Genomic DNA, 71,681 nt, shown 5'->3' with positions numbered 1-71,681 from the left:
AATTCAATGTTAATATAATATATAATATATATGTACATTCGATAGTCGAACCTCGGATTCAGGAGGAACAATGCGGTTTTCGTCCCGGTCATGTGTTTTGTGGATCTGGAGAAGGCATTTGACCGTGTCCCTCGTGTCCTTCTGTGGGGGATGCTGAGTGAGTATGGAGTCCGGGGCCCTCTACTAAGGGCTGTCCAGTCTCTGTATGATCGGAGCAGGAGTCTGGTTCTCATTGCCGGCAGTAAGTCAGACTTGTTCCCGGTGCATGTTGGACTCCGGCAGGGCTGCCCTTTGTCACCGGTCCTGTTCATAATTTTTATGGACAGGATTTCTAGGCGCAGCCAGGGGCCGGAGGGGATCCGGTTTGGGAACCTCAGGATTTCATCTCTGCTTTTTGCAGATGATGTTGTCCTGTTGGCTTCATCAGACCGGGACCTCCAGCGTGTGCTGGGGCGGTTTGCGGCCGAGTGCGACGCGGCAGGGATGAGAATCAGCACCTCCAAGACCGAGGCCATGGTTCTCTACCGGGAAAGGGTGGCATGCCTTCTCCGGGTGGGTGGAGAAGTCCTGCCTCAGGTGGAGGAGTTCAAGTATCTCGTTGTTCACGAGTGAGGGAACGATGGAGCGTGAGATTGACAGACACATCGGTGCAGCGTCCGCAGTAATGCGGTCGATGTACCGGACCGTCGTGGTGAAGAGGGAGCTGAGTCGAAAGGCGAAGCTCTCGATTTACCGGTCGATCTACGCACCTACCCTCACCTATGGTCATGAACTTTGGGTAGTGACCGAAAGGACAAGATCGCGGATACAAGCGGCCGAGATGAGTTTCCTCCGCAGGGTGGCTGGACGCTCCCTTAGAGATGAGTTTCCTCCGCAGGGTGGCTGGACGCTCCCTTAGAGATGAGTTTCCTCCCTTAGAGATGAGTTTCCTCCTCAGGGCGGCTGGACGCTCCCTTAGAGATGAGTTTCCTCCTCAGGGTGGCTGGACGCTCCCTTAGAGATGAGTTTCCTCTGCAGGGTGGCTGGACGCTCCCTTAGAGATAGGGTGAGGAGTTCGGTCACCCGGGAGGAGCTCGGAGTCGAGCCGCTACTCCTCCACATTGAGAGGAGTCAGCTGAGGTGGCTTGGGCATCTGTACCGGATGCCTCCTGGACGCCTCCCTAGGGAGGTGTTCCAGGCATGTCCCTCCTCCCTAGGGAGGTGTTCCAGGCATGTCCCACCGGGAGGAGACCCCGGGGAAGACCCAGGACACGCTGGAGAGACTATGTCTCTCGGCTGGCCTGGGAACGCCTCGGACTCCCCTCGGAGGAGCTGGAGGAAGAGCTGGAGGAAGAGCTGGAGGAAGAGCTGGAGGAAGTGTCTGGGGTGAGGGAAGTCTGGGCATCCCTGCTGAGGCTGCTGCCCCCGCGACCCGGGAACGGATAAAGCGGGAGAAGATGATGATGATGATGTATATATAATATATGTTAATATAATATAATATTAATAATAATAGTAATGGCAATAGAAACAATTATATAGTAAATACTTGTATAGTAAATAAAGACCTGAACATTGAACGTTTTCTGGGTTCTTTTCTTTCTTTTCTTTTTGTTTTATCTATGTGTGTCTGTAATGTGTGACGTTTGACAAACAAATCACGTGAAATTAGCTTCACAACATCATTTATGATCACTTTTGTGTGTGTAGAAACGCTGCTCCTCCATACATGTAATGCATTGCTGTGGCGAGTGGTCTGTACCAAGATGGAGGACCTATAGGCACGTCACTTCAGCGGGCGGCGGCATTCGATGCAGCGTCTATGTATATATGTCTATGGAGGGGAGGGCTAGGGAACAGTCATCTTGTTTTGCATTCCTCCAGGAGATTGTGAGCAGGAGCGGCCGTGCTAAGACCGCTCTGTCGAGGTCAAATTAGTAGAATCAGCAATTGTTTTGAGAACAGGCAGCCCCAGTAATTTTCCGTCTGCCTTTCAGTCTCTGATCATCATCAGCGACTGAAAGGCAGACGAAATAGTGATCAATCAATCAATCAATTCCGGCCAAGCTGAGCTCCCAGCTTCTCCATGTTGTTATCCATCTTGTTAATGAGCTCAAAGACCCCCGCCAGCCTGCGATTCTGCTCGAGAATCGCATCCAGCTTACGGGCCTGCTCCCCCAGCGTAAAATCAGAGCGCTGATTGCTTTGCTTGATCCATCTGCCACGTCCGGCAGCCTGGAAAAGTGATTGAAGGAGGCAGACGACTTACGCATTTGTCGATACATCAGGAAACCCCCACCTCCGATCAAGGAGATAATCAGGAGAAATCCTGCGATCATAAATCCAAATATGTAGGCATCTTCTACGTCCTCGATTGACATTATTGCCATACACAACGGCTTCCACGCCTTGTACGAGTCCATTGTGTATCCAGCAAAGAATGTCCCATCGGGGCAATAGGGCTCCCCAGTCTTCTTGTTGCAAAAATGTGGTCAATTGTGCTGAGAGACCAGTTAATCAATTCCATGTTTGTAGTTTTGGAGGAGTGAAAAGGAGAGACTCTGGAGACGAGACAAGCAAGCAGTAGCAGGGCAGACAGATGGGGAGAGGGAGCAGAAAAAGCGTCCGCCTTCGTCGAGAGCCGGAAGTGTAAGGTGAATACTACTACTGAAACAAACAAACTATCAGACGGTTAGATGGAACCTGAGGAGGAAAAGGATTAGGAGGTCTAGGAGTTACAGATAAAAGAATAAAGACTGGAGCAGATGTTTTATTAGTAAAATAGTCTTTATTTTATGAAGCTGACATGTTCCAGTAAAGCTGACGTGTTTTAGAGTTAGCATTGGAGGTTTAGCTGAAGCTAACGTGTTCCAGAGGTTTAGCTGCGGTGAGTTGGAGGTTTAGCTGAAGCGGACGCGGCGCATGGACCCCACCGTGCTGTTCTGGCTGCCCCAGTCAGAGAAGTTGTTGTAGTCCTTCTTCTCCAGGATGTAGTGAGGACCTCGGTAGTTCGGTTCCTGGTAGACCACCCACCTGGGGAGAGAGGAGACCGGGTCAGAACCAAGAACTGGAGAACCGGAGAACCTCAGGAAACCGGGTCAGAACCAAGAACTGAGGGTCAAAGGTCAAAACCAAGAACTGGAGAACCAGAGAACCTCAGGAAACCGGGTCAGAACCAGAGAACTGAGGGTCAAAGGTCAGAACCAAGAACTGGAGAACCAGAGAACCTCAGGAAACCGGGTCAGAACCAGAGAACTGAGGGTCAAAGGTCAGAACCAAGAACTGGAGAACCAGAGAACCTCAGGAGACCGGGTCAGAACCAGAGAACTGGAGAACCAGAGAACCTCAGGAAACCGGGTCAGAACCAAGAACAGAAGACCCTCGGTGAGAAGAGACCAGGTCTACCACACCAGACTAGACCAGGTTCAACAGAGACCTGCGTTGTGTCTGAAATGCCGTGCTAAACAGTATTTACTCAAAAAGTATTCTTAAGTTCGGCACACCTTTGAGGAAATATCAGTAGTATACATTAATTGGGACGTTCTACTCAGAGACACACGGCACTTCCTGCCGTTGGGAGGGGGAGTCGTTACCATGGTAACAGCAGCACTTCCTGCCGTTGGGAGGGGGAGTTGTTACCATGGTAACAGCAGCACTTCCTGCTGTTGGGAGGGGGAGTTGTTACCATGGTAACAGCAGCACTTCCTGCCGTTGGGAGGGGGAGTTGTTACCATGGTAACAACTCCTCTTACCATGGTGACAGGAGTTGTTACCATGGAAACAGCAGCAGTAGCAGCACCGCTCCGCTATTTCCTGTTTATCCCGGCCCAAACAAGATGACATTTCTCCTTTCTCTCATTTGTAAACTTTGCAAATACATCTCCCCACACGCCCAGCACCCGGATGGAGGTTCAGGTTTAGGTATATAAATATAAATATAAAGTAAACTCACGCTCCGCCCAGCACCCGGATGGAGGTTCAGGTATATAAATATAATTATAAATATAAAGTAAACTCACGCTCCGCCCAGCACCCGGATGGAGGCCGCCCGGTTCAGGCTGTGCCGGCTCATCAGGTTGGGAACGTCGTCCTGGATCTCCATCTTCTTCCCGGAGAAACCAGCCCGCTCAAACAGGTGGGCCTTGGCCGGGCCGTTGTCCTGGCAACCACACACAGCATCACTGATGACATCACAGGTAATCACTACCATCACAGCATCACTGAGACTTCTGGGTAATCACTACCATCACTGAGACTTCTGGGTAATCACTACCATCACAGCATCACTGAGACTTCTGGGTAATCACTACCATCACAGCATCACTGAGGCTTCTGGGTAATCACTACCATCACTGAGACTTCTGGGTAATCACTACCATCACTGAGACTTCTGGGTAATCACTACCATCACTGAGACTTCTGGGTAATCACTACCATCACTGAGACTTCTGGGTAATCACTACCATCACAGCATCACTGAGACTTCTGGGTAATCACTACCATCACTCAGACTTCTGGGTAATCACTACCATCACAGCATCACTGAGACTTCTGGGTAATCACTACCATCACTCAGACTTCTGGGTAATCACTACCATCACTGAGACTTATGGGTAATCACTACCATCACAGCATCACTGAGACTTCTGGGTAATCACTACCATCACAGTATCACTCAGACTTCTGGGTAATCACTACCATCACTGAGACTTCTGGGTAATAATCCCATCACAGTATCACTGAGACTTCTGGGTAATCACTACCATCACAACATCACTGAGACTTCTGGGTAATCACTACCATCACAGCATCACTGAGACTTCTGGGTAATCACTACCATCTCAGCATCAGTCAGACTTCTGGGTAATCACTACCATCACAGCATCACTCAGACTTCTGGGTAATCACTACCATCACAGCATCACTGAGACTTCTGGGTAATCACTACCATCACAGCTTCACTCAGACTTCTCGGTAATCACTACCATCACAGCATCATTTAAAATGTTATTACTTGCATATAAAGCCCAAAACGGCTTAGCTCTGCATTATTCGTGTCTTAGACCTGATAGTGCCTTATGTTCCTGGCAGAGCTCTCCGCTCTCAGAGTGCAGGTTTACTCGTAGTTCCTAGAGTATCTTAATGTAGATTTGGAGGGCGGGCGTTCTGCTATCAGGCACCATTACCGTATTGACCCGAATATAAGACGACCCCCTCTTTTTCAAGACTCAAATTTGAAAAAATACTTTTTTTTAACACCAAATTAAATTTTTATACAGAAAATAATTACAGTACATCTGAAACAAATGATTATAACAATATATTTGAGAGAAAAAGCCTGTTATTTTGCCTCATTCAAATCATTATCTTGAAGTTTGCATCATAACTTCTTCGACCCACTTTTCTCCAGATTGTCGCTACGTTTCTCCATTTTCTGTTATCTCTTCTGTTATTTTCTTCTCTTTTCTTTCTTACTGCTATTTTTTATTTTTCCTTCTTCATGCTGCCGCTATTTTTATTTTTCTTCTTCGTGACAGGGGTTGGCTTTGGCCTGGGGAGTTCAGTTCAGCATTGGCCTTAAAGATATCTGGCTCCATCTAGCGGTGTAAATGGGTATAACGTCTAGACCCCGAATGTAAGACGACGCCCACTTTTTCAGTCTGATTTCAATGCAAAAATAGCTTGGTGGTAGATAATCTGCTATAGGCCTATGCTGCAGGGGGCACCGACATGATCCGCTGGGCGGTGCCTCTCACCCTTCTTCTCCTCTCCTCTTCCCTTCCTCTCTTCTCCATTTCCATTTTTATTTATTATAAATATCTCATAGCTATCATTTTTGTCCATCGTTCCTGTAGTTTCTTGTGCCGGCCGCCCTTTTTTCTCTTTTGTGCATGTTTGCAGGCTGGAGCCTCGGGAGCTGCGTTCTGGCCTGTGTTCCCGGCCCCCCCCCCATCCCCTCTGGTCATCCCATTGCTGCTTCCACCTGCCTGCTGTGCTGCTGACGTCCCTGACCCTTATGGTCCAGGTCCTGCTCAAGGTTTCTTCCCTCCTAAAGGGGAGTTTTTCTTGCCACTGTTTGGCTTAAGGTTTTTCTCCCACTATGGGAGTTTTTACCTGCCATTGTTTATATAATTATTGCTCGGGGGTTTATGTTTATGTTCATGTTCATGTTTATGTTCATGTTCTGGGTCTCTGGAAAGCGTCTAGAGACATCTGGTATATTAGACGCTATATAAATAAAATTGAAATAAAATTGAATTGAATTGAATTTTAACGTGTTCTAACGTGTGTTAGCGTGTGTTAGCATGTGTTAGCGTGTGTTAGCGTGTGTTTTAGCGTGTTTTAACGTGTGTTAGCGTGTGTTAGCCCCTCACCTGCCGGACACACCGCACCGAGGACACGTGGTCCACCTGAGCGCACCACTTATCGTAGCAGTTGTACTCGCCGCGCTCGGACATGTCCCACAGGAACTGGCGGCCGCGGTAGTTGTCGTGCTCGTAGCCCACCCATCTGTAAACAACAACAACAAGGTGAAAGGTCAACTAAACAACAACAAGGTCAAAGGTGAACAGAACAAGTTAAAACACAGAAAACTGGATAAACTGACGAGGAAGTGATCATTTCTTTGACTTGAGTCTTTTCACAAGAATTCAAGATGAAGTTATGAGTTTTTTTTCAGTCTTCAAATCAAATCAAACTTTATTTCTAAAGCACCTTTCAGGCATAGAATGCAGCACAAAGTGCTACATAAAACAAGACACGCAGGTCAGATAAACCTCATGTTGGGTTTTTTATGAACTTTTTTATCCTGCTTTATGACAGGTTTAAGACCTGGGAAGGTTTTTCTTGTGATATTTAAATGTTTACAGCTTGAAAAAGGGTTCACTTTTCTGTCACGTAACTCATAACGTCATTTAATTCTGCTTAAAAGATATGTGGTTTCATAGAGACAGACACAGCTGTGGACACTAGTGTGGACTAGATTCCTGCGCGGGACTGTTTTCTTCATCCCACTCCCGCTGCATTTCTGACCATTACCGCCCGCGCCCGCAACGTGTGTTCCGCTCCCGCAGTGTTTACATCCGCTCCCGCAAAACTCGCCTTTTGCATCAATTATGTGATTGTGGTTACAGCAACGAGAGTAGGTTGTGAGTGGCTCAAATAAGACTAATAAATAACATAAAATAAACAATGTTAATGAATGAAACAAATTACTGTAATTTAACTGGTTGCTAGGCTACATCCCGATCCCGCAGGGGTTTTTTTTTTTCCGCCCACTCCTGCCCGCAGCAAAATTCAAACCGCCCGATCCTGCGAGATTTGCGTCGGGTCCCGCGGGACCCGATCTCAATGCAGCGCTCTAGTGTGGACCTCCGCAGACACAGTAATCCACTGTGGACACCACTGTGGACACCAGCGTGTCCCCCAGCGTGTCCCCCAGTGTGTCCCCCAGCGTGTCCCCCAGCGTGTCCCCCAGCGTGTCCCCCAGCGTGTCCCCCAGCGTGTCCCCCAGCGTGTCCCCCAGCGTGTCCCCCAGCGTGTCCCCCAGCGTGTCCCTCGGCGTGTCCCCCGGCGTGTCCCCCGGCGTGTCCCCCGGCGTGTCCCCCAGCGTGTCCCCCAGCGTGTCCCTCGGCGTGTCCCTCGGCGTGTCCCCCGGCGTGTCCCCCGGCGTGTCCCCCAGCGTGTCCCCCGGCGTTAAACGTCTCTGGAGGGACTTACGCTCCGCTCTCCACCTGGACAGAGTTACATCTCTCGGGGAAGTTCTTGTCGCTGATCCTGGCGCAGTCGGCGTTCAGGTCCAGACGTCTGCCGGCGAAGTTTCGCTGCTCGAAAAGGGTCACCTGAGGAGAGGACAAACGAGACAAACGGGTCACCTGAGGAGAGGACAAACGAGACAAACGGGTCACCTGAGGAGAGGACAAACGAGACAAACGGGTCACCTGAGGAGAGGACAAACGAGACAAAAGGGTCACCTGAGAGACGAGGACAAACGAGACAAACGGGAAACGTCAGCGAGTTGTAACTCCTCATTGGCCACGGTTACAGGATGTTTTTTAATTCAGAATTAATTATTCCAAATTAATTCAGAATTAAACTATTTTCCTTGGAGTTTACATGGAAATAGTAATTCTGAATTGAGGTTTCCATGGAAACCACGTTTGCTGGTCTTTTTCCAATTCCTCTCCAGGTCTGGGGGTTGGGAAGGTTCTGTCCAACTGTTGTCATAGTAACATCCAGCTGCTTGGAGACGGTCGGCTAATCTCCAACTTGCAGGTCTAGAAGGTTCTTCTGGTCTCCTGAGACGACTGTCTCTGGTCCAAGTCCAAAATACTACTGATGGTACCAAAATACTACCAAAATACTACTGATGGTACCAAAATACTACCAAAATACTACTGATGGTACCAAAATACTACTGATGGTACCAAAATACTACTGATGGTACCAAAATACCACCAAAATACTACTGATGGTACCAAAATACTACTGATGGTACCAAAATACTACTGATGGTACCAAAATACTACCAAAATACTACTGATGGTACCAAAATACTACTGATGGTACCAAAATACTACCAAAATACTACTGATGGTACCAAAATACTACTGATGGTACCAAAATACTACTGATGGTACCAAAATACTACCAAAATACTACTGATGGTACCAAAATACTACTGATGGTACCAAAATACTACCAAAATACTACTGATGGTACCAAAATACTACCAAAATACTACTGATGGTACCAAAATACTACTGATGGTACCAAAATATTACCAAAATACTACTGATGGTACCAAAATATTACCAAAATACTACTGATGGTACCAAAATACTACCAAAATACTACTGATGGTACCAAAATACTACCAAAATACTACTGATGGTACCAAAATACTTCCATAATACTACTGATGGTACCACAATACTACCAAAATACTACTGATGGTACCACAATACTACCAAAATACTACTGATGGTACCAAAATATTACCAAAATACTACTGATGGTACCAAAATACTACCAAAATACTACTGATGGTACCAAAATACTACCAAAATACTACTGATGGTACCAAAATACTTCCATAATACTACTGATGGTACCACAATACTACCAAAATACTACTGATGGTACCACAATACTACCAAAATACTACTGATGGTACCAAAATACTACCAAAATACTACTGATGGTACCAAAATACTACCAAAATACTACTGATGGTACCAAAATACTACTGATGGTACCAAAATACTTCTGATGGTACCAAAATACTACCAAAATACTACTGATGGTACCAAAATACTTCCATAATACTACTGATGGTACCACAATACTACCAAAATACTACTGATGGTACCACAATACTACCAAAATACTACTGATGGTACCAAAATACTACCAAAATACTACTGATGGTACCAAAATACTACCAAAATACTTCTGATGGTCCCAAAATACTACCAAAATACTACTGATGGTACCAAAATACTACTGATGGTACCAAAATACTTCTGATGGTACCAAAATACTACCAAAATACTACTGATGGTACCAAAATACTACCAAAATACTACTGATGGTACCAAAATACTACTGATGGTACCAAAATACTTCCATAATACTACTGATGGTACCACAATACTACCAAAATACTACTGATGGTACCACAATACTACCAAAATACTACTGATGGTACCAAAATACTACCAAAATACTACTGATGGTACCAAAATACTACCAAAATACTACTGATTGTACCAAAATACTACTGATAGTACCACAATTCTACCAAAATACTACTGATGGTACCAAAATACTACCAAAATACTACTGATGGTACCAAAATACTACCAAAATACTACTGATGGTACCAAAATACTACTGATGGTACCACAATTCTACCAAAATACAATTGATGGTACCAAAATACTACCAAAATACTACTGATGGTACCAAAATACTACCAAAATACTACTGATGGTACCAAAATACTACCAAAATACTACTGATGGTACCAAAATACTACTGATGGTACCACAATTCTACCAAAATACAATTGATGGTACCAAAATACTACCAAAATACTACTGATAGTACCACAATTCTACCAAAATACTACTGATGGTACCACAATACTACCAAAATACTACTGATGGTACCAAAATACTACCAAAATACTACTGATGGTACCAAAATACTACCAAAATACTACTGATGGTACCAAAATACTACTGATGGTACCACAATTCTACCAAAATACTACTGATGGTACCAAAATATTACCAAAATACTACCAAAATACTACTGATGGTACCAAAATACTACTGATGGTACCAAAATACTTCCATAATACTACTGATGGTACCAAAATACTACTGATGGTACCAAAATACTACTGATGGTACCAAAATACTACTGATGGTACACCTTGATACCAGACAGAGAGTGAACGGTTGGTTCTGGGAGGTTCCTAACGGTCTCCACGGCGACACCAGCATCAGTTCAGCGTCTGGTTACAGGCTGTGAAGTTGTTTTGGTTGTTAAATAAACCGTCTTCTGGGACGAGGACGGAGGAGGAAAAATAATGCCCTTCACAAACGTCAGATCCTGTCGGTTCAGCCGACCGACCCGGTGATGAAGTTCTGATAACCTGTAAAGGTTTGTGTAACGGCGGGCTGCACTCACCCTCCCACTGGACCCGTAGAAGGCACGTTGGAGCACGGACCCCAGCTTGCTGCAGACACAGAAACAGAGAAAGATTAGCACCTCAGACCGGCAAGTACAGTCCAAGCAGCAACAATCAGACTCCCAGGAACCTTTGCAGGAGGGAAATTGAGGCTTCAGTCTCTGAAAGATCCTGGTTAGAGTTAGGGTTGGGGTTGGGGTTAGGATGGGTGTAGGAATCCCACCTCCTCCAGTTGTAAAAGGTGGACAGTCCATCCAGCCCAAGGGTTAGGGTTAGGTGTTGGGGTTGGGGTTGGGGTTGGGGGAAGGGTTAGTTAGGGTTAGGATTAGGATTAGGGGGGTTAGGGTTGGGATTAGGGATGGGGTTGGGGTTGGGGTCAATAAGAATAATAACTAGAAAATTTCATGAAATTTTGATATGGGCATGCCCTACCGCCCATTCGTCCCCTCTTGCTGCTTTGGTTTGGGGCTGTAGTGGTTGTGTTTAGGATGGTTCTATGTCAGTTTGAGGTGTTCACGCTTGGATTTCATTAATTCCTGATGCATGCCATGCATGGGTGCACGTTCCGGTTCAGGCTACGTTAACGGATAGATTTTTTTTTCACCGTGGTAAAAAACCCCATCCGAATGAATGGGGCCATTTGGCCTGGATTTTGACATAAAATTTCCTTAAATAACAGCTTCATGAAATTTGAGTATGTTGAAGTCCACAGCGTGCCGAGTCGGGGAACATTTGTACGATGTCTCTACGATAACCTGTTGCCTAGCAACAAGCGTCCAAAGTCAAATGGAAATTTAAAAAAAAAGAAAGGTAAATATCGCAAAAAGTGTAATAATTGGCATAATGAGGTTGTACGGTCCGTTAGGGCCAATCGGGCCGAGTGTTTGAAAGTTTGAACGATGTCTCTACGATAAAGTTTGGCCGAGCAATAAGTGTCCAAATTTTCGCCTTTTTTTTGCTTTTTGGCATCTAGCGTTGCCACGGTAACACTTTTTACTGAGAAAAGTAATGCCCATCGACGCACGATGGAGACGCATCCAACGATGTATGCCATGCATGGGTGCACGTTGCGGTTCGGGCCGTATTAACGGACAAAAAAAGAGTGCGGAATAAGAAGAATAAGGAAGAAAAGGGAAACCTTTTCTGTATACTAATATATCGCCTTCATTTTTCAGGTTTTTCTGGCCGTGTTTTATTTTTTGGGGATTTTTCTTTTCCACATCAGAGCGGGGTCATGCTGTACACCCGCCAGTGCGCAGTGGGACTTTTACGACTTTAGCTTGTTAGCAAAATGCTAGCAACATTGCCCTTTGGGCCATTCTGGAGGATTGCAATATGGTCATGCCATTACTTGGCATGCCTATAATTAAAGCTGCAGCAGCGATGAACGGCCTCCACCCTTGTGCACATTCAGGCTGCAGTGGAAGCTTGTATGACTTGATGTAGATTTAGTGGATGAAACACCCACGAGTCTTTATATCAAACCATTCAAAAGTTATGGCAGAAAGTAGGAACTATCAAATATGGACCAATCAGATGAAGGGTGGGCGCGCTTTTTGGCGTCTAGCGTCGCCACGGTAACGCTTTTGAAAGAGAAAAGTAATACGCGTAGTCGCAGGATGGAGACGCACATTTTGATGTATAACACACCTGGGTGCACGTTACGGTTCAGGCCGTATTAACTGCAGAAGGAATGGCATAAATTGCGCCAAAATGACACAATTAATTGATAATGGCCGACTTCCTGTTGGGTTTGGGCCATGGTGCCAAGAGACTTTTCTTTAAGTTGTGACATGATACAGGTGTGTACCGATTTTCGTGCATGTACGTCAAACAGTATTGTGGGGCTTGAGGCACAAAGTTTTCTAGGGGGCGCTGTTGAGCCATTTTGCCACGCCCATTAATGCAAACCATTAAATATCAAATTTATCACCAGGACTGGCTTGGTGCAAAATTTGGTGACTTTTGGGACACGTTTAGAGGGAAAAAAGGCCGTCCTTTCATCGGAAAAATAAAGAAAGAAGAAAGAAGAAAAATTCCTACAGATACAATAGGGCCCTAGCACTGTAAGTGCTCGGGCCCTAATAATTTCTATAGCGCGTTTCAAGGAACCCAAGGTCGCTTTACAGTAAAAGAAAACAGGAAAAGAACAAACAAAACAAAAACACAACCGGGACAAAACAACAGGGGAGGGAACCAGTTAATGAGGAAAGTCAGGGGTTGGGGTTGTTGGGGTTAAGCCTAGGGGGGGGGGGTAAAAATATCGAAAAATCCATGCATTGCAATTCTTCCCGCTCTAATTCAATATGGATTAATCAAAGCCTCTGAATGATTCAGCGAAGCGGTCGTGGTCGCATAACCTGCCCGTTTTACAACGAGCTGGACCGTAGCTCCGTAGCTCGGTAGCTCGGCTCCCCGGAGAGCGGAGCTGAAACTCCGGGGTGCGGAGCTACCTTTAAGCCTGAATTATGGTTCTAGCCTACACCGTAGGATACGCCGTAGGATACGCCGTAGGATACGCCGTAGGATACGCCGTAGGATACGGCGTAGGATACGCCGTAGGGTACACGGTACAGTGTGCGTCGCCGCGTTCCCTACGCCGTAGGCCCTGCGTTGGTGTAACGTGGAACCATAAATCAGCCTTCAGCCCAACATACGGCGTGCTGCGTGTGACGTCTTTGTTAATGTTCCTCTGCGCATGCGGGTCAGTTCAGGCCGCGATGCGTTCATACTCCAGTCGGATATAGGACACATTTTAAAAGATAATGTGAACAGCCACACAAAAGAATCGGATATGGGAAAAAATCGGAATTGAGCATTAAGGCCTGCAGTGTGAACGTAGTCTTAGAAAAGGTTGGGAACCACTGGTCTAGAGTATCTTTGCCTAGACGTGACGGTGACGCCTGGAGGGCCGGGGGCCGCCGCCCCGCGGCGCCGCCCCCCCCGCGCCGGGACGTACCTGGTTTGTTGGGTTAATCCTGGGACCTTGGTAAAGATGTTCATGTCCGCTCTGCGAGGCCGGAGCAAGGCCCCTTAAATATGACGCTGCGCGGCGGCCGCGCGGCTGCTGGAACCGTCAGCCCGGTTCTGCAACAGTCGCCGGCCCGGCCGCCCATTCATATGCTAAACACACACAACACACGGCGCTGCTCCGAACAAGGACGGCCAGCACAATGAAACATGCCACGGCACATGCGGTGAATGTGGAGGCCGCTAGCGCTAGCCCGGCCCAGAGTGCAGCACACACACTTTTGGATCTGAACATTTCAGCGTTTTCTCTGCAACAAAGCTGGTATGATAAAAGCTGCTTCCATGCTTTGTGCTGGTGTGTGTGTGTGTGTGTGTGTGTGTGTGTGTGTGTGTGTGTGTGTGTGTGTGTGTGTGTGTGTGTGTGTGTGTGTGTGTGTGTGTGTGTGTGTGTGTGTGTATGTGTGTGTGTGTGTGTGTGTGTGTGTGTGTGTGTGTGTGTGTGTGTGCACCTCTGGGTGTCCAGGTCACCCACTCCGGTCCAGCGGGTTCTGAGGTTCCTGGAACCAGGTCCTACATCCACCCGGGGACTCGTTCATTACTGAAATAATCAGAACCAGAATCAGAATCAGAACCAGCTTTATTGGCCAAGTTTGAACATGCCCGACAAGTTATTTTGCTCACTGTACCCAATAAACAAATGTGGCACTTATAATTAAAATGCAAGAAATCAATGTGCAATATGCATTAGCACTTTATACATCTGAGCATTGGAGCACTTTAAAGCAGCGGTTCCCAAACTTTTTTTTCCAGGCCTCCCTTTTATACGTAACAGAATTTTCGAGCCCCCCCGACTCCAACACACACACACATCTTTTGCATTCAAATGCTACTGCAATTTATTTCATATATTGAACATATGTGCAAATAAACTGTCCATCTCTGTAAAAATAGATTTTCAACCTGACCAGCTCCCAGAGATTGAATCGACAACAAACAGGAGCCAAAATCTGAACATTTGCTCTACAAACATGACACCTTTAATCCCCACATGTTTCCAGTGATGTGAGTGCTTGCTTCATGTGTGCAACACATTTCTTTTTTTTTCCTTTTTACTGTACAACAGTATGCATTACTTTCAACATATTTTTGAAAAACAGCAGCAACAGCTAAACAAATAATCAAAATTTCAACAATTGCTCTGCAAAAATGTCAGTTTTAATCCCCACACCTGTTCAGGGAGTGGGTGGGCTTGTTCATGTTCCAGATCCTCTCAAACCGGTTGCAGGTGAGAAACTGCCACATGCATCTTCCTTCCAGCAGCACCGGGTAGTTGTGGAGCTGAAGGTCCTGGTTAGATTCCCGCCGGCCAGACCATTACTTCATGTCATTCCCCTTCTCTCTTCCACTATTTCCTGTCTCTCTCTCACTGCACATATGTGTTGAAGGCAAAATCTTAAAGAAATAAATAATCTTAAAATTGTTATTTATTTATTTTTATTAATCTACCTTCCAACCTCACCGCATCCCCCCTGCAATAGCGCAGCGTCGGGGGCGCCCCAGTTTGGGAACCACTGTTTTTTTTTCAAAAGAAGCATGAGGCAAAAAAACAAAATCAAAGCGCTGCTCTGCAGGAAAAAACTAACAGGAACGGGTATCAAAAAAACAGAATACATGGAGAACATGGACGGAAGCACAGTACGGACCGACAGGGAACAAGGGAATGACCAGACCAGATATACACAGGGGATAACGAGACACGACGAGACACAGGTGCAGACAATCAGGGCAGATGGGACACAGGCGGGACAAAACAGACACTCAAAGACCGGGGGGAATGTCAAACCCTGACAATTTCTTATTGATTTTATCGAGCTTAGTCGTGTTTTTAAATGTTGTCTTTCGTTGTTATATCTTGTCTTCTTTGTTTGCTGTTTCTGATTTTATGTTTTATGTTTGGCATTGATTTGCCACAGGGACGAATGGTGGAAATTAGCCTGTGGCTACAACCGTGAATATTTACACTCGTGTTCATCAACATGTACAGTCAGTTATACTTATATATACATTACACCGATATACAGTATTATAGATATACAGTATTATGGAGATCCAGTATTATAGATATATTCTGTATATTACACAGATGTACAGTATTATGGATATTATATATACCTTGAATCCACTAGAAATACGTGCACCATACTACGTCCACTATGCAGTATACATACAGTGGGGAGAACAAGTATTTGATACACTGCCGATTTTGCAGGTTTTCCCACTTGAAAAGCATGTAGAAGTCTGTCATTTTTATCATAGGTACTCTTCAACTGTGAGTGATGGAATCTAAAGAAAAATCCAGAAAATCACATTGTATGATTTTTAAGTAATTAATTTGCATTTTATTGCATGACATAAGTATTCGATACATCAGAAAAACAGAACTTAATATTTGGTACAGAAACCTTTGTTTGCAATTCCAGAGATCAGACGTTTCCTGTAGTTCTTGACCAGGTTTGCACACACTGCAGCAGGGATTTTGGCCCACTCCTCCATACAGATCTTCTCCAGATCCTTCAGGTTTCGGGGCTGTCGCTGGGCAATACGGACTTTCAGCTCCCTCCAAAGATTTTCTATTGGGTTCAGTTCTGGAGACTGGCTAGGCCACTCCAGGACCTTGAAATGCTTCTTACGGAGCCACTCCTTAGTTGCCCTGGCTGTGTGTTTCGGGTCGTTGTCATGCTGGAAGACCCAGCCACGACCCATCTTCAATGCTCTTACTGAGGGAAGGAGGTTGTTGGCCAAGATCTCGCGATACATGGCCCCATCCCTCCTCCCCTCAATACGGTGCAGTCGTCCTGTCCCCTTTGCAGAAAAGCATCCCCAAAGAATGATGCTTCCACCTCCATGCTTCACGGTTGGGATGGTGTTCTTGGGGTTGTACTCATCCTTCTTCTTCCTCCAAACACGGCGAATGGAGTTTAGACCAAAAAGCTCTATTTTAGTCTCATCAGACCACATGACCTTCTCCCATTCCTCCTCTGGATCATCCAGATGGTCATTGGCAAACTTCAGACGGGCCTTGACATGCACTGGCTTGAGCAGGGGGACCTTGCGTGCGCTGCAGGATTTTAATCCATGACGGCGTAGTGTGTTACTAATGGTTTTCTTTGAGACTGTGGTCCCAGCTCTCTTCAGGTCATTGACCAGGTCCTGCCGTGTAGTTCTGGGCTGATCCCTCACCTTCCTCATAATCATTGATGTCCCACCAGGTGAGATTTTGCATGGAGCCCCAGACCGAGGGAGATTGACCGTCATCTTGAACTTCTTCCATTTTCTAATAATTGCACCAACAGTTGTTGCCTTCTCACCAAGCTGCTTGCCTATTGTCCTGTAGCCCATCCCAGCCTTGTGCAGGCCTACAATTGTATCCCTGATGTCCTTACACAGCTCTCTGGTCTTGGCCATTGTGGAGAGGTTGGAGTTTGTTTGATTGAGTGTGTGGACAGGTGTCTTTTATACAGGTAACGAGTTCAAACAGGTGCAGTTAATACAGGTAATAAGTGGAGAACAGGAGGGCTTCTTAAAGAACAACTAACAGGTCTGTGAGAGCCGGAAGTCTTACTGGTTGACAGGTGATCAAATACTTATGTCATGCAATAAAATGCAAATTAATTACTTAAAAATCATACAGTGTGATTTTCTGGATTTTTCATACATGTATGAACATGTATGTATATATATATATATATATATATATACAGGACTGTCTCAGAAAATTAGAATATTGTGATAAAGTTCTTTATTTTCTGTAATGCAATTAAAAAAAACAAACATGTCATCCATTCTGGATTCATTACAAATCAACTGAAATATTGCAAGCCTTTTATTATTTTAATATTGCTGATTGGGCTGATTGGGCTGATTGGGTGCCCCCCCCGGGTGCCCCCCCCCCCCCCCCCCCCCCATGCAGGTCCATGGAAGCCAGGGCCAGCCGACCCCCCCACACTGGAAATTAAGAACTAAGAAATCTACCAGAAAATGAACATGATATAGTATGAAATGTAAAATAATAATAGTAATCATTAGAATAAAATAAAATATATTTTTTTTATTTATTTTATTTTTTTATTATTCAAATTTTTTTAGGAAAACTGTCCCATAAGAACCTGGTAGTTTTTACCACCTGAGGGTCTGACTAATACCTGGAACAATCACTACCGTCCCATAAGAACCTGGTAGTTTTTACCACCTGAGGGTCTGACTAATACCTGGAACAATCACTACCGTCCCATAAGAACCTGGTAGTTTTTACCACCTGAGGGTCTGACTAATACCTGGAACAATCAGTGTTGATTCTCCAGTAACTAGGACGGACCTGAGATATGACTTAGCAACGGGGGATATTCTAGTCCGTTCAGCTCCGCTCGGCTACATGCTATATGCTACAGTAACAAACAGGAAATATATTTGTTTCAAAGAATCAAAGTCCACAGATATTTTCCTAAACCGTTTTATTAAGCTACAAATATGATCAAATATTCAAATAAATAATCATCATCTTCTCCCGCTTTATCCGTTCCCGGGTCGCGGGGGCAAATAAAATAAATAAATAATCGTTTCACCAAATAAATGAAAAGAAATGACCAAATCCCTCATGTCTCCGTCCTGCGGTAGCCGGCTCCTCTTCTCTGAATCTCCGTTGCCTTGGTTACCACCTGAATCTCTGTTGCCGTGGTTACCACCTGGCAGTTGATCCAGTAATGATATTAAAGTTGTATGTCTGTGGAGATTCATTTATCCAGGTAGAAAGTTCTTCTAAAAAGAAGAATCTTAATTAATATTAAAGTTATCAGGCAATTTGACCAAACTTGTTTTCTAGGTGTTGGTTATAAGTGATGACCTCCACCTGCCAGCCAATCAGAATCCAGTATTCACACAGGCCGTGGTGTAATGATGAGTAACCGTACTAGGTATCAATCATCTGCAGCATCTGCAGCATCTGCAGCATCCGCAGCATCTGCAGCATCGTGGTAGCTCGTAGTACAACTACTGCTGGCCGACATCACCAATGATCCTGACAGGTATCAGGTGTATTGATTGATCGGTGATGATCAATCAATACACAAAACTATAATAGTTAGTCTCAAATATAGCTTGGTGGTAGATATGCTGCTATAGGCTTATGCTGCAGGGGGACCGACATGATCCGCTGGGCGGTGCCTCTCACCCTTCTTCTCCTCTCCTCTTCCCTTCCTCTCTTCTCCATTTACATTTTTATTTATTATAAATATCTCATAGCTATCATTTTTGTCCATCGTTCCTGTAGTTTCTTGTGCCGGCCCCCCTTTTTTCTCTTTTGTGTATGTTTGCAGGCCGGAGCTTCAGGAGCTGCGTTCTGGCCTGTGTTCCCGGTCCCCTCCCCATCCCCTCTGGTCATCCCGCTGCTGCTTCCACCTGCCTACGTGGATGTCTGCTGTTGCTGCTTCCGCCTGCCTGCATCCCCCACCCCACCCCTGGTCATCCCGTTGCTGCTTCCACCTGCCTGCTGTGCTGCTGACGTCCCTGACTCCCCCAGTCTGGCCCTCGGCAGGAGGGTCCCCCCTTATGATCCTGCTCAAGGTTTCTTCCTCCTAAAGGGGAGTTTTTCTTGCCACTGTTTGGCTTAAGGCTTTTCTCCCACTAGGGTAGTTTTTACCTGCCATTGTTTATGTAATAACTGCTCGGGGGTTTATGTTTATGTTTATGTTTATGTTCATGTTTATGTTCTGGATCTCTGGAAAGCGTCTAGAGACATCTGTTGTATTAGACGCTATATAAATAAAATTGAATTGAATTGAATTGATCAGGTGTATTGATTGATCATAGTATATATATATATATATATATATATATATATATATATATATATATATATATATATATATATATATATATATATATATATATAGTTTTGTATCACACTAATGTTCTGTATCTTTGGATTATATTGGATTTATACATCATTTTAAATGTATTTATTGAACTACAGTTTTTATTCATTATTTAGGCTGTTCCATATTTTAACTCCTGTAACCGATATGCATCTTTCTTTATTTGTGTTTAGTCGTGTGTCATCAGCGTAGCTGTGGAACTGTTTCCATGTTTCCTGCTGATATCACCTAGTGGTAGCATGTATATGTATAAATACTCTGTCCTGTGTATTCTCTGCCTCGCTGCTTTCCCCCTTTAGTTCGGTAGTTAAATGCAGCGGGAGGCCGGCCGTCCGTCCGTCCGTCCGTCCGTCCGGCCGCCCAACGAGCCGCTCACCGACATGAACTTTGCTTACAGCGTTGAAATCCTTCCTTTCTCCAAAAGATCTGTTTGGCCAGCAGATTCACGCTCACACTCCGCTGGGTTTGAATGGGGGGCCGTGGGGTGTGTTTGTATGTGCAGGTGGGGGACGGGGGGATGATGAATAGCAGCAAATGTCCTGGACGCTTCACGCTCTTTGTTTTCCTGACATTGGCAGCGGACCAGCCGGCCGGCCTGGAGGACGAGGACCAGCCGGAGAAACCCGCCGATCTTTCCTGCACTTTGGAGCAGCTTCCAGCCCAGACAAATGCAGCAGGTCAGACACTCAGACATGTAGATGTGGTTGTGGGCGACGAGGGGACGGACCCGGGGAATATCGGCTCAGGTTTCAGGCGCCAGGACTTTTGCAGGATTCTTCACATTTTTCTTTTAGCTTCTACTTTTGTTCCACCACCGAAAACGTCTTGAGATGTCTCTGATTCTGACGGTGCTGGACAAGTTGTCGTACTTTCTGTCCCTGATAGCGTTTTGCGTCAGCGTGTCTCACAGCTGGCTGAAGTGAAAGGCAAGGAAAGGCAAGTTTATCTGTGCAGCACAGTTCAACACGAGGTAATTCAAAGTGCTTTATCAACATTAAAAGACACAATTAAAACATAACTAACAAATAAAATGAAATAAAATCATAAGAAAAGAGGATGAGCTGCAGCTGCCTGATAGATCTCTTGTTAAGGCCTGTAAAGATGCCGTTGCAATAATTCAACCTACTGAAAATGAATGCATGAATACGTTTTTCCATGTCTTGTTTGACAGAATCCCCTTAATTCTAGCAATGTTTTTTAGGTGGTAATAGGCAGATTTAGTGATAAACTTTAGATGGCTGTTGAAGTTCAGGTCTGAGTCAATAATTACACCAAGATTTCTGGCTTGATTTGTAGCTGTCAATGACATGGAGCCAAGGTGAGTTAGTTAGTTAATATTTAGTTAGGTGAGGCTGATCTGTTCCCTTTCAGTTTTAAGGCCAAAAATGAACCTCTGTCTTTTCTGCATTTAGCTGGAGAAAATTCTGGCACATCCACTCATTGATTTGGTGAATGCAGTTACTCAATGAGAGTAGGGAACTGTAGTCATGTGGTGACACTGAAATATAGAGCTGTGTGTCATCGGCATAAGTATGGTAGGAAATGTTGTGATGTTCCATAATCTGAGCTAGCGATAGCATATAGATGTTGAATAGAAGCGGTCCGAGTATAGACCCTTGAGGAACCCCACATGTGATCTGGGTTCTCTCAGACTCGTGGTTCCCAATTTACACAAAAAAACTCCTGTGTTTTGTTTTGCGTCTTTCTTTCTTTCTTTCTTTCTTTCTTTCTTTCTTTCTTTCTTTCTTTCTTTCTTTCTTTCTTTCTTTCTTTCTTTCTTTCTTTCTTTCTTTCTTTCTTTCTTTCTTTCTTTCTTTCTTTCTTTCTTTCTTTCTTTCTTTATCCTTTATTCCATTCATTAAAAGAAAAACTAAACAGTTCAATATAATTACAACAAATCTCTTTCCTTGAATGAAAGGGAACAAAAAGAAAAATAAGCTGATTTTATCCGTCCCTTTTTCCTAAGAAATCACATTTCAATTAATGTAATAATAAAAAAAATTACAAATTACGCAATTTAAAAAACAAAACACTTTCCAATAAATGTAATTTAAAAAACAAACAAAGAAAACAAAACCAAAACTACAACAAAGTTATAAAATAACACAAAATATCTGTCGTCAAACACAGATAGTCGTTTCTTTTTTGATTCAGAGAAAAAAAATATAACAATGGTGCTAAAAAGAGAGAGAAAAAAAAAGAGAAAAGCCACCTAACTTAACAATTATCATGATATTTCTACATCAAACTGGCTTTTCTTTTTCTTTTTAATGTAATGTTTGATTTGCATTCTTTGGCTTCTGGATCCAGATTGTTCCATAAACTGATTCCTTTTACAGAAACACAACGTTCCATTCATTTGGTCCTGAAATTGTTTTTTTTAAAGATCTCTGTTCCTTTTAACTTATACTTATTTTCTCTTTTCTCAAATGTTTTCTGTATATTGATTGGCAACATTTTCTTATGAGCTAATTTCCACATAATTAGCAGAATTCTGTGATTCCACTAATTCAAGACACTTCAACAGTTGTAACTGAAGGAATGATGGATGTGAAGGACGACTGTATAGTCTTTATCTTGTCCTGCAGGAGTTTTGAAGGGTGACAGAATAGTTTGTATATTCTTGCAGGAGTGACTGGAGGAATGATGGATTTGACTGTATAGTTTGTATCTTCCTGCAGGAGTGACTGGAGACGACCACCACGACCACCACGATGCTGCAGCGGAGAATCCCGTTCCTCGCTCTCGCTCTGGTTTTCTGCGTCGCAGCCGCCGAGGACTTTGACTGGACCAAGAACGAGAAATCATCTTTTCATTACGGCACCTTCCCGACCGGTAGGATGTTGATTCAACCACAAACCCAGAACCTGTTGGTACAGTGTGCGTGACTAGAGGGTTACTAAACACTAACTAGAGGTTTACTAAACCAAACAAACTGTTGGTACAGTGTGCGTGCAGACACTTTGGGAAGTAGGAGCCACGTTAAAGTCCATCTCACAGCATCTTCACATGTTCAAACCTCCACTTCTCTCTCAAACAGTGAAACAAACGGCGTAATAATGAGATTAAAAGCTCAGGATCACTTACTCACATGGGCACATTTGTTGGTTCTTCCACTAAAGAAAGAAAAACCCACAATGGAATAACCTGAAACTGACAAAAGTCCCTGAAGTTCAGCGGTGTCCAACCAGTCAGAGGCTAAGACGATTGGTTCCTGTTACTGCAACATCAACTACCCATGATCCTTCACTCCATCCACTACCCATGATCCTTCACTCACTCCATCCACTACCCATGATCCTTCACTCCATCAACTACCCATGATCCTTCACTCCATCCACTACCCATGATCCTTCACTCCATCAACTACCCATGATCCTTCACTCCATCCACTACCCATGATCCTTCACTCCATCCACTACCCATGATCCTTCACTCCATCCACTACCCATGATCCTTCACTCCATCAACTACCATGATCCTTCACTCCATCCACTACCCATGATCCTTCACTCCATCACTACCCATGATCCTTCACTCCATCAACTACCCCATGATCCTTCACTCCCCACTCCTCATGATCCTTCACTCCATCCACTACCCATGATCCTTCACTCCATCAAATACCCATGATCCTTCACTCCATCCACTACCCATGATCCTTCACTCCATCCACTACACCATGATCCTTCACTCCATCCACTACCATGATCCTTCACTACATCACTACCCATGATCCTTCACTCCATCAACTACCCATGATCCTTCACTCCATCAACTACCCATGATCCTTCACTCCATCAACTACCCATGATCCTTCACTCACATCCACTACCCATGATCCTTCACTCCATGCTCTCTTAGTATTAGTGTATATATTAGTATATATTAGTATACATTAGTATTAGTATATATTAGTATATATTATTATTAGTGTATATATTAGTATTAGTATATATTAGTATTAGTATATATTAGTATTAGTATATATTAGTATATATTAGTATTAGTATATATTAGTATTAGTATATATTAGTATATATTAGTATTAGTATATATTAGTATTAGTATATATTAGTATTAGTGTATATTAGTATTAGTATACATTAGTATTAGTATATATTAGTGTAGCAGCAGGACATGACATCATCAATCCAAGTTAAAAAGTCTGGTTGCTGCAGGAACAAAGGACTAAATCTCTCTGTGGAGCATCTGGGAAAATAACTAACTGTTAACTTAACTGTGGTATAATGATCTGATTGGTTGTTAACTGTGGTATAATGATCTGATTGGTTGTTAACTGTGGTATAATGATCTGATTGGTTGTTGACTGTGGTATAATGATCTGATTGGTTGTTAACTGTGGTATAATGATCTGATTGGTTGTTAACTGTGGTATAATGATCTGATTGGTTGTTAACTGTGGTATAATGATCTGATTGGTTGTTAACTGTGGTATAATGATCTGATTGGTTGTTAACTGTGGTATAATGATCTGATTGGTTGTTAACTGTGGTATAATGATCTGATTGGTTGTTGACTGTGGTATAATGATCTGATTGGTTGTTAACTGTGGTACAATGATCTGATTGGTTGTTAACTGTGGTATAATGATCTATATAATGATCTGATTGGTTGTTAACTGTGGTATAATGATCTGATTGGTTGTTAACTGTGCTATAATGATCTGATTGGTTGTTAACTGTGGTACAATGATCTGATTGGTTGTTAACTGTGGTATAATGATCTGATTGGTTGTTAACTGTGGTATAATGATCTATATAATGATCTGATTGGTTGTTAACTGTGGTATAATGATCTATATGATGATCTGATTGGTTGTTAACTGTGGTATAATGATCTGATTGGTTGTTAACTGTGCTATAATGATCTGATTGGTTGTTAACTGTGGTATAATGATCTGATTGGTTGTTAACTGTGCTATAATGATCTGATTGGTTGTTAACTGTGGTATAATGATCTGATTGGTTGTTAACTGTGCTATAATGATCTGATTGGTTGTTAACTGTGGTATAATGATCTATATAATGATCTGATTGGTTGTTAACTGTGGTATAATGATCTGATTGGTTGTTAACTGTGGTATATTGATCTGATTGGTTGTTAACTGTGGTATAATGATCTGATTATTGTCCAGGCTTCTCGTGGGGCGCCGGCAGCTCGGCCTACCAGACCGAAGGCGCCTGGAACTTGGACGGGAAGGGCATGAGCATCTGGGACGCCTTCGCCCACAAGAAGGGCAAGATCTCGTCCAACGAGACGGGAGACTCGTCCTGCGAGGGATACTACAAGTTCAAGGTGGACGAACGTCTGGTCCTCCAACAACCACAGAATCAGAACATCTTAATCTTTAATCTAAATCCACACGTTTCTCTGGTTTGTGTTTCAGGACGACATCAATCTGATGAAGGACATGAAGCTGAATCATTACCGCTTCTCCATCTCCTGGCCCAGGATCTTACCCAGCGGACTGAGAAGTACCAGCCCTCACTTCCTGTTATATATATACTTATATATTTATATAAAACCAGCCCTCACTTCCTGTTTCCTTCAGGATAATTATATATATATACTTATATATTTATATAAAACCAGCCCTCACTTCCTGTTTCCTTCAGGATAATTAGCTTTATATATATATATATATATATATATATATATATATATATATATATATATATATATATATATATATTATATATATATATATATATATATATATATATATATATATATATATATATATATATATTTATATATAACCAGCCCACACTTCCTGTTATATATATACTTATATATTTATATAAAACCAGCCCTCACTTCCTGTTATATATATACTTACATATTTATATAAAACCAGCCCTCACTTCCTGTTATATATATACTTATATATTTATATATAACCAGCCCTCACTTCCTGTTATATATATACTTATATATTTATATATAACCAGCCCTCACTTCCTGTTATATATATACTTACATATTTATATAAAACCAGCCCTCACTTCCTGTTTCCTTCAGGATAATTATATATATACTTATATATTTATATAAAACCAGCCCTCACTTCCTGTTTCCTTCAGGATAATTAGCTTTATATATATATATACATATATATATATATATATATATATATATATATATATATATATATATATATATATATATATATATAACCAGCCCTCACTTCCTGTTTCCTTCAGGATCATTTCCTTTCTAAAATAGACCTGCTGAAGTTTTCTAGGAAACACCAGAAACAAACCTTTTGGTATCTTAATAATAAGAATAATAACTAGAAAATTTCAGGACATTTTGATTTGGGCCCTCCTGCCCATCCGTCCCCTCTCGCTGCTTTGGTTAATTTACGTAAATCACAGCTTCATGAAATTTGAATATGTTGTAGTCGACAGCGAGGCGAGTTTTGAAACATTTGAATCATGTCCCTACGATAACCTGTTGCCTAGCAACAAGCGTCCAAAGTCAAATGGACATTTTTTTTTAATTGAAAGTTAAATATCTCAAGAACTGTAATAATTGGCATAATGAGGTTGAAAGATGTTTTGGTCCGAAGTGAACCGAGTCTGGAAACATTTAAATGATGTCACTACGATAAAGTTCGGCCGAGCAATAAGCTAAAAAAACCCAACGAAGGCTGTTCTATTCTTTTCTATTCTATTCTATTCTATTCTATTCTATTCTATTCTATTCTATTCTATTCTATTCTATTCTATTCTATTCTGTTTTATTCTATTCTATTGTATTCTATTTTGTTCTGGCTTATTCTATTCTATTTGGGTCTTTTCTATTCTATTCTATTCTATTTTGTTCTATTCTATTCTGTTCTATTTTGTTCTGGCTTATTCTATTCTATTTTATTATTTTCTATTCTACTCTATTCTATTCTTTTCCTTTCTTTTCTTTTCTGTTCTATTCTATTCTATTCTATTCTTTTCTATTCTACTCTATTCTGTTCTTTTCTGTTCTATTCTATTCTGTTCTTTTCCATGTCACATGTTGCAGATGAACACATGAATGTTTCCATGTGACATGTTGCAGGTGAACACATGAATGTTTCCATGTCACATGTTGCAGGTGAACACATGAATGTTTCCGTGTCACATGTTGCAGGTGAACACATGAATGTTTCCGTGTCACATGTTGCAGGTGAACACATGAATGTTTCCATGTGACATGTTGCAGGTGAACACATGAATGTTTCCATGTCACATGTTGCAGGTGAACACATGAATGTTTCCGTGTCACATGTTGCAGGTGAACACATGAATGTTTCCATGTGACATGTTGCAGGTGAACACATGAATGTTTCCATGTGACATGTTGCAGGTGAACACATGAATGTTTCCATGTGACATGTTGCAGGTGAACACATGAATGTTTCCATGTCACATGTTGCAGGTGAACACATGAATGTTTCCGTGTCACATGTTGCAGGTGAACACATGAATGTTTCCATGTGACATGTTGCAGGTGAACACATGAATGAGAAAGGAATCAAATACTACAACGACCTGATCAGCCTGTTGTTGGACAACAAGATCACGCCCATCGTCACGCTGTACCACTGGGATCTTCCTCAGGTGAGTTTACCTTTTACCTCAGGTGAGTTTACCTGGATTTACCTCAGGTGAATTTACCTTTTACCTCAGGTGAGGATTAGCTCAGGTGAGTTTACCTGGATTTACCTCAGGTGAATTTACCTTTTACCTCAGGTGAGGATTAGCTCAGGTGAGTTTACCTGGATTTAGCTCAGGTGAGTTTACCTTTTACCTCAGGTGAGGATTAGCTCAGGTAAGAGTTTACCTGGATTTAGCTCAGGTGAGTTTACCTTTTACCTCAGGTGAGAGTTTACCTGGATTTACCTCAGGTGAGTTTACCTGGATTTACCTCAGGTGAGAGTTTACCTGGATTTAGCTCACGTGAGGATTTAGCTCAGGTGAGGATTTGATTTGATTTGATTTGATTTGAAGATTTAATTTCAAACATGCATGATAAAAAAAGAGTACAAAAAAGTGAAAAAACAGAATACAAATACATTTTTCAATCAGGACTTTTACTTTAATTCACTACATTTAAAAGTTAAAATATATATTTTTACTTTGTAACTTTGACATTTGCCACAAATTAAAATAATCAAAGAATTATATTTTGCAAGAAAGACCGTTTATGTTTGGTGTTGTATTCTATACCAGATTTCATTCACCTGAAAGTAAAATAAAAAAAACAAGGGGAGGATAATTTTTGGTTGTGTTGCTTTTTTTCATGCGTACTATAAAATACTTGTACTTTTACTTTTTTTACTTGAGTATATTTTTTCACAAGATACTTTTGATACTTAAGTACATTTAATGTGAGCTACTTTAAGACTTTTACTCAAGTCATTTTCTTATGGGCGACTTTAACTTTTACCAAAGTCTTTTTCAGTTTATGTTATTTCTACTTTTACTTAGTTACTTTTTTTCAGTACTTTATAAACCTGTGATCGCCCTTCTGTCCACGACTCCACAGATGCTGCAGGACAAATATGGCGGCTGGCTCAACGCTAGCATGATCAACCACTTCAACGACTTCGCCAACTTGTGCTTCGAGAGATTTGGAAACAGAGTCAAGTATTGGATCACGTTCAACAACCCGTGGGTACGTTAGCGTTAGCAACCCGTGGGTACATTAGCGTTAGCAACCCGTGGGTACGTTTGGCTGTGAGGCCGACTGGTGGCTAACGTGGGGAGTTTGGGTGTCTTGTGTTCCTAACGTGGGGAGTTTGGGTGTCTTGTGTTCCTAACGTGGGGAGTTTGGGTGTCTTGTGTTCCTAACGTGGGGAGTTTGGGTGTCTTGTGTTGCTAACGTGGGGAGTTTGGGTGTCTTGTGTTCCTAACGTGGGGAGTTTGGGTGTCTTGTGTTCCTAACGTGGGGAGTTTGAGTGTCTTGTCTCCATAACGTGAGGAGTTTGGGTGTCTTGTGTTCCTAACGTGGGGAGTTTGGGTGTCTTGTGTTCCTAACGTGGGGAGTTTGGGTGTCTTGTGTTCCTAACGTGGGGAGTTTGGGTGTCTTGTGTTCCTAACGTGGGGAGTTTGGGTGTCTTGTGTTCCTAACGTGGGGAGTTTGGGTGTCTTGTGTTCCTAACGTGGGGAATTTGGGTGTCTTGTGTTCCTAACGTGTGGAGTTTGGGTGTCTTGTGTTCCTAACGTGGGGAGTTTGGGTGTCTTGTGTTCCTAATGTGGGGAATTTGGGTGTCTTGTGTTGCTAACGTGGGGAGTTTGGGTGTCTTGTGTTCCTAACGTGGGGAGTTTGGGTGTCTTGTGTTCCTAACGTGGGGAGTTTGGGTGTCTTGTGTTCCTAACGTGGGGAGTTTGGGTGTCTTGTGTTCCTAACGTGGGGAGTTTGGGTGTCTTGTGTTCCTAACGTGGGGAGTTTGGGTGTCTTGTGTTCCTAACGTGGGGAGTTTGGGTGTCTTGTGTTCCTAACGTGAGGGTGTCTTGTGTTCCTAACGTGGGGAGTTTGGGTGTCTTGTGTTCCTAACGTGAGGAGTTTGGGTGTCTTGTGTTCCTAACATGGGGAGTTTGGGTGTCTTGTGTTCCTAACGTGGGGAGTTTGGGTGTCTTGTGTTCCTAACGTGAGGGTGTCTTGTGTTCCTAACGTGGGGAGTTTGGGTGTCTTGTGTTCCTAACGTGAGGAGTTTGGGTGTCTTGTGTTCCTAACGTGGGGAGTTTGGGTGTCTTGTGTTCCTAACGTGGGGAGTTTGGGTGTCTTGTGTTCCTAACGTGGGGAGTTTGGGTGTCTTGTGTTCCTAACGTGGGGAGTTTGGGTGTCTTGTGTTCCTAACGTGGGGAGTTTGGATGTCTTGTCTCCCTAACGTGGGGAGTTTGGGTGTCTTGTGTTCCTAACGTGGGGAGTTTGGGTGTCTTGTGTTCCTAACGTGGGGAGTTTGGGTGTCTTGTGTTCCTAACGTGGGGAGTTTGGGTGTCTTGTCTCCCTAACGTGGGGAGTTTGGGTGTCTTGTGTTCCTAACGTGGGGAGTTTGGGTGTCTTGTGTTCCTAACGTGGGGATTTTGGGTGTCTTGTCTTCCTAACGTGGGGAGTTTGGGTGTCTTGTGTTCCTAACGTGGGGAGTTTGGGTGTCTTGTGTTCCTAAGGTGGGGAGTTTGGGTGTCTTGTGTTCCTAAGGTGGGGAGTTTGGGTGTCTTGTGTTCCTAACGTGGGGAGTTTGGGTGTCTTGTGTTCCTAACGTGGGGAGTTTGGGTGTCTTGTGTTCCTAACGTGGGGAGTTTGGGTGTCTTGTGTTCCTAACATGGGGAGTTTGGGTGTCTTGTGTTCCTAACATGGGGAGTTTGGGTGTCTTGTGTTCCTAACGTGGGGAGTTTGGGTGTCTTGTCTCCCTAACGTGGGGAGTTTGGGTGTCTTGTGTTCCTAACGTGGGGAGTTTGGGTGTCTTGTCTCCCTAACGTGGGGAGTTTGGGTGTCTTGTGTTCCTAACATGGGGAGTTTGGGTGTCTTGTCTCCCTAACGTGGGGAGTTTGGGTGTCTTGTGTTCCTAACGTGGGGAGTTTGGGTATCTTGTGTTCCTAACGTGGGGAGTTTGGGTGTCTTGTCTCCCTAACGTGGGGAGTTTGGGTGTCTTGTGTTCCTAACGTGGGGAGTTTGGGTATCTTGTGTTCCTAACGTGGGGAGTTTGGGTGTCTTGTCTCCCTAACGTGAGGAGTTTGGGTGTCTTGTCTCCCTAACGTGAGGAGTTTGGGTGTCTTGTGTTCCTAACGTGAGGAGTTTGGGTGTCTTGTGTTCCTAACGTGGGGAGTTTGGGTGTCTTGTGTTCCTAACGTGGGGAGTTTGGGTGTCTTGTGTTCCTAACGTGGGGAGTTTGGGTGTCTTGTGTTCCTAACGTGGGGAGTTTGGGTGTCTTTTGTTCCTAACGTGGGGAGTTTGGGTGTCTTGTGTTCCTAACGTGGGGAGTTTGGTGTCTTGTGTTCCTAACGTGGGGAGTTTGGGTGTCTTGTGTTCCTAACGTGGGGAGTTTGGGTGTCTTGTGTTCCTAACGTGAGGAGTTTGGGTGTCTTGTGTTCCTAACGTGGGGAGTTTGGGTGTCTTGTGTTCCTAACGTGGGGAGTTTGGGTGTCTTGTGTTCCTAACGTGGGGAGTTTGGGTGTCTTGTGTTCCTAACGTGGGGAGTTTGGGTGTCTTGTGTTCCTAACGTAGGGAGTTTGGGTGTCTTGTGTTCCTAACGTGGGGAGTTTGAGTGTCTTGTGTTCCTAACGTGGGGAGTTTGGGTGTCTTGTGTTCCTAACGTGGGGAGTTTGGGTGTCTTGTGTTCCTAACGTGGGGAGTTTGGGTCTCTTGTCTCCCTAACGTGGGGAGTTTGGGTGTCTTGTGTTCCTAACGTGGGGAGTTTGGGTGTCTTGTGTTCTTAACGTGGGGAGTTTGGGTGTCTTGTGTTCCTAACGTGGGGAGTTTGGGTGTCTTGTGTTCTTAACGTGGGGAGTTTGGGTGTCTTGTGTTCCTAACGTGGGGAGTTTGGGTGTCTTGTGTTCCTAACGTGGGGAGTTTGGGTGTCTTGTGTTCCTAACGTGGGGAGTTTGGGTGTCTTGTGTTCCTAACGTGGGGAGTTTGGGTGTCTTGTGTCCCTAACGTGGGGAGTTTGGGTGTCTTGTGTTCCTAACGTGGGGAGTTTGGGTGTCTTGTGTTCCTAACGTGGGGAGTTTGGGTGTCTTGTGTTCCTAACGTGGGGAGTTTGGGTGTCTTGTGTCCCTAACGTGGGGAGTTTGAGTGTCTTGTGTTCCTTACGTGAGGAGTTTGGGTGTCTTGTGTTCCTAACGTGAGGAGTTTGGGTGTCTTGTGTTCCTAACGTGGGGAGTTTGGGTGTCTTGTGTTCCTAACGTGAGGAGTTTGGTGTCTTGTGTTCCTAACGTGGGGAGTTTGGGTGTCTTGTATTCTAGTCCATCGCTGTGGAGGGATATGAAACTGGGGAACATGCTCCTGGACTGAAGCTGAAGGGAACCGGAGCCTACAAAGTGGCCCATCACATGATCAAGGTGAGGTTCACGGTTGGTCAACGGTTTCCAGGGTCGTGTTGCTTATAGGACGAAGGAAATATGCTACATTCCAATGTGGGACAGACAGAAGTAAGGCAAGGCAAGGCAAATGTATTTATATAGCACATTTCACAGGACGAGCATGGACTCAATGTGCTCAAATACATAAACAAAGAAATAAACAAAATGACAAGGTTACAATAACAGAAACAGACAAAAGGATGTCAAGAGAAAAACAACAATAATTCCATTATAACAAAAATGCTATCGCTCAGCCAATCATTTAGAGTTTAGTCAAACGCCTGCGCAAAAAGGTAAGTGAGGAATCTGTCCGGTATGTATTCAGCATGTCAACCATGTAGGAGGGAGCTCAGCCATTCCTAGATTTAAAGAATATAAGAAGAACTTTAAAATCTACTCTTTGTTAACAGGGAGCCAGTGAGGAGAGGACAAAACAGAATTCTGGCCGCAGCATTTTGAATAAGCTGGAGTTTATGTAACACTTGCTTTGTTAGTCCTGCAAAAAGTGCAATAATCTAATCTACTGGAGATAAAGGCATGGAGCAGCTTTTCAGAGTCTGATTGTGCACACTGTTACCACTGTGACAAATTCCTATGTGTTTAACACAAATGGCAAATAAAAGTAATCTGAATCTAAATCTTTGACGGAAAGCATCTTACTTTAGATATATTTCTTTTCTTTTTTTTATATCTTTTTATTTCACAATAATTTTCACAATTCACATTTTCACATGCAGGATTTCTATTATACCCACATTCCTACCCTCCCCATAATTACCCTAGGGAAAAAAGAAAAAAAAAAGAAAAAAAAAACATACATTAAGGGAGAACAAAATTAAATAAATATAAAAATAAATAAATAAATAAAAAAATATATAATGGCAGCAACAGCGATATCAAACTATATATATATATATATATATATATATATATATATATATATATATATATATATATATATATATATATATATATATATATACATATATATATATATACAAACATACATACATATAAGGCACAAGTTCAAAAATAAAGATACTCATTGGTCCCCTTTGGAAAAATTATCCAGTTTTTAGAGTAATGGGAACCAAAATTCTTGAAAAATATGAGCACGGTTGTATTTTTCTAAAGTAAATTTTTCCAATGGTAAAAAAACTGAAATTTGATCCAAAAAAAACTTGAAAGTTGGAGGGGAATCATCTTTCCAAAGTAAAAGTAAGCATTTCTTAGCGAAGTATGTGATCATAATTAATATCCTGCTTTTTTTCCGGTCTAAATAAAGATCCAGTGTGTCATTTAATAAATACAAATTGGAGCTTAACTCAAAATTAATTTCTAATACTGATTGTGTGAAGGAATGAATTGATTTCCAGAAACGTATTAAAAGATCACATTCCCAAAACATATGTACAAATGTTCCATCGATTCTTTTACATCTTGGACATTTTGAAGAGATATCCTTTGACATTTTGTGCATTTTAATTGGAGTTAAATAAAGTTTGTGAATAAATTTAAAATTCGCCTCTTTAATTTTATTACTAGTAAAAGGAAAATGTATATTTTCACATATATTTAACCAAGTATTTTCTTCAAAGACCATCCCCAACTCCTTCTCCCATATCTTCACTAAAGTTTGGAAAGATGACAAACCTCCTTGTGATAAAATATTATAAAACTCACTGATCTTTCCTTTAATTGTGTCTGAAGTTATAAATATGTCCTCTATTTCAGATAGTCCAAGTCGAATTTATTTGCTTTGATAAGTGATTGAACAATGCTCCGTATTTGTAAATATTTAAAAAAGTGTTTGTCAGGGATGTTGTATTCTGATTTTAAGTCAATTAATGATTTTAATTGCATTTTCAAATTAAATAAATCCTTAAACTGTTTTAAACCAGAGTTTGCCCATTCACCTATGTTGATATGTTTGATATTCAGATCTGGATTTTGATAAATAGTGGAATGAATTGAAGTACAGGTGGTAATACAGTTTTTTCCTACAATCTCTCCATGCTAACAGGGTATTAAAAACAGAGAAACATTTGTCTATGTTTTTTATTTTTTCAAACTTATTCATAAATATAAGAGAGACCAGTGGCAGGGGTTCGAAAAACTTTGCCTCCATTTGGACCCACCGAGACTCCTGTCTCCCCAATGCCCAAGATACCAGATTCCTTAACTGGGCTGCCCAAAAATAATATTGGAGATTGGGGAGGCCAAGACCTCCCATGGATTCTGGTTTCATTAGACTGATCCTAGGTTTTTTATTGCCCCAAATGAATTTTGAGATGCCGCTATTTAATGGTTTAAAGAACTCCACAGATAAAAAGCATGGTAACATCTGGAAAAGAAAAATAAATCTTGGTAGAACATTCATTTTGATAGTGTTTATGCGCCCTAATAGTGACAGTGGAAGAGAAGACCATGTTAACAGGTCTGATTTTATCTTGTGTACAATTGGAGTGTAATTTTCTTCAAACAGATTATCTAAATTGGGAGTAATATGTATACCCAAATATTTAAAGCCCCCTTGTGTCCAATGAAAAGGACAAGATGTAAGCATTTCTTCTGTTGGTGTCATGTGTAAGAGAACAGCATTAGATTTACTGAAATTGATCTTATAACCTGAGTAACTTCCAAACTGTTTAATTGTGTTTTGCAAGTGTGATATTGATTTCTCTGGGTCCGTGTTGTATAAAAGAATATCATCTGCATATAAGGAAATTTTATGTTCGTTATTATCGACCTTTAAACCTTGAATACTTATGTTGTCTCTTACTCTTGCCGCCAAAGGTTCGATCACCATTGCAAAAAGCAAAGGTGACAAAGGACAGCCCTGCCTTGTCCCTCTAGATAAAGAAAAAAAGTCAGAGCACCTGCCATTGGTTATTACTGCAGCTTTTGGACAATTATAAATCATTTTAATCCATTCAATGAAATTAACACCCAAATCAAATTTATATAAAACAGAAAAAAGAAATTTCCACTCAACTCTGTCAAAAGCCTTCTCTGCATCTAAAGAAAGAAGAAGAGAAGGCTCCTGGCGGTTGTTGAGAGAATTAATTATATTCAAAACTCTCCTTATATTGTCAGAAGCATATCTCCCCTTTATAAAGCCTGACTGGTCTGGATTGACCAACTTAGGCAAAACAGAGTCCAGTCTTCTTGCTAATAGCTTAGTGATGATCTTATAATCATGATCCAAGAGACTTATAGGTCTATATGACGAGCACTGTAGAGGATCTTTACCACTTTTATATAAAACACTTATATGTGCTAAATTCATTGATTGAGGAAGTAATTTTTTATAACAGAAATTGTTCAACATTGTCAAAAAAATAGGTTTAATCTTTGACCAGAATTCCTTATAAAATTCAACTGAGAAACCGTCCGGTCCTGGACTTTTATTTATAGGCATTGAATTGATTGTATCCAGAATTTCTATTTCTGTAAATGGGGAATTCAAAAGGAGTCGATCTTGAGCACTTGCTTTTGGTAGATTAATATATACTTTAGATATATTTCTGAGATGATAGAAGGCCGTTCCTGGAGACATTAGCTATGGAAGTTGAGATCAGCATCTAAAACACCCACGTTTTTGACAAGCTCACAAGTAGGTCATGAATGAATAAGAAAACTGCATGCATGAGGGCAGGAGAGGATCTTAACTGTGACGGGGAGAAACCTGGAGATTCAGAGGAGGATACTTACTCTCAGGGAAATGTTTACAGAGGACCAAGCTCCTACCGGACTGATATATGTCACACACAAGTTTGGTCTTTTACACACCTCCAATTTACCCTTGGACCTCGGACCAATTGATTTCTTTCCCACAAAAAAGGAAAAGGACTCCATGTATGAAGATGTCATTTTTCTTTTCTACATAATGTCTTTTCTGTATGTGTTGACTGCCTTTTCCATACAAAATAAAAAAGAAATATGCTAGATTCCAGTTTCTGATAGGCAACAACATGTACAGCTAACAAAATGAATCCATTGATTTACCATTCACATTACATTCACACCCGAGGTTTGGAACCATCTAGCGCCTCCTCATGTGTGCAACTTAAAAACCAAAGAAACTAAGACTGAACATTGTGAACATGGTTTGTGTCTCGTCGGCAGGCTCACGCTAAGGTCTGGCACACGTACGACATGAAGTGGAGAAGCAAACAAAAAGGTGGGAGAACCGCCTGCTCAGATCCGTTTTCATGTTTGTGTCTGTTTGTTGTAAATGAAGATGTTTCCAGCGTCCGTGTCATTGTCCAGGTCTGGTTGGGATCTCTCTGACGGCCGACTGGGGAGAACCGGTGGACGTGTCCAACCAGAGAGACATCGAGGCGGCGCAGAGATACATCCAGTTCTACATGGGCTGGTTCGCCGGGCCGCTGTTCCACGGAGACTATCCTCAGGTCATGAAGGATTACATCGGTAGGTCCGGGAGACGCTGCACATCCGAGCTAACATCACACTAATCCACACTAACAACCTGAACGCCTTTAAGGACAGAATAGCTGGAGGTTTCTGCTATTATGAAGATTATTAGACTAAAGAGTTGCATCATTCAAATAAGGGTGCAATATTAAGGGTGCACAATGATATTGCACTATCTCTTGATGCCAAGTGCCCTGTTGTTTTAGTACCGTATTTTCACGACCATTCGGCGCACCGTGTGAAAAGGCGCACCCTCATTTTTGTGTGTCATTTTTAGATTTAAAACACACATACGGCGCACCGACCCAAAAGGCGCAGTCTACAGACATGGAGCTGCACACACGCGCCGCAAAACACACACACACACGCTGCAAAACACACACACAAGCACACAAGTGTGCTTATTTGAAAATAGAGCGGGAGCAAAACTTAGTTTGATTGTATTTTATTTCAGTTTTTACATTAATCAAACCCTTCAAAGTCTCATCCTCTGTTTCTGCATTAAAGAGCTCCGCTAATTCAGCTGCGCCAGTCCGAATTTCCTCGGTGTCAGTCACTTTCTGCACAACAGTAAATAAACTTTTCATACCCCGTTGTGCGAATCCTCCACCGCGCAGACCTCGTCTCCCCCCGGTGCAGATCCCGTCTCCCCCCGGCGCAGACCCCGTCTCCCCCCGGTGCAGACCCCGTCTCTCCCCGGTGCAGACCCCATCTTTCCCCGGCGCAGATCCCGTCTCCCGTTCAATTTTAATTTCTTCCGCCAGCGCTACTGCTTTCAGTTTTCCCTTTACCGTTCTCATGGTGGCCGTCCACCTTACATTACCGTAATACAGGTAATAGATACGGCGCACCGTTTCATTGGGCGCGCGGCACATTTTTAAAAAGAAAAAATAATTTTATGTGCGCCTTATGGTCGCGGAAATACGGTACTACTAGATCTACTACTACTAGTACTACTAGATCTACTACTACTAGTACTACTAGATCTCACAGCAGCCTTTGATACAGTGGACCACACAGTCCTCCCGTCACGCCTGAACAATCATGTTGATCTCCGCAGCTCTGCACTCCAGTGGTTTACTTCGTATTTGTCCGATAGAACTTTTTCTGTGATGACTGGTCTCTCTCTCTCTCTCTCTCTCTCTCTCTCTCTCTCTCTCTCTCTCTCTCTCTCTCTCTTGCGGCGTCCCTCAAGGTTCTATTCTTGGTCCAATTCTTTTCTCTTTATACATGTTACCACTTGGGTCTATTATAGCCTGGCACAACCTATCATTTCACCGCTATGCAGATGATCTGCAGATCTATCTGCCATTGAAGCCCAGAGATACTGATGCACTAGCTTTAGCTAACCACTGCTAACCGATGCTAACCCCCAGGCAGGAAGAGCGGCCAGCAGGGCCTTCTTACCGATGCTAACCGATGCTAACCCCCAGGCAGGAAGAGCGGCCAGCAGGGCCTGCTAACCGATGCTAACCCCCCCCCCCCCTAGGCAGGAAGAGCGGCCAGCAGGGCCTGCTAACCGATGCTAACCGATGCTAACCGATGCTAACCCCCAGGCAGGAAGAGCGGCCAGCAGGGCCTCGGGGCCTCCCGGCTGCCCGTGTTCCTGCCCGAGGAGAAGAGCTACGTGAAGGGAACCTGCGACTTCCTGGGCCTGGGCCACTTCACCACCCGCTACGTGACCCAGAGGAACTACCCGTCCGGCCTCGGGGACAACTACTTCACCGACCGGGACCTGGCCGAGCTGGTGGACCCCAAGTGGCCCGACCCCGGGTCCGAGTGGCTCTACTCCGTCCCCTGGGGGTTCCGCCGCTTCCTCAACTTCGTTAAGGTACGAATCTCTGCAGCTATTCCCCTCCTGACCACCGGGGGCAGCATGTCTGAATCTCTGCAGCTATTCCCCTCCAAATAATAAAAATGAATAAAAGTAATAAAAACAAAAATAATAAAAATAAATATAAGTAATAAAAATAAAAATAATAAAAATAAATATAAGTAATAAAAATAAAAATAATAAAAATAAATAAAAGTAATACAAATAAATGAAAGTAGAGCAGAGGAACCATGACCTTGACCTGTGACCTTGACCTGTGACCTTGACCTGTGACCTGTGACCTTGCCCCCCCAGAGCCAGTACGGGAACCCCATGATCTACGTGACGGAGAACGGCGTGTCGGAGAAGATGCTGTGCACGGACCTGTGTGACGACTGGAGGATGACGTACTTCAAGGAATACATCAACGAGATGCTGAAAGGTGCCGGTCCTGCTGGTTGGTGAGGCTGGTCGTCATGGCAACACCTCGGGGTAATAAACCCTCTGTCTCCCCCCCAGCGGTGAAGGACGGCGTGAACGTGAAGGGCTACACGGCCTGGTCTCTGCTGGACAGCTTCGAGTGGGACGAGGGCTACACGGAGCGGTTCGGCCTCTACTACGTGGACTTCAGGAACAAGAACAAGCCGCGCTACCCCAAGGCCTCGGTGCAGTACTTCAAACGCATCATCAGCTCCAACGGCTTCCCCAACCAGAGAGAGGTGAGCGAGGACACGCCCTGAACACGCCACCAACATGCCCTGAACATGCCGTTGCCGCGACGCCTTTGCCGCGACGCCGTTGCCGCGACGCCGTTGCCGCGACGCCGTTGCCGCGACGCCGTTGCCGCGACGCCGTTGCCGCGACGCCGTTGCCGCGACGCCGTTGCCGCGACGCCGTTGCCGTGACGCCGTTGCCGCGACGCCGTTGCCGCGACGCCGTTGCCGCGACGCCGTTGCCGCGACGCCGTCATGGAACCCTGCCACACTACAGACACTCACAGACCGGGGTCGGATCAAAACACGGGTTTTATTCCCCACTTCTCCAGCCAAATGCAGTTGCTGGCCAGCTCTCTGCGCTGCAATTAACCCCAATCTGCAGATAAAACTAGTTTGTTGAGGAAAAAATATTAACTATTTGTAGCTGCAGAGGAAAAAAATAATCTCACGAGGAAAAGAAAAATATTGCTCACGCCTCGGAGTCTCTTCAACATAATATAGCAGTCAAAAAAGAAAAGAGAAGTAAGAGTGATACAAAACATGTACTGTATGTTGTACTATTATACAAATTTATTGAAACACATGGCGAGTCAAACATTTACCAAAGCAGCTGCCAAACACTCCTAAACAAGGTAGCCGGAGACGGTGGTTCTGCAGAACTGCGGCAGTAAATCCTTCTAAAGAGTGCATCTCCGACGAGGAGTTCCATTCTTTAGTAGGGATTTCATATGGATCCAGACCGTTAATAATCATTATTTTCTCCATATACCGCTCCCTGGCTTCCTTGTTTAAGGTCCCGGTAAATTCCAGTTCATTTCCAGCAGTTTAACATCTTTTTTTTGCGTTCCGTCTGTTCACTTGGTGAAACAGAAAAGCGTCCCGTCTTCTCTCAAAACAAATGCAGCGACGGGACAGGAGTTTTCTGGCAGTACGCGCTGGTGCTCATGGGAAACGTAGTGTTCTTTCTAGTAAAGCACTACCGCTTTTGTCCAAAAGATGCCGCCAAACTCAGAAAAGCTGAAAGTTACGTTGTGCTGCTTTAAATTGTTTTTTTGACTCATACAGTCAAACTACTTGATCTACTGTATACATACCGTACATTTGTTATTATTGATAAAGGTTGTCAAGTTAAATGGCGTGTTGTTATACGGTCATTTTGTACCAACGATACATCTGGGATGGGGAGAGGTTTGAGGGGGGGCCCAATTCAGTCAGGGACGGGCCTGATGCCAGAACCGCATCGGTAGCGGCTCCCAGGGCTAACCGGTGAATTTTATAAACTGCACAAAGTAAAGTACGGATCCTTAACTAACTACGACACCGGTGAGCTCCAGATACCAACATTTATTATTTGAGAAATATTTGAGAGGGGAAGATTTTTTTTATTAAGCACTTTGAGAAAAAAGTTGAAATGTTGAGAAAAAAGTCGAAATTTCATCAATAAAGTCAAAATTTCGCCTTATTTCCTCAACATTTCAACTTTATTCAACAAATTTAGACTTTTTTCTCAAAATTGTATTTCAACATTAATCTCAACATTTTGACTTTTTTCTCGAAGAGCATAATGAAAAAAAAAACGTTATTATGGTCTTTGGGAAAAAGGTGGAAATGTCTAGAAAAAAGTCGAAATTTCATGAATAAAGTCAAAATTGAGACTTTTTTCTCAACATTTTGACTTTTTTCTCGAAATTGTGCTTCAATATTAATCTCGACATTTCGACCTTTTTCATTTTTTTCAAGTGCATAATGAAAAAAAGAATCTTCCTCCTCTAAAATATTATTTGTATTTTCCTCCTGCCCGGCCCTGATTCTCTCAGCGCCGTGTTCTTCATGATGATGAGTTTGTTCATGTACATGAGGTTTCTTCAGAACAGTCAAGGGTCTGTTATGGTGTTCCGCAGGGTTCAGTGCTAGGGCCAATCTTGTTCAGTTTATACATGCAGCCGTTGGGAAGTATAATCCAGAATCACGGCATACACTTTCATTGTTATGCTGATGATACGCAGCTCTATTTGTCTATGAAGCCGGATGAAACAGAACCGTTAGTTAAACTTCAGGCATGTCTTAGGGACATCAAGGACTGGATGTCCAGAAATTTCCTGCTTCTAAATTCAGATAAAACAGAGGTTATCATTCTTGGTCCAGAGCATCTTAGGAAGGGATTAGATGGTGTTGCGATGGCTTCCAGTGCAACTGTGAGAAATCTTGGTGTTATTTTCGATCAGGATTTGTCGTTTAAACCATATGTCAATCAGGTTTGTAAAATAGCCTTTTTCCATCTCCGTAATATTGCAAAGATTAGGAAAATCCTCTCGCAGAGTGATGCAGAAAAACTAGTTCATGCGTTTGTATTTTCTAGACTAGATTACTGTAATGTGTTATTAGCAGGATGTCCAAGTAATTTGCTGAATAGGCTCCAGCTGATCCAGAATGCAGCAGCACGAGTACTGACAGGAATCAGCAGGAGAGACCACGTCTCTCCAGTGTTAGCGTCGCTCCATTGGTTACCCGTAAAATTCAGAATCCAATTTAAAATGTTATTACTTGCATATAAAGCCCAAAACGGCTTAGCTCCGCATTATTTGCAAGACCTGATAGAGCCTTATGTTCCTGTCAGAGCTCTCCGTTCTCAGAGTGCAGGTTTACTCGTAGTTCCTAGAGTATCTAAATGTATATTTGGAGGGCGGGCGTTCTGCTATCAGGCACCATTACTATGGAACCAACTTCCAATCTGGGTTAAGGAGGCTGACACCACCTCCACCTTTAAAACTAAACTTAAAACCTTTCTGTTTAGTAAAGCCTATAGTTAGTGTTTAGTAAACCTCTAGCTGGTGTTGGTAAATCTCTAGGTAGTGTAAACTTTAGTGTGTCAGAGTCGCTCCTGTAGTTTCTTGTGCTGGCCCCCCCTTCTCCTCCCTTTTCTCTCTTTTGTCCATGTTGCAGCATCCTTTGCCGGACACCGGAACCTGCAGGTGGTCGTGGGTGGCTTGTAGCTTGCATTACGGAGCACAAGTCTTTTCCTGACCCTGCACCCCAACCTGGGACTTGCTGATTGGGCCGGAGCTTCGGGAGCTGCGTGCTGGCCTGCGGTCCCCACCCCTGGTCATCCCGTTGCTGCTTCCACCTGCCTGCTGTGCTGTTGACGTCCCTGACCCACCAGTCTGGCCCTCGGCAGGAGGGTCCCCCCTGATGAGCCTGGTCCTGCTCAAGGTTTCTTCCCTCCTAAAGGGGAGTTTTTCCTTGCCACTGTTTGGATTAAGGTTTTTCTCCCACTAGGGGAGTTTTTACCTGCCATTGTTTATGTAATAACTGCTCGGGGGTCATGTTCTGGGTATGGGTCTCTGGAAAGCGTCTAGAGACAACTCTGTTGTATTAGACGCTATATAAATGAAATTGAATTGAATGATCAGGAGAGTCGACTGCAGCCGCTGGACGGTCCAGTCTGAGGAAACATGCTGTTAGACTTCTGTTAAAGTAACGGGTCGGACCTGACGGGTCATTGGAAGCTAGTGGAACAAAAGACAGGAAACCTGACAGGTCATTGGGACACTGGGTCCCCTGCACCCATGGTTTGACTTTTTTCTCGACATTTTGAATTATTTCTCAAAATTTCGACTTTTTTCTCAAAATTTTGACTCTTTTCTCGACATTTCGTCTTTTTTCTCAAAAAACGGATATTTCCCCCTCTACATTTATAAAAATACCATAATTTCCAGGAACCTGCATAAATATCTGTTAAGCTGCTATGAGCAGCCAAACCTACAGGGGGCAGTGTAACGAGAAGATAAAGTCATGCTAGCCAATCAGAATCCTGGAAAAAAACATCAACAAATGACACGAGTAACTTCCAGTTACTTCCAAGATGAACCAGAGTCTTTGGTTTGGAGTGACAGAGAAGTGGAGTTACTTTTAAGTGTGACTTTAGAATATAAAACAGGTAAAATACCAGAAAATATTGACGGTTACAAACTAATTGTAACCACAGGTGTCACTCATGACGCTGGTGACGTTTCTGTCTCATAATGTGACGTTCTGAAGCCTAAATGTCCGTTTCTCTCCGTTTACAAGCAAACGTGAAGACGGAGGTTTTAAAAATCTACACTTTGGCCGGAGTTTTCAGAAATGATGGTTTTCGGAGACTTTGAGCTTCGTTTTTGTGTAAACGAACGAACAAAACACATGAAAACACCAACGTTTCTGATACATGGAAACGGGGACTAAGCTGGACTTTAGTTGGTATCTGCATTTACACAGCTGTTGATCCCCCCCCTATCCTGCTGTTGATCTTCCGTTCTAAAGTATCTGATGTTTAATGTTTTGTCTCTGCAGGTGGAGAGCTGGAAGAGGAAGGCCGTGGAGACCTGCTCGTCCAGCAACCAGCTCCTGGCGGCAGGTCAGTACGGCGTTATAACGGCGTTAGCGCCGGCTCCAGACGCCTGGGGGGGCAAACCAAGGAAAATTCCCAAGCTTTGATTCCTTCACTAACAGGGTTTGTCTTTGTTTTGCCCCTCCAGCTAGAAGAAAGTCCCAGGGAGATCAGGAACATGCAGGGATGAGAAACGCTTGGCCAGTGCATGATGAAGTTTAGGTACAAACGCTGACGTGATGCTGTGAAAATAACATTTAATTCAGTTTAAAATGCTTCGTTGATACCTGGAGGGATTGAGTAACGTGGTTCCTCTAACCTGCTCCAACCCCGATAAAAACAGGAAGTTCTCCGACCTCAGTCCTGGGGAGTTAATGACAGTCCGAACGAGGACTTAAAGGACTTAAAGACACCCTATGCAGTTCCTCGTCCTCCTGCAGAAACATGCAAACATGTTTTCTAGCATTTCCATAGATAAGAGTATCATAAATGTGCTTAGTTTTGATGTTTTTCTGGTCTAAATGTCTCAATATACTGTCCTTATGTTTGTATTTACAGACGTTAGGACGTCTTAGTGAGTTGTTGGTTGTTTCACGCTCAGAGCCGGATTAAATAAATGGACTACACTAGGCAGACTGTGATTTTTGGGCCCCCCTCCATCGATGTTATTTATGAATTGAAATCTTAAACTTACCAAAGTTACTAATAAAAGTTAATTCACATTTTACATAGCATAGTCATAGTCAAGTTGGTTATTTGTATTCCAAAATAAGTCATGTGTTGTATATTAAACAGTCTATCAGACTATTTTTTTATTTTTATTATTTATACGTTATTACAACGCTCTATTAAATGCTATTAAATTATCCTTATCTTATCAATTGCGAGTATCATTGTCATTTTCATTCCCTGATGGAAATTTCCTGAATCTGTCTCGTTCTCTCGACATTGTGTGACAGTTTGTTCCAACTCCACCGTCTGGATCAGAGCAGCTTGTGTCTGCGCTTGGTCTGATCAGTTGTATTGAACAACAGACACATATATTTATTGATATGCACAGACTAGTACACATTTAGGTCTGTAATGGAACGTGACTGTTGATATTTATAAGGGAAAAAAGGAAAAAAAATTGAAAAAAAAAAAATTGAAAAAAAACAAAAAAAATCTTGCCCATAGCGCGAGGTTCGCACACCCCTTGCGGCGGCCCTGTGCGTATGTATGCCTATATATATGTATGCATACTAAATATAGTAATAATGCACTTATATATGCCTTAGGTTTTTACCGGCATGGTATCAACCACTAATATGTGTGCAGACAAAAAAAAAATATATATATATATATTTCTTTTTTTTTTTTGTCCCTCTGTCTGGGCCCCCCCCGTCAATCGGGCCCTAGGCACATGCCTAGTTTGCCTTTGCGTTAATCCGGCTCTGATCACGCTGCTGCTTTTTTATTTATTTATTTACTATGGATCCCCATCAGTCGTCACGGCAGTGAAGACGATTCTTCCTGGTCCAACATTTACACATAAAACAATAAAATACAATCCTTACAATTAAAACAGAACTAATTATAAACTAAAATCATCTGAGACGTGATGGAATTTAACCCTTAAACTGTTGAAACCAGTCAGAACCAAACAACAAATATTCAATTTTACACTCAGAGTTTCAGAATAAACCAAGAATTTCAGAATAAAGTTCTGCTTTTCTTCATTTGTTTTTGAATCTAACTTCAGTTTCAGTTTTTAGCTTCAGTTTCAGTTTATTTTCAGACATCACAAAAAAAAGAATAAAAATAAGACAAACATCAAAATAGCTTTTACAAAATTAAAAATAAAATAAAAATAAAACTTACAACAAGGAAACAAATACACTGTTCAAAGAAAACATTACAAAACAAAAATATATTCCAATAAACAAATAACATCCAGATCTAAAGAGGTTTAGCTGATCAACGCTTATTCATTACCCTCAAAAAGATTATTTAAAGTAATAAAATAAAAGCAAGAAGTGAGAGATAAGTGACTGCGAGTAAAACAAATGACCTCCATGAGGAAAACAAAGATTCCTGGATCCTCGAGAAATAAGAAAGAAAAAGTTGCAGTTACACGTTTCCTTCATCCTGGAATAATCAAATAACCAAATAAATTAATAACCAAATCAACATGAAGCATCACCTCATTACTCTGATAGAGAGAATCATCTTCTTTTCAATGTTTTTTAAATAAGGTTAAAGTTCTACTTGATTTCAAATCCCTCTCCAAATTATTCCATCCGTCTCAGTTTGGTTCTGATGGTTGATTTCCTGTATCTCTCTCCTCTCTGAGCTCGGAACGGCTTTGTCTTCAATTCATTAATTAGCAGAAGTTTATTCCAGTGTGTTCCTGCTCTATGATCTGTTCCTGCTGTGTTTACACCCTGATTCTAGTTTAATAGTTTATTCTGGTTAATTGTTCCAGACCCTGATTCTAGTTTAATATTTTATTCTGGTTAATTGTTCCAGACCCTGATTCTAGTTTAATATTTTATTATGGTTAATTGTTCCAGACCCTGATTCTAGTTTAATATTTTATTCTGGTTAATTGTTCCAGACCCTGATTCTAGTTTAATATTTTATTCTGGTTAAATGTTCCAGACCCTGATTCTAGTTTAATAGTTAAAGTTAAAGTTAATCCTGGTTAAATGTTCCAGACCCTGATTCTAGTTTAATATTTTATTCTGGTTAAATGTTCCAGACCCTGATTCTAGTTTAATAGTTAAAGTTAAAGTTTATTCTGGTTAAATGTTCCAGACCCTGATTCTAGTTTAATATTTTATTCTGGTTAAATGTTCCAGACCCTGATTCTAGTTTAATAGTTAAAGTTAAAGTTTATTCTGGTTAATTGTTCCAGACCCTGATTCTAGTTTAATATTTTATTCTGGTTAAATGTTCCAGACCCTGATTCTAGTTTAATATTTTATTCTGGTTAAATGTTCCAGACCCTGATTCTAGTTTTATAGTTAAAGTTAAAGTTAATTCTGGTTAATTGTTCCAGACCCTGATTCTAGTTTAATAGTTAAAGTTAAAGTTTATTCTGGTTCCAGATCCCCTCATCGGTCACATGGAGATGGTGACGGAGATCGTGGTTCCAACCGTCTGCACTCTCTGCATCCTGCTGAGCGCCGTGTTCTTCATGTTCCTGCTGCGGAGACGCCTCTGAGGACCCACGACCCCCCACCCTGGACCTTCAACCCCCCACCCTGGACCCCCCAGCCTGGACCTTCAACCCCATCCTGGACCCCCTCTGTAGGTCCTCCTCCCCCCCCCCCCCTGAACCTCCACCCCCTCCTACATCCTGCTGAGCGCCGTGTTCTTCATGTTCCTGCTGCGGAGACGCCTCTGAGGACCCACGACCCTGGACCTTCAACCCACCCTGAACCCCCACCCTGGACCCCCCCCGGACCGCTGTAGGTCCTCCACCCCCCCAGACCTCTTACCCCCCCAGACCTGCTGTTGTTGATCTGGTGTCTCAGGTTTTCAATAAAGAAGGAGTTTGACCTTTGACCTCTGGAGGACTGAGATTCACCTGCTGCTGGTTTAGCTGCTGATCAACACCTGGACCAGGAGGTTCTGGACCACCAGAACATCTGGACCAGAACATCTGAACCAGCAGAACCTCCTGGTCCAGATGATCAGGAGGTTCTGGTGGTCCAGATGTTCTCCTGGTCCAGAACTTCCTGGTCCAGATGGTCCAGATGTTCTGGTCCAGATGTTCTGGTCCAGATGTTCTGGTCCAGATGTTCTGGTCCAGATGTTCTGGTCCAGATGTTCTGGTCCAGATGTTCTGGTCCAGATGTTCTGGTCCAGGTTTTTCCAGCTTTACTCTAATAAACTGCTGTTTTTTTGTCAACAAGTGATGATGAAATAGTTCTGATTTAACAGTTGTACATTTTGGGGTTTCACTTCAGTTAAATACACTTTTAAAGATGAAATTGTGAGATGTAATTTTTATTGAACATAAATAAAGATCTTAAAGTTAAGCTTGAGTCAGAGATGCCAGTTGTTGCAGGAGATCAGCAGTGTCATGTCTGGTGTACGGTGTGGACCCAAACGCAGGAGATCAGCAGTGTCATGTCTGGTGTACGGTGTGGACCCAAACGCAGGAGAGCAGGAGGCAGGAGTTGCAAAAACCAAGGATTTATTCCACAAAACCAAAAAACAAAGCGCTGCTTAGCAGGATCAAAAGTAACAAAACCGGGATCAAAAAACTTGAGCAGGAACTTGGCAGGAAACATGGAGGAAAACACAGTACGGACCGACAGGGAACAAGGGAATGACAAGACCAGATATAACAGGGGATAACGAGACACGACGAGACACAGGTGCAGACAATCAGGGCAGATGGGACACGGGCGGGACAAAACAGAAACTGAAAGACTGGGGGAATGTCAAACCCTGACAAGCAGGTCTCGTACTCGTACGGGTCCAGAGGTTTTAGACGATAGTCGTTCTGTTTGTTTCATCACAAAACACTGATATGACATTATATTCATATTGTGAAGAACTAAACTGATTACGGTTCATTTTGGAGCCGTAGTTGAGCCGGCAGCCCTTCACCTGAAGGGAGAGCGTGGTAGTAATTGACCCGAATATAAGACGACCCGCTTTTTCAAGACTCAAGTTTGAAAAAATACTTTTTTGAACACCAAATTCAATTTTTATCCAGAAAATAATGACAGTACATCTGAAACAAATTATTATAACAATATATTGGAGAGAAAAAGCCTGTTATTTTGACTATTTGAAATCATTATCTTGAAGTTTGCATCATAACTTCTCCTCAGCTGCCGGTTCACCTGCCGATCTTCCACCCTCTTTTCTCCAGATTGGAGAAACTACGTTTCTCCACTTTCTGTTATCTCTTCTCTTATTTTCTTCTTTTTTCTTTCTTATACAATTTTTTATTTTTCTTCTACGTGACAGGGGTTCCTTTGTCCTGGGGAGTTTAGTTCAGCATTTGCTTTAAAGATATCTGGCGCCATCTAGTGGTGTAAATGGGTATAACGTCTAGACCCCGAATGTAAGACGACCCCCACTTTTTCAGTCTGATTTCAATGTAAAAAACACCGTCTTATATTCAGGCCCATACGGTAACTAAAATTTCACTTTTTCCATGTGACCGTACACCCATATGGAACAACCCAGACATCCTGAAGAATGATAAAAACATGGTAAACTTTGTTCAATGGAGAGACCAAGGAATACGGTATCTACAGCACGTAATCATAGGAGGACAGTTTCTACCTTTAATACACTTAGGGCCTGATTTACTAAGATCCTAAATAAAGAGTACTAAATTGCGTGTGCACTGAAAAAGTTTGCGCGTGCTGTTGTTGTGTGTTTTGCGGGTGATCAACTAAGATTGCGTGCGCAATTGATAACAGGTGCAAACCGCAGTATTTAAATGAGGTGTTGCGTGTCTTAGGGTTTGCGAGCGCAAAATGAAATTTAACGAGTTGGAGTTAGAGATATTAGTGGAAGAGGCAAATTGTTGTGCCGTATTCAGCACCCCTGCCGTGAAAAGCACCCCCTCGTATATTCAATGATAAGTAGACCAAGAAAAAAAACAACACACTGACACTTCAATATATTTATATATACACACTCACACAAACACATACTTAGGAGTTTATATTATATATATTTACAAATATTATGGAAGACAACACAGTAAGCAGGCTATTAATTAATGACATCAATAACCATTTACCCGATTTTTGTTATCTGTGACTGTGATTGTGGGAAAGTATGACTATTGTGGAATCCATGAGCGCATTTAAACATGAATCATTAACACAAAACTGGACGCTAAACAGAACGTGACACAGAATGAGAATATCATTTTTGTCAGACGAGGGGGTTCTTTTCACGGCAGGGGTGCTGAATACGGCACAACACCGGGGTATGACAACTGCAGAACATATAGGCGCACAATAAGAAACACTTTTTTCTCCATGAAAACACGTGATTTATTTATTATCACAAATAAAAAAATGAATGTGCCTCCTGTGGCAACCTTTTGCTGAATAATACTCGATTTAACATTCAAATAAAATATTTCTCCTTTTGCATGTGGAGAATCCCCACCACAAGATGAGCCATCCCCACCCCAGTCCTCAAATCACCAACAAGCATCGGTGCGTAATGCTGGGCAGATTAGCACCTTCCTTTCCAACGTATTAAATACAGACGCAATCACAATCCCCGCTAAAACTTTCAGGCTTGGTAAATCTCATTGCGTGTGGTAAATTAACCTATTTGCATTTTCCCCTCCCAGTATTTAGCGATTTCTGGCGGGTACGCCCCATATTGATTATTCATCAGGGCAAAAGTACTAAATGAACAGGGTGTGCTATTTTGCTCATTTGAGAGGCGCAGTCGTCTTTGCACGCTGTTAGTAGATCAGCTGTTAGTAGATCAGCTGTTAGTAGATCAGCTGTTAGTAGATCAGCTGTTAGTAGATCAGCTGTTAGTAGATCAGCTGTTAGTAGATCAGCTGTTAGTAGATCAGCTGTTAGTAGATCAGCTGTTAGTAGATCAGCTGGCACTTTGGTTTGCGGGTGATGTCAAGTTTGCACACGTTTTTACACACGCAAACCTTTAGTAAATCAGGCCCTTACTGTTCAATATGGAGTTAGCACTTAGCAGGAATACATTTTTAGAATACCAACAACTTAAGGCCATAATAAATAAAATATAGAAACTTAACCAATTGGACCTACAACTTCCCGCCAGGATAATCGAATTATTGAACTTAAGCACTCTAAAGTTGTTATCAAAATTTTACAGGTTAGTGTCCAAAATAGATAATTCAGTCTCTCTCCTGATCTCCAAATGGGAGGCGGATCCCTCTCTAAACACCGACCAGTTTTCTTAGTCACAAATATGCTTAAATACTTTTACTATGACTAAGAACCTAAAATTACAACTTATACAGTACAAAGTTCTTCATAGAATACACTATACAGGACAAAGCATGTTCCAGATGGGCTTTGTCACCTCTAATATCTGTTCACAGTGCACAGAGAACACCCCGTATGAACTGGCCCTCACCTACAGCAGCGATGAGTGCTGTGGCTCTGTAGCAGCTTTTCATGGGAATAATCTCCAGGAAACTTCTCAGAGACTGTGGCTCTGTAGCAGCTCTTCATGGGAATAATCTTCAGGAAACTTCTCAGAGACTGTGGCTCTGTAGCAGCTTTTCATGGGAATAATCTTCAGGAAACTTCTCAGAGACTGTGGCTCTGTAGCAGCTCTTCATGGGGAATAATCTTCAGGAAACCTCTCAGAGACTGTGGCTCTGTAGCAGCTCTTCATGGGAATAATCTTCAGGAAACTTCTCAGAGACTGTGGCTCTGTAGCAGCTCTTCATGGGAATAATCTTCAGGAAACTTCTCACAGACATAGCTCTGTAGCAGCTCTTCATGGGAATAATCTCCAGGAAACTTCTCAGAGACTGTGGCTCTGTAGCAGCTCTTCATGGGGAATAATCTTCAGGAAACTTCTCAGACTGTGGCTCTGTAGCAGCTCTTCATGGGAATAATCTTCAGGAAACTTCTCAGACTGTGGCTCTGTAGCAGCTCTTCATGGGGAATAATCTTCAGGAAACTTCTCAGAGACTGTGGCTCTGTAGCAGCTCTTCATGGGGAATAACATCTGCGTATCTGAGAGGCTTCTGAAGAGAATCAAGACCATCCTCAGGAACATGACGGCACAGCATCGTCTTAATGCATTGGCCCTGCTCTCTATGGAGAAGAAACTTGTCATAAAAAGTTCACACAAAATGCACATACAAGAAATAAAACACTTGCATGTCATTATAATGTTGCTATTGTTGATTTCATTTATTCAAATACAGAAGTGATACTTTAGTACAGTGATTCTTAACCATAGGGCCGCGGGACTGCTTAGCAACTCCCGACCAAATGAGGAGAAGAAGACACTCAGCTAGCTGTACGTGTAATAGTAAGAGAAGTGGTGTGTATTTACAGAAAAAATCATTTATTTTGCGTTAGATCCACCAGGATCAGGGATTCTACGGCGTAGGCTCTGCGTCGATTTAACGCGGAACCATAATTCAGGCTTAAGGCGGACGTAATTGAAGCCACCATGAGAAGTTAAGGGGGGCGTGATTTGCCAGTGATTGTCCGGCGGTGGCTCCGTGGCGGGACATCTGGGGCGGACGGGGAGACTTGGGGCTCGCTGCCGAGAAGGAGACGAGACTCCCGGGGGAGCTGCCCCGCAGTGGCGAGCAGGAAGGCCGGAGGAACCGCCCGCGGGGACGTGTCGGCTCCCGCTCGGGCGGCAGCGGGCTTTGTCATTACTGCTGAAGGATTGTACATGTAGATGCAGGGCTGACGTGTCTGCTGGACTGGACTGTTGGTCGGGCTATCGCAAAAGCATCGGAAAGGGACTGGGCTGCAGCGCGGAGAGCTGCGGGCTCGGGCCCGTCGCAGCTGATCAGTTCTCATTGATCAGGCTCGGATGAAGCCCGACACGCTGAGTCCTGACAACTAATTAATTTAATATCTTAAATAAAGTACACTAAAACTAAGTTTTGTTCCCGCTCTATTTTTAAATATGCACACTTGTATGCTTGTGTGTGTGTGTGTGTAGTTGTAAGGCGGCGAAAGTGAAGATAAGATAAGAAATCCTTTAATAGTCCCCCAGAGGGGAAATTTCCAGATTACAGCAGCAAAGGGGATAGTGCAAAACACAAGAGGCATCAATATCACACAATAATAATAATAATAATAATAATAAAAAACACTATAAACAGTATATACAATAATAATGATAAGAAGAAGAAGGAGAATAAAAATAGTAATAAATAAAAAATACTAGTATACAAAAAGAATAACAGATGGATATTTACAGATGTTATTTATGCACGTTGCAGAGAATGATATTGCAAATTTTTTTTCCGGTTTGTATATTTATTGTCAGGTTATATGTGGTCTACTGTGCTGGTGCTGGTTGTGTAGTCTCACAGCTGCAGGGAGGAAGGACCTTCTGTAGCTCCTTCACACATCTAGGGTGAAGGAGCCTGTCGCTGAAGGAGCTCTCCAGCGCTCTGAAGGTCCTTCATGGGGTGGGAGTCCTTCTCCATCATGGATGACAGCTTAGCTTAGCTTAGCTTAGCTTAGCCATCATCCTCCTCTCTCCCACCACCTGTACTGTGTCCAGAGAGCAGCCCACGACAGAGCCGGCCCTTTTGATTGTTTTGTCCAGCCTCCTTCTGTCTGCAGCTGTGATGTTGCTGCCCCAGCAGACCACTCCGTAAAAAATGGCTGATGCCACCACAGTGTTATAAAAAGTTTTCAGGAGTGTTTCCTGCACACCAAAAGCCCTCAGCCTCCTGAGCAGATAGAGTCTGCTCTGGCCTTTTTTGTGGAGTGCGGAGGAATTAGTAGTCCAGTCCAGTTTATTGTTGAGGTGAACACCCAGGTACTTATAAGATGTTCCATCTCAATGTCCTTTCCCTGGATGTTCACCGGTGTCGGGGGGGATTTATTACACCTACGGAAATCCACCACCAGTTCTTTAGTTTTCCCCGCGTTGATCTGGAGGTGATTCTGCAGAAATCCACCACCAGTTCTTTGGTTTTCCCCGCGTTGATCTGGAGGTGATTCTGCAGAAATCCACCACCAGTTCTTTAGTTTTCCCCGCGTTGATCTGGAGGTGATTCTGCAGAAATCCACCACCAGTTCTTTAGTTTTCCCCGCGTTGATCTGGAGGTGATTCTGCAGAAATCCACCACCAGTTCTTTAGTTTTCCCCGCGTTGATCTGGAGGTGATTCTGCAGAAATCCACCACCAGGGGCCTCATCTATAAAGCTAGCTTGCGCAGAAAAAGCGCCTGAAAGTTGCGGAAGCCGCCATCTACGCAAAGTCTCGGATCTAAAAAGAAAAAACTAACCGAAAAATCTGCGTATCTTTACGGCAACTCGGACCCTCCCGTAAGAATTTACTTAAGACACGGGGAACTGGCGACGCAGGCTGTGAGGTGGTGAAATGAAGCCAGATTCATGTCATACTCTTAATAATGTCATCACATATCACAACATATATCAGACTTATAATAAAATAGTGCTGATAACGGAGCAGGCGGCGGGGGGGCGGGGGCGGGGATGACTGCCTCTCCGAGCCCACTACTTCACGCCGAAGAGGAAAAAAGAAAGTGTTCTGATTAAAATAAGGAAAGTTGGACTATATAACAATTGCGTTCATAAGGATAAAGTTTTAAAAAAAATAAAAATTAAAGAAATAGTCCCTTCTCCCCGTGTGTGTCTGCCTGTCATGCACGGGTACGTGCGCTCATGTTGTTTACTTTTAAGCCGGAATTATGGTTCTGCGTCACACCAACGCAGAGCCCACGCCGTAGGGTCCGGCGTAGGTGCGCGTCGCCGCGTACCATACGCCGTAGGCTCTGCGTTGGTGTAACGCAGAACCATAAATCAGCCTAGAGCAGCTCTGAGGGGAGACGGGAGGGAGGAGGGGGAGCGGGGGCTGCGGGGCCGCCGTCCCGAGTGTCTTGATGATTTGCTGAGCCTACCGTTAGTTTTTAAACTGTAAAAAGTGGGGCGGGGGGGACAAATACATCATTTTGAAAAGACGGGGGGACGTGTGTCCCCCTGTTGCGCCGGGGAACTCACGGCGTTTAGCGCAGCAACGGCGTGCTGCCACTCACTCGCTTTATTTTATTGTATAGCCTACTATTTATATACTTATTCTAACTTTTACTGTGACCACCAAATAATGTGGTTTTCCTGTCCTCCACATCATATCTAGTGAATATCTCCGTGAAAGTCAGTGTCACGGTGGCTGCTACTTCTCATTCATTCTGACCAAACCATGGATCTGCGCCAAACAGGCTGCAGAAAGCCACTGCGCATGCTCAGCAGGCTCATCCATATGCATTTCTGGGCGTGATAGGAGGCGGATTCAGCTACGCAACCTTCCAGCTGGACTGCGTGGAAAATCTGCGTGCACATGGTTTTATTGATCCGGATTTTTTTTTGCGTCCGGCATTTTCGGCTTTTGAGAGTACGTGCACTTTTAGTATGAATTCTACGCACTCCATTTTAAATGAGGCCCCAGTTCTTTAGTTTTCCCCGCGTTGATCTGGAGGTGGTTCTGCAGAAATCCACCACCAGTTCTTTGGTTTTCCCCGCGTTGATCTGGAGGTGGTTCTGCAGGCACCAGTCCACAAAGTCCTGGGACAGTTCTCTGTACTCGCTATCGTCTTCATCAGTGATGAGGCCGACGATAGCAGAGTCGTCAGAGAACTTTTGGAGGTGACAGGTTGGGGAGTTGTAGGAGAAGTCAGCAGTGTAGAGGGTGAAGAGGAACGGTGCCAGGACCGTTCCCTGCGGGGCCCCCACACTGCAGACGACCATGTGTGGTCCCGTGTCCTCACATACTGTGGACGGTTGGTGAGGTAGTCCAGAATCCAGGATGTGAGGTGACTGTCAACCCCTGCATTCTCCAGCTTGTCTCCCAGAAGTGGATGGTGTTGAACGCACTGGAGAAATCAAAGAACATGATCCTCACAGTGCTCCCAGGTTTCTCCAGGTGAGACAGGGCACGATGTAACATGAATATCATTTATTTGATAATTTGGCTGCTATACAGCATGTTCTCTCTGCAAATCAACCGCGTCGCCGTGCGCGAAGCAGAACTGTTTATGAACGCATTGGTGCGTCAGCACTTCAGTCCCCTGGACGTGCTGTCGGACCGGGCTGTCCAGGCAGCCGTGACACCGATCCTCCTGCCCGAGCCCGAGCACCTACATGTGTGATGACAGGGAAGCAGCAGCTGAACGGGATCCTTTGATGAATCGTTCATTACAGTCTCAAATATAATCAATGGTGTCGGTTTATATTAAAGAATCTTTTTGCCCAGAAGAAAAAAGAGCGAAGACAACGACCCATAACTATTTTCTTCTCTTGAAAAAACCCACCTGCACCGCGGGGTTTAGGGTAAAAAGACGCTACAGCGCGAGTCGGGATGCAGCAGCATCAGAAGAGCAGTGGAATACGTGCAAGGCGGGGATGATCTCTGCAATCTGAAGCCCTCTATAATTGTAAAAAGAATTTCACTTATCACGGGTTCTTTTTGGAACATAACCCCTGCAAAAAACCAGGGATTGCTGTAATTCCACGTTGCGATTTGCGAAACTCGCCTTCTCTTGGCTCATGACCGTCATGTTTTTGAACGCACACACACTACGTTTCCTCTGGTCTCCGCGCGCGCGTGCGCGTGCCTCACTGTAGCCAGAAATAACGGATTAACGCACCGTTTGGTAGCGGTAATTGCGTGACTGAATTTAAAAAGTAATGCGTTAGATAGCCTACTCTAACGCATTACTTTTTATTATTTTGCGGTATTAGTTACCGCAAAACTAACGGCGTTACTGTAACCCGCTGTGTCTCCAAACATCCGCAAATACAACGTTGATAAATGCAATAGTGAAAACGGTCAAGCAGCTAAATAAACTTCAGAATATTTTTTGAGGTAAAGGATTCTGTTTTACTAGTCACAATGTGGTCCTGTATGCTGAATGATCGTTTAGTTACTTTCTCCTTTCGTCCATCTTTCACATTTAATAAAAACAATACATTTCCTCATTATTCTCTTACCAAGACTACTTCTTATTTAGTTGCAGTCTTGTTTTCATCATGAAAAAGGGTCATTGAATTATATTTATCATCTTAATTTCTCATTATAACGCACAGGCAGCAGTGAATTAGTGCGTTAGGTAGCAGTGCTGCGTGTGAAAATGCGCTGATAGTGATCGGTGATCGATTTGCCTGGCATCGATTGATTTGGTTTCAGAACCGGACAGCTCCTCCAAAGAGCTTCTGAAAGAGCGAAACTAAAGGACGGTGTTAAGAAGTCATCTGGGAAACACCCGTATCTTAGGGTTCTCTCTTAGTTCAAACCTTCTTTGCACCTCTCTTAAATCCTTAAGAGAGGCTGGATCTGGGAAACCCGGCCAAAAACTGTTTCTCCTATGAAATTCTCTATAAAAGTTTAAAAGAATTTTATACTTTTTTTTAAAATATACATAAAAAAATGCAGATAGTTTCCTCTAGTGCCCTGTATTAAAAGGATAATTTAGAATTCAAGAAAGGAATCTTTGTTAGAAAAGATGAAAGATTGCTTGCATTTAATCTGTTTGAGAAAGAAAATCAGGCCAGCAAGATATCCACAATAAATTAATAAATAAAAAACGACAGGCTTGACTGTGTAGAATATATGATTAAAGGAAGGTTCCAGAGTTAAAACAACTCTTGGTGGTAAGGAATGTTAACTTTTATTGGGGACCAAAACAATGTTAATCAAAGTAGTTTTGAGATATAAAGAATATGAGTTTGCATCAAAAAAACAGTGTCTACAAGTCAAAATAAATAGGCGTTTGAATTAAAGGCATTACGACAATGAAAAAGCACACAGGTTTTATTGCATATCAATGTCATGTATAAATTCTTCATAGCATTTGGCATACATTGCTATTCTACAGAATTAACATCAGAGGCTTATCCTTTCAATGAAATTTCTCTAAATTACATCTGCAATAATCACAAGCATCAAAAGAACGGCAATTTCGGAATTGTTCAACATTATTCTACAATCCTTAATTGTTTTTCGTGATGTCTTCTCCTGCAAGTGTTTTCTATGTCTTTAAGAACCTGCCCAAACATCTGTAAGGCAGTCAGAACTTGAAGTCAAACCTACTAACCTAACCACATGTACAATAAGTGCATCTACGGATTTATTCATTTATTTTAATTTTTTTTATCTTTTCCTCTTTTTTTTTCCTCTTTTTTTTGATTTGATACACATTTCACAAATGGACATCATTATGACTGCTAAACACGTCATGCACAACAACTTTCTTTTGTTTGTTTGTTTGTTTTCAATAAACATAACAGAGGCGATATACAACTTAGATCGAAACAAAACAAGCACCATCCATTTAAACCCATATTTTTTCAAATATTTTTTTCTTCAGACAAATGCACCATTTTTTTTATTTTTTTCTTTAAAATACTATACAGATAAAAAGAAACAATGTTTATTTTAACTTTTTCCTGTAACAGTGGGGGCAAACAGCAACCATGTTCTATTATGCTGAAACATGTTTCAGTGACCATCTGCCAGAATACTTTCTGAAGTTGGCAAAATGGAAAACATCAATGCCTTTGATTTATTTGCTTTGCACAGCGCGTAATTATTACAGTAGTCCATGACATGAATTGCTATATATAGTCAACCTAAAAACTTAGTGACCAAAGTCTTTACATTTTGTAACCACAAGTTGGAAAACAATGTGTTTACCATGAATGGAATCTCATTCAGTAGAATTATAGAAAAAAAGACTTCTGTCTTTATAAAAATGAGATGATGCAGCAGTCCTCGCATCACACTACCACCTGCTGTCGTGAAGAAAACATTACAGCTTCCGTTATTCATGTCTCTCCATGTTGAGCCCAACTTCCCCGCCGAGTGAAAGTCAAACCAGCTTGAAAAATGTGTCTGTGTTGTACATAGAGACCCAAGTCTGATCCATTTATGGCTTGGACCCAGAAGGTTTAAGTGCTAGTTTGAAAACACAGCAATCCGTCCTGGTTCTGAAGGTTTGCTGGGAGAAACAGTGATCAACAATGCTCAGCCCCGTCTCCTGCAGCTACAGTAAATGACCCATGCCATCCATGGCACAGCTCAATGTGGATCACATGGAATGGGTTTTCAGTATTATCTCAGAAGAGCAATTTAAAGTGAAGGAATTATGAAGTGTTTTTGTTTCCCCCATTTATCAGCATATTTTTATTGTTTCAGATGGACTGACTGACCATGACCATCATTTATATGCTTTCTAAAGTTTCAGTGTTGTTACTCCTCATAACCAGGGAGTCTGGCACGTTCATATAGTTGCCACTTCTCTAGACTTCTGGGACATGCAATCGCAGTAAAAATCAATTTAAGAGTAAAATGTGTTGGTTACACCACAAGTAATGAATGCCAAACAGGGTTTAAGGGAAGTGAAAGTGGATTCAAAACTGGTACAAAGTAATGCCCTTTTCCTGACAAACATTGTGAAAGTTGTCCAAGTCTGTCGCCTGTATACTGTATAGACCCTCCAGGAATCCGCGATTCCGCGATCGCGGAAATTTCCGCGGATTTCACGGCTGTCCGTGGATTTACAGACCTTCCGTGGATTTCAATGTCTGGTGCAGAAAAATCACTTTTTTTACATGTAATTTTCATGTAATTAACACTAGCCGGATAAGGAAACAAACAGTCACCAGCATCGGTCCTTGGCTTCCACGGAGACATAAAGTAAAGTTTAAACTATTAACTACATACTGTAGATATGGGGAGACATTACTACATACAGCATAAAGAAAACCTTCAGTTATGGAGCGATTTCTCCGTCCGGTGCCCAGTAAGTCAAATGCCGCGTTCCATTTACCTCGGAAGTCGGAACTGGGAACTGGGAATGGCAGCCATCTTGGAATGGTAACTCGGGGGTGGTGAAGCTTCTCCCACTTTCCCAGTAGGATATCCCACTTCAAGGGGCGTTCCAGTTGAAAATTCCGACTGGGAACTGGGAAATCCCCACTTCCGAGGACAAATAGTACTGTTCCCTGAACACTGGTTTTCCCAGTGTTCAGGGAACAGTACTATACTGCATTTCACAGACCAAGTGTCAGCATTTTATATTTTTATTTTTACTGCAAATGGCCTTCTCTTTTCGTTGCAAATAAATATGCCAAAGTGGGACAAAGAAAATGTTGATGTTCATTATTTTATAACCAGTAATAGTATGTTACACACTGTTTTACAGTTTTAGAGTGTTTTGGTAAAAATTGACCTAATTTTTACATTAAAAATATATATTTTTTAATGCCCGCGGAATATTAACTTTCAAGCCGCGGAATCAAGAATTCCTCTCCGCGGAATTTAAACTTTTTCTTTGCAGATTCCTGGAGGGTCTAACTGTAGCTCAAACTGTATGTTTTAATGCCAAATGAGATTCTAAAACGAACTAACTACAGCTATCATCCACTATAAATAAAAACAATTTAATTCATGGGGTCTTTTTCATTTTGGTACGCTGACCTGTCAAAACCAGAGATTCAGAATCTCCCCTGCATTTTGAAAGGTGATAATTCCTTCAAGAAAACGGGAATAAAAAGGCTTTTCTTCATTTTAAAACCTCCAGTTATAACAAAAATGGAGAAAAAATAAATACATACATACTTTTGAAATCGAATATATAAGCGCGTAATGAGGAGAAAAAAAACCAACCTATGACAGCAAATGCAAGCCCCTTGGAAATGAAATGATTGTCAGAGAACAAAACATCTTTATGGGTTATTTGGCACAAACCACTCTTGCTATGAACATCTAAGTTATATTTTACATCATATGACAGTATCATACAATTTTGGTCCTTCTCTAAAATAATTATATTAACAATTTAGCACTGTGGTGCCTACAAAGAAACAATATTGTGGTATCTAATGAGAAAGGAAGTAAATACAATTGAAAAATGATGATGTGATAAACAAAAATGAACTTTTCTTTCTAGGATGATTTAAATTAATCTTCACCTTGATCAAATTTAATAACCAATTACAATGGCGACTGGCCAAGATAGCTCATTAAAAGCACATTTGAACATTGGACATTATTCTTCATGTAATCACTGAAATAAAAAATCAAGTGCCTACTGGATCAGAATATTTAATGTGATGCTATTGTTGATTCTGCAATTAAAACTGAAATAAGATCGATCACCCATGATTGATGGAAAAACTTGGGAGAGGACTGCTGGCAGGAGCTCTGTGCTCCTGCCCGAACAGTGCCACCTTGTGGAAACACGGTGCCAATGCTACAATCCTTTTCATAGGCGTTGTACACATACTTTAGAGACATGTCGGTCATTAAGTGTCTTTATGAGCGGCTTATCCGGGGTGTCTGTGATGTTGCAGTGAGCCTTGTGCACTTGTGGAGGATCAGAGTTATGCAGAGTTTCGATGCTTGTTGAGAAGCATTCATCACGTCCTTCACATCAACAGGAGCTTAGCAGTGCTTTCTCTTGGACAGAGTCTTGCAGGACGCCCCTCATTCAGGGACAGTCTTTCCTTCGCCTATCCCATTCACACAAACACACAAACAAGTGACCGCGAACATAACCACACAAACTCATTCCCTCTATCTTGAATGTATGTGACGATGAACTCTTGTCCGGTCTCCCCTTCTTCCCACAACTCGCATCCACTCAGTCTGTTTGTTCCGATCCGTTTGTGAACCTAAAGTTCCTCCCACTCCTCGTCCCACCATCTGTCTGTCTCTCTTTGTTTAGATGTGGTTTTGAATGAATGAATGAATGAATGAATGAATGAATGAATGAATGATTGTTTATTTCGTTCAGCAGCAACATCATAAAAAAAAAAACAAACATGAACAAAACAGAAAAAATAAATTAAACTATGGCTGAACGAAAAGGGTTTGGCAGAAGCATAGCTTTTAGGCGCCAAACCCTTGTTTACTATTCAAAATTTGACAAACAAACAAAACATATTCTAGTAATACAGTACTTTATAGTACTACAACAATGTATATTAACGTATATATCCAGAACTTTACCAAAATTACAATGTATATTAACATAGGCTATATATCCAAAACTTTACCAAAATTACACAAGAATACACTACTATGATTGTACACATAATTATTTAAATATATCTACACATGCATACCTTCTTGCATGCATACATACATACACACCCTACAGATATACCCGAATACACACCCACATACATACCCATGCATGCACATGTAGCCATAAACACAAGGATTATGTACCCAAATAATCCAAACTACTATTAACTGAACGAGAAAAAAAAATAAAGTAATAAACTATAACATTTTATACTTTTCAAAAGTGCACCATTTAAACTTTTTTTTCAACTGGACAACACTTTTACTATCTTTTATTTTGTCTGGTAAACTATTCCACATTTTTACTCCATAGACTGAAATACACATTGTTTTTAGCGTGGTACGAGCACTTGGTTGTTTAAATTTCCCCTTCCCTCTGAGGTTATACTTTCCGTCCATTTCCGCAAACATTTTTTGAAGATTTCCTGGAAGTACGTTATTCCTTGCTTTGTACATGATTTGAGCAATTTTGCTCAAATTTTTTTTTGGTTGAGTGGGTGAAAGCTGCTCGTCTCAGACGCTCCACCTCCCATGCTCAGCCAAGCTTCCAGAGAGTTCTGGGAGGGCGCGTGCAAAGGGTTGTTCTCAGAGAGAGACAGCATCATTGCATAAGCCTGCAAGACAAAACAGGTGACTTTTAGGGAAGGAAAACACAGGAGTCAACAGTCAGACACTTCTGTCTTAACGTTTCTCTTTATTTGATGACTTGTCAGGAGATTAAACATGATTTTAAGCTGCAACTTAGCCCATATCGTTGGCTTTTACATTTTTTTCTAAACCTACTAAGCTGTGATCCTTCAGTTTCTTGAAAATACACTATCATTTTGGTTATTTCTATGCTGGAAAATATCATGGTCCTCATGAAAACTCAAAACCACAAACTTTGGAAACACTAACAAAATGAACAAACGTGAAGTCTGTTCTGTGAACTGTTGTTGTTTTCTTTAATTGATTACTAAATGGTATTCTTTTTGAGCGCTTGTATTTGGTATTTTTCAAATGATGCATTCTTAAAGACATTGTGACAGAAAAGAAAGAGGGTAGTCAAGAGTTTGTTAGTGAGTTAATAGTTCGATATTGAAACATCCTCTTTTTTTGTCCTTTCCTCTCTTTAACAGATTTCCAGCATCCAGTCACATACCTGGGTTTTTGCCTGCCTGTACAGTGTCTCTTTCAATGCCTCAGACTCTAGTGAAGTGGTAAATATGTCTTTAACGTCAAAGGGCTGCTCGTCACTGGCTGCTTTACATAAACCGTCCAGACTCTTGGGGAAGGTGGGCAAACCCTCCAGATCCAAGAGAGAGCCCTCCTCCTCTACACACCTGCACACCGAGGCGTGCATGGACGGATGGATGGATGGATGGATGGACGGATGGATGGGAATGCGTGGGCAGGTAGATAGGAGGATGGATGGGAATGCGTGGGCAGGTAGATAGGAGGATGGATGGGAGATAGACATAGAGATGGGATAGATGGAGGGTTAAAGCCATTAAGGAGGGAAAGGATGGTGGCGAAGGAAGTAAATAAGGAAATGTTGTGGACTGAAGAGAGAATGAGAGCAAAGATTAATAAAAGGTTAGACGGGCAGAGAGAACAAATTGGGAAAGACAAAAAGGGGCTGAAGAGGACGAGAAGAAAGGGACTTAACTTGAACTAAAGCCACCCTTTTTTGAACATGTAAAGATTATGTTATGGTTTAGTCTTTTCTTTACGTCTGTCTGTCCTGCAGTATCGAGGTGGGCAACATGAGATTGACAGGTGTAACGCTTCCCCAAACTTTTTATGTTGCATTTTACTCGCTTAATAAAATACAAACATGCAAGTGTGTTCATAGCTCATATCTAATGGAGCCGTCTCCGTCTCCTCCTCCTCATCATCCTCTTCATACACTCCTCTTGTGACAGGTAAAGGAGACTCTGGCGCCTCGTCGTGGGACTTCTCCGTCAGGCTGCCCTCCTCCCAGGGCCGGATTTAGCGAGGCCCACTAAGGTGGGCAGACTGAAATGTAGGGTGGGCGATGATGCCTGTGCTGCAACGCGGCGCGGGCGAAAAAATTTTGGGGGGTCAAACCCCTGAAATGCATTGAAAACTATGCTATCATCATATCAGTTCATCTATCTTCTCCACAGTATGCTAACCCAATTGCTCTTCCTGACACTTCCCTCTGCATTTACCCGGGTTTGGGACCGCTGTTCTGCCAATCCTTGCTACCCGCCGAGAAATGCTACTTTGTGGTTCTGCGCACGCGCACAGTCGATTTTCAAAGTTTGTTTGCCACGCCAATCATTTCTTGCACGATGTAACATGGATAATATGGGATGTTGAGTATTTGATCCTTCAAAATACACTACCCATGACATGAATTGCATTACACTTTGTGAATACGATAAAGAGAAAAAAAACCCAATTCTATTGCTTTATTTGATATTCATTCAGTCATTCACCTTTATTTAACCAGGCAGGTCATTAAGAACATTCTTATTTACAATGACGACCTGGCAAGAGACAAGGACCACTTGGGGGAAAAGGAAGTGGTTTAGGGAGTAAAACAAAGTAAAATTGTAGCTCTGCAAAGGTAGAAAACCATTAGGTAGCATTTTTTTGGCAAAGTAGCAAAAAATGGCAGAACACCGGTGTTGTGCCAAAAAGTGATTGCCTGCCAGAATCTGATTTCTTCTGATTTGTGGCCGCGGGAGCGCGCACAGCAGCCTGTTGAGCGATAGCGCTAAAACGTCAGATTTCAGATTATGAAGCTCAAGAATGAGATCAAGTCATATTTAGGCAGAAACAACTTTTCATTAACTGTATTTTGCCTTCAATCAATTTTTGGCAGGTGAAAATGCCCATTTTATGTTGTAATGGTCCTTTAAAAGAGTTAAAAGCAATCATGTGAGCTCTAGTTGAGTCTAGTCTATTATGAAGCTCAAGAATGAGATCAAATCATATTTGGTAGAAACAACCTTTTATTAATAAAAAATTAATAAAAGGTCGTTTCTACCTAAATATGATTTGGCCTTCAATCCATTTTTGGCAGGTAAAAAAGACCCATTTTCAGGGGAGAAATCAGATTCTGGCAGGAAATCACTTTTTGGCACAACAACTGTTGTGCCAGGCACAAACAGGACACTGGCTTGTGCCCTGTTGAGGGTGCATTTATTTTATGTATTTTAGGCTCTGCGTCGATTTAAAAGGTCCCGCGGCAGGCTGGCGGCTCCTGCACGGCACCGCAGCACCGCCACCCGCACCGGCGCTCTCAGCCCTCAGCGGGATGGAGAGAGGCGTCTCGGGGTACGCGGCGACGCGCACCGCTCTGCGTTGGTGTAACGCGGAACCGTAAATCAGCCTTCAGTGTGTCTGCTGTTCTGAACACGTCTCCGAGACACAACTTTTGCGGTATGCGTTCATTGTTGTGTCTAAAAAGGATGCGCAGTGCCCACCCAATCAGAAACGGTACAGATATTTTGTGAAATTATAAAAAATTATAAAATTATAAAAAAATAAATGATCCCCATAACTTTGATTAGGTGGGCAGGACGCACGTTTGGGTGGACACAGCCCACCCCTGCCCCCCCCTAGAACCGGCCTCGCCTCCTCCTCCTCCTCGTCGTCACCCTCCACTTCCTCTTCCTCCTCCTCGAGCCCCTGGAGCCCTCACTTGGAGTTGGACAAACTGTGGCTGGGTGGGTGCTGCTCCTCAGGCTGGTCTGACCTGCAGAGATCAGAGCATGGTGGGAATGTTGATTATGATTATGATAATAATGAAGATTTTTTTGGGCTCTAGTGGCCCTTTATTCAAGTTGCAGACAGGAAGGGAGTAGAGAGAGAGAATGGGGATGACATGCAGCAAAGGTGCACAGGCCAGAATTCGAACCTGCGACCGCTGCAGGGGGACTGTAGCCTCAGTAGCTATATGAGCCGCTGCTTAACCCACTATTTACCAACAGCAAATGAAATAAGGTAATAATTGCTCAGATCTTGGTTGATTATTTACAGAGTGAAATACTATTTAAGGACGTGTTAACACACTCTGACAACAGTGGTAACCATGTTTATTCCGTTGTTGCTGCTGATCTGGTTTCTCTCTGCAGCTCAGATTGAAGCAGCATCTGACAATGAACTTGGAGTAAATTTAAGACAAACTGAGTCGACAAGGAGAGAACCAAAAAATGTTTCTGAGCAACAACCAACATGTACACAAGATATCCATGCAGTGCTGAGAGAGATGAGCGGCGTGTTGGCTGGACTGAAGGTTGAGATGAAATACTTGCAGCATGATAATGAAGGTATGATTCTGTGTGACTTACTAACACTAATACTAATGTAAGGAATTACTGACTTGAACTAATTAAATTATGCTGTCAAGGAAGGTTAGTATTTGAACATCTCTTTTCATCCCTGGTGTTTTAGAACAAGCAAAAAAGACCAGAGAATTGGAGCAGCAGTACCAAGGTACCGTCATGTGAAGAAAAAAGAACAGCATCATTCACTTGAGAAGTTCCAAGTCTGAGGACATAATTTAAATGAAAACGTAACTTTAGTTAAGAGTAGCCGAGTATAACAAAAGTAAGTTACATCCAGATGCTGCTGATCAAATGAGTTTAATTGAACATCAGTAACTGTGCGAGCACCTCTGCTAAAGCAGAGATTGTTTAGTGTTTGCTGATCTAGAGCATTTTGGTGTGTGTTAAAGATGTCACCAATGACTGTAGAGGAGGAGTTGTTCCTGCCAAACAAAGTGTGAAGGTTTATGTATCCACTTCCAAGTAGTATGGAGTCTTTCATTCCACCAAAGTGGACATGCTTTCAGGTCAAGTTCTTTTTATGTTTTGCAGCCACAAAACCTGGGATCCAGATTTTCAACTCTTCTGTGTAAACAGTTTAAAGTCTAGAGTCCAGAATCCGACATTCACTGTTGACCGTCGTATTCCACTGTCTGTGATCGCTCCAGTATTCAAAGATGATGTGATACAATTAAGGAACGAAACTTAGTTTTGTTTTGAGAGACAGATGAAACCATACCGAAGCTAATACCTCCAAGTTATTGCTCCTATTGCAAGATATTGAATTAAGAATTACTGTGTGTGTGTGTGTGTGTGTGTGTGTGTGTGCACGTGTGTGTGTGTGTGTGTGTGTGTGTGTGTGTGTGTGTGTGTGTGTGTGTGTGTGTGTGTGTGTGTGTGTGTCTGTGTGTGTGTGTGTGTCTGTGTGTGTGTGTGTGTGTGTGTGTGTGTGTGTGTGTGTGTGTGTGTGTGTGTGTCTGTGTGTGCGTGCGTGCGTGCGTGCGTGCGTGCGTGCGTGCGTGCGTGCGTGCGTGCGTGCGTGCGTGTGTGTGTGTGTGTGTGTGTGCACGTGTGTGTGTGTGTGTGTGTGTGTGTGTGTGTGTGTGTGCACGTGTGTGTGTGTGTGTGTGTGTGTGTGTGTGTGTGTGTGTGTGTGTGTATATGTGTGTGTGTTTGTGTGTGTGTGTGTGTGTGTGTACGTGTGTGTGTGTGTGTGTGTGTGTGTGTGTGTGTGTGTGTGTGTCTCAGCTAAGGTGAATCAACTGGAGTCACAAAAGACGGAGCTGAAGCAACAGTACCAAGGTACACGTTGTATATCTAGCAGTGACACAAATAGTATTTAAATTACATATTAGCACCATGGGGGCACTAAAAGATACTTATATATAATAACTTCATTCACATGCATTAATAGTTTTTCTTTTTTCAGGACTATAAACTAACTGCTTTGAACGACTGATTTTCGTTCATTGATTTTGCTGTGACTTTGTCAAACTGTTAATTCTGATGTTGTTTCTGATGTTTTAGAGCAGGCAGCTAAGCTAGCAGAGCAGGCAGCTAAGCTAGCAGAACAGGCAGCTGAACTGCTCACCATTAAATCCAGAGCAAACACAACAGAAAACCATGTGAACGCTCTGACAAGAAAAGGAGAAGGTTTGTGATTTCCAAAATTAGATCGGGACTGATACAACTTGAACATAATTCACTGTAATCTAACACCTGTGTTTTTCTCTCTCAGTGAAACCAGTGGCTTTTTCAGCGTTATTGGTCGCTTCTGGCTCAGAAACTGTTGGACCATTTAACGCACAAACGAACCTGATCTTCAGAAGAGTTATCACGAATGTTGGAAATGCCTATAACTCATACACAGGTACTCACATTTACAGATGAAATATTACATCCTGCTCAGTCTCACAAGACAATGTGTAAAGGGTATGCTTGTCCACATCTTCCTTTTTTAGGTAGATGTTGACATCACATTATGGGAACCCCAATCCATACATACTAAAATCATGAATATTTTTTTCTGACCCTAACCGTGTATCTTTTAAACCTAACCCAACTGGTCATGAGTAGGAGGTAAGGAGAACTTTAGACTCCAGATTGGGGTCATATCATACGTTGGGTCTTATTCATGAAACCTGAGCAGAACGATTTTATGAATAAACTATTCACAGAGCAAAATGTTACTTTTTCAGCACTGATGAAAAAGTCAGCACTTCCAAAGTTCATTGGAAGTGCTGACTTCTATGCATCTAAATCACATATTTTTACAATAACTTGTTGATTTAATTATTTTGGCTTGTGTAATCTCACTAAAAAATGTGCAGTAGATATGTTCACAGCTCCAAATCTAGTGGTTTGGTTGTGACTTTCTCTAATATTCACATCACATTAAAGGGGACCTATTATGGCATTTAATGTATATTTTAAACAGGCCTTGAATGTCTTAAAAACAATCTAAAGCTTGTTTTTTCTACATAAATCATAAATCCAGCCTGTGGGCCATGTCTCTAGTTTTACCGCTTCTAACCTCTTTTTCTGTGCCTCATTCTAAGGGAAGGGGGGGGTATGATAATGAGGCTCCGTGCTGATTGGCTCCCTGAATGACGTGTAGCAGGGGAGGCGCATAAGCCTCGCTCCGTAGCAAAGCGTGTCCACGGTTCTGCGTTAAATCGACACGTACCTACGCCGTAGGCTCTGCGTTGGTGAAACGCAGAACCATAAATCAGCCTTTAGTCACCTCGTCTTCACACAAGAAGATTTAATTTAATTCTAAACAGGTACACCACAGTTATTTACTCCAATTCCTCATTTCATTTATGTTACAAGACAAATGAATCATGTAACTGTAAAGAAATCACAACACTGAATTTTCACAAATGGCAACTTTATTGTGTTGTGCAACTCGGGTAGCTTGGCTGTCCAGTTATCGAAGGGTTATTAATAATTTTACTAATAATTATTAATAATTAATAAAGTTGACTATTTATCAAATTGAAATGACCAATATGATAAATAAAATCCTCGGGGCACCACCCTAGGCCTTAATCTAGGGAAATGATAACTTTTAACAGCAGAAAATCAGTCTCAATATGATTTGAATTATCCTGCAGAACAGCAAATCCTACTATATCTTACAGAATAACAATGAAGGCGTGATGTCCGAACACTAGGCTCTGCTTAAACAAATCAATTTGTGACCAAATCTGGCATGAAATAACAACAACCACTCATTAAAAATCAATCAGAATTTATTTACATACGGGTATCAAAGAAGATGTAAATGGATACCCAATAAATCCCGATGGCAGAACTTAAGTATTATAAAACAATCAACTAGAAAAACAACAATCAATAAAAATGAAACTTAAAGTTAAATGTATGGAATGAAAAAAGAAATCAAAGCAATAATAAAAATGATATCACGAACATGTACAGTTTAAAATATTGCAGTGTTTAGAGGGTCGTATTTTAAAGATGGCGGAAACCCTCTTTAAGCCACGTGCAGATCTAGACCGGATGTTACTCCCGGTGTTTAAAACGTGACTACTGGCGAAACGGCGCCACCAAATGAACAAATAACCGTAATATGCACACAGTAATGTCATTAAACATAAATTCAGGTCTACACCAGTGACTGATCGCCCAGACCGCAGCTCACGCGTCCTCGGGAGTCCGGACCTGAGGCTGCAGGCTCCGTCCTGCGGCTCGGTCCTGCAAGGGGTTTCCTGACGGGGATCCTCAGTTTCTGCGGCCGCTCAGTCTCTCTCCTTTCCTAACTCCACAGAAAAAGTGAACAGTGGCTGGAGAAACCTCACACCGGCTCTCTGGTCCTGACCGCGTCCTCAGCACATCGCCTCGCTGCGCACGGGGGCCGCTTCCTCCCTTCAGAACGTCGGCTCGTCCCGTGTGGTGTCGCCGGGCTGCGCGAGGGCCTCGCGGTCCAAAGGCTGGAGCTCCGGGCGGGTTTTTGGCTCCCGGAGCTGTCGTCCTGAATGGAAGACAGGGCTCGGAGAAAAAAGAAAGGAGTTAAGTCAGGGAGACAGAGTTCAGAGCGCAGCGCAGCGCTCTGGGATCGGACCTTGCGCCCGGTCAGTGCGGGCCTCGACGGCTCCTTGAAAACCCCCCCCCCCCACAGCTCTTAAAAGCTGCTGGACAGCAACGCGCGTCCAGGATCGTTGGTTGAAGAGAAGAGAAGAGGCAAAAGGCTCGGTGCAGCACAGAGTTTTGTATTTCCGCGCGCTGCGATGACGTCATCAGTGCCTCGCTCGGGATTGGGTGCGCATCGCTCTGAGGCGCCGCCCCATCCCGCAAGGCATGCTGGGATTGTAGTTCATGGCACAGTCGCCATTTTATGAGGCACATTAAAGCCAGTTTCAGGCCGGGGGGGTTGACCAGGGTTTCAACGTTTGAATACGGTATACATTCACAAAATGTTCATAAACCTTTATAACAGTCCACATGATCACTGGGGTGGTCCAACAATTGTTAAAATATATAAATAACATTGCTGGCTCAAGGAAGGACCGCGCGTCTTCTGAATGTGAAGTTGAACAGCTTCAGGTGCTTGGAAAAATCTGAAACCATAAAGAGAAGAAAAATGTATTACGGTACTAATAGAGCCGCCGGCGCCCGGAGCCCCGAGTCCGGAACTCCGGGCTAATGCCAAGCCAAAATCATTTCTATTTTATCTGACCCAAATCATGTATCTTTTAAACCTAACCCACATGATCACAACTAGGAGTTAAGGAGAAAATTGGACTCTAAAAAACATTTTGTGGAGTGGCTCGTGGAGTTCTCTCTGCTACTCGTCACAATAGAGCTGCAGAGGAAACTGAGCTGAGTACCCAAAACATGAAACAGCTGTTGGTAGAAACTGAGGAGAGAGAAGGACCTGAGGGGATTCTCAGGTCAAAGGAACCGTTTGGGGAATTCAGGCTTGAGAAATATCAATTCAGTTCTTCAATTCTGAAACCTGTGCCTGGATAGATTCCTATTCTGCAGTACGCAGTCGTTTCCTTAGTCACTAGCAGTGTCTTGTAACTTGGAGAGTTTTCACCACTGCTTGATATAACCATGTGTGACGGTGGTGAAGCCATTTCTTTTGTCCACGTCTTTACTATATGCCTCATTTATGAAATGTTAGGATGAGTTGGGACTTAAACTGTTCACATACCATGATTGAGGGCCTGTCTGGGCCCCATCATTAGGGGCCCAGACAGGCCCCTAATGATGATGAAATGATAATGCAGAAAAATAATGACACTAAGTTATTATCATATAATCACAAATGTTTTATTTTCAATGTCTGTAACAGATGACGTGTCACTAATCGTGTAAGTCACCTCTTTCCAGGCTTTTCCATGCATTTATGGTTGTTAATAAAAATGTGGGTCCTACTCTTGATCTTTATAGTGTAAATATTCCCCAGGGTTTTTCACAGCCCCGGTGAGAGGAGCCTACCACTTTGAGTTCTACCTTCATGGACATGGACATCCTTCACATGCTACTGCTGCTTCTCTGGTCAAGAATGGAGACCCTGTTGTTACTGCGCATGAACATCAGTCTTCATTGTCGGTTAATCCTGCTAATGCTGTCACTTTATTATTAGAAGTAGGAGATGTTGTGTTTGTGCGTCAGTGGCAAAACACAAGGATTTTTGACAATGGCAATTTCCACACAACCTTCAGCGGTAATCTACTTTTCATCATGTGAACAGTGATAGTTTCTCATTTTCCATCTCACTCAGTGAATGTCCTGTAGTTCTGTATGTGAAATCAGTATAGTCACTTCATATTTTGACCCAAACACACAATCCTACTATCAGAAAAAAGTGTTTTTTTCACTTCCATCAATTTCTGCATTTGCATAACTGCACACTATAAAATACAGTGATGAAATGTTCTAACAAGATGTTTCTATGATATTGATTTAGAGAAGTGGAGAAATGTATAGGAACATGTTAGAAGTTACCAAGGCTTGTTGATTGTTCTATCTCACCATGTTAGATACTCTTCCTGTATCCAGATCAGCGTTAGAGCCCACTAACATGCTCCCTGGACCAGTGTCCACTTACCTGTACCTGGTGTAGCTGATACAATCCTGTGGCCTGTGAGCTGTTACATATACACTGTATGTGCTTGATTTACATCAAGATGTGGTTTAAATGTAGACTTTTAGATTTTGTTTAGGGGAAATTAAAGAGGGAAACTGACCACCTACGATCAATTAGGTTATTTTTAATCGACTGATTTAATATGTTCAAATGTCAACATTGTTGTTTCAAATTAAAGCTTTAAGTTTATTTACTCTTCAGTCAAATCTGGATTGTTTTATTTCTATTTCATTTTTGTCCCTAAAGCAAAATCATTACAAAACTATACTTTTGTCATAGTGAAATAAAAACTAAAATATATAACAATAATACAAATTTTATGTGGAGAGAAAATACTCCTTTCAAAGTGAAAAGTTTAGCTACTTGTTTACTTTGGAAATCATGAGAATTGGATATGAAACAAGTAACATGTGGAAAGATGAACTTGTAAAGTTTAGACACTCAACGTTGGTACGTCTATTATTCAATTCAATTCAATTCAATTTTATTTATATAGCGTCTAAT

The 71,681-nt window shown here is 42.5% G+C and overlaps 3 protein-coding genes across 8 annotated transcripts; 2 read left to right on the top strand and 1 right to left on the bottom strand.

The window, feature by feature from the left end:
• Positions 1–2,747: 2,747 nt before the first annotated feature.
• On the bottom strand, positions 2,748–13,778 carry LOC133418821 (gamma-crystallin N-like). The gene is made up of 6 exons (XM_061707680.1): positions 13,638–13,778; positions 10,678–10,726; positions 7,699–7,820; positions 6,354–6,489; positions 3,999–4,138; positions 2,748–3,012 (listed from the first exon to the last, which is right to left on the bottom strand). The coding sequence occupies exons 1-6, from the start codon at positions 13,679–13,681 to the stop codon at positions 2,880–2,882; spliced, it is 624 nt and encodes a 207-aa protein (XP_061563664.1). The 5' UTR covers positions 13,682–13,778; the 3' UTR covers positions 2,748–2,879.
• Positions 13,779–20,100: 6,322 nt separating this feature from the next.
• On the top strand, positions 20,101–47,021 carry LOC133418796 (lactase-like protein). Of its 4 annotated transcripts, XM_061707667.1 has the most exons (15): positions 20,101–20,255; positions 22,260–22,413; positions 24,737–24,897; positions 24,989–25,076; positions 27,091–27,200; positions 28,129–28,257; positions 31,548–31,643; positions 35,793–35,847; positions 35,937–36,098; positions 37,658–37,932; positions 38,230–38,356; positions 38,434–38,633; positions 42,960–43,023; positions 43,145–43,218; positions 46,086–46,222. In XM_061707667.1, exons 2-14 carry the CDS (start codon positions 22,293–22,295, stop codon positions 43,216–43,218), a joined length of 1,662 nt encoding a protein of 553 aa, XP_061563651.1. In that variant the 5' UTR covers positions 20,101–20,255; positions 22,260–22,292; the 3' UTR covers positions 46,086–46,222. The 4 variants fall into 4 exon arrangements, with proteins under 4 accessions (XP_061563651.1, XP_061563626.1, XP_061563643.1 ...); XM_061707642.1 differs by lacking the exon at positions 43,145–43,218 and having other exon boundaries at positions 46,086–47,021; XM_061707659.1 differs by lacking the exons at positions 20,101–20,255; positions 43,145–43,218 and adding an exon at positions 20,277–20,514 and having other exon boundaries at positions 46,086–47,021.
• A 17,558-nt stretch (positions 47,022–64,579) lies between these two features.
• On the top strand, positions 64,580–71,377 carry LOC133418777 (complement C1q-like protein 2). 3 transcript variants are annotated; one of them, XM_061707613.1, is made up of 7 exons: positions 64,580–64,736; positions 64,868–65,062; positions 65,187–65,228; positions 66,308–66,361; positions 66,587–66,712; positions 66,798–66,929; positions 70,494–71,377. In XM_061707613.1, the coding sequence occupies exons 2-7, from the start codon at positions 65,002–65,004 to the stop codon at positions 70,775–70,777; spliced, it is 699 nt and encodes a 232-aa protein (XP_061563597.1). In that variant the 5' UTR covers positions 64,580–64,736; positions 64,868–65,001; the 3' UTR covers positions 70,778–71,377. The 3 variants fall into 3 exon arrangements, with proteins under 3 accessions (XP_061563597.1, XP_061563604.1, XP_061563613.1); XM_061707620.1 differs by lacking the exon at positions 64,580–64,736 and having other exon boundaries at positions 64,829–65,062; positions 66,629–66,712; XM_061707629.1 differs by lacking the exons at positions 64,580–64,736; positions 66,308–66,361 and having other exon boundaries at positions 64,829–65,062.
• The last annotated feature ends 304 nt before the right edge of the window (positions 71,378–71,681 follow it).

The sequence above is a fragment of the Cololabis saira genome, chromosome 2 (assembly GCF_033807715.1).
Source record: "Cololabis saira isolate AMF1-May2022 chromosome 2, fColSai1.1, whole genome shotgun sequence".
Lineage (NCBI taxonomy): Eukaryota > Metazoa > Chordata > Actinopteri > Beloniformes > Belonidae > Cololabis > Cololabis saira.
This window is presented reverse-complemented; position numbering and strand designations above follow the sequence as displayed.

Coding starts and splice junctions, on each gene's coding strand:
- LOC133418821 (XM_061707680.1), bottom strand. CDS start 13,681: ATGAACATCTTTACCAAGGTCCCAGGATTAACCCAACAAACCAG. Junction 7,821..10,677: donor TCTACGGGTCCAGTGGGAGG/GTGAGTGCAGCC, acceptor TCCTCTCCTCAG/GTGACCCTTTTCGAGCAGCG. Junction 4,139..6,353: donor CGGTGCGGTGTGTCCGGCAG/GTGAGGGGCTAA, acceptor TGTGGTTGCCAG/GACAACGGCCCGGCCAAGGC.
- LOC133418796 (XM_061707642.1), top strand. CDS start 22,293: ATGCTGCAGCGGAGAATCCCGTTCCTCGCTCTCGCTCTGGTTTTCTGC. Junction 24,898..24,988: donor AGGGATACTACAAGTTCAAG/GTGGACGAACGT, acceptor TTTGTGTTTCAG/GACGACATCAATCTGATGAA. Junction 31,644..35,792: donor TGGCCCATCACATGATCAAG/GTGAGGTTCACG, acceptor TCTCGTCGGCAG/GCTCACGCTAAGGTCTGGCA.
- LOC133418777 (XM_061707613.1), top strand. CDS start 65,002: ATGAGCGGCGTGTTGGCTGGACTGAAGGTTGAGATGAAATACTTGCAG. Junction 65,229..66,307: donor ATTGGAGCAGCAGTACCAAG/GTACCGTCATGT, acceptor TGTGTGTCTCAG/CTAAGGTGAATCAACTGGAG. Junction 66,362..66,586: donor GCTGAAGCAACAGTACCAAG/GTACACGTTGTA, acceptor CTGATGTTTTAG/AGCAGGCAGCTAAGCTAGCA.